The sequence below is a fragment of the Schistocerca piceifrons genome, chromosome X (assembly GCF_021461385.2).
Source record: "Schistocerca piceifrons isolate TAMUIC-IGC-003096 chromosome X, iqSchPice1.1, whole genome shotgun sequence".
In the NCBI taxonomy this organism is placed as follows: Eukaryota; Metazoa; Arthropoda; class Insecta; order Orthoptera; family Acrididae; genus Schistocerca; species Schistocerca piceifrons.
Genome location: NC_060149.1, coordinates 694,401,031 through 694,473,119, shown reverse-complemented (window position 1 = coordinate 694,473,119; position 72,089 = coordinate 694,401,031). Strand labels below are relative to the sequence as shown.

The 72,089-nt window shown below is 40.9% G+C and overlaps 1 protein-coding gene across 1 annotated transcript; it reads right to left on the bottom strand.

Moving 5' to 3' along the window:
- Nucleotides 1-20,054: 20,054 nt before the first annotated feature.
- On the bottom strand, nt 20,055-54,697 carry LOC124722086 (Krueppel-like factor 2). Its single transcript, XM_047247282.1, has 3 exons — nt 54,572-54,697; nt 43,657-43,770; nt 20,055-22,714 (listed from the first exon to the last, which is right to left on the bottom strand). Exons 1-3 carry the CDS (start codon nt 54,587-54,589, stop codon nt 21,701-21,703), a joined length of 1,146 nt encoding a protein of 381 aa, XP_047103238.1. The 5' UTR covers nt 54,590-54,697; the 3' UTR covers nt 20,055-21,700.
- Between the last annotated feature and the right edge of the window lie 17,392 nt (nt 54,698-72,089).

The window sequence follows — 72,089 nt, the reverse complement described above, 5'->3', positions numbered from 1 at the left end:
CACGAAAGGAGCAGGTATTGGGCGCAAATTTCACAGATTTCTAGTTGGGCGCAAATTTCACTCGGCGCAGTTTTCATGGATTCATCAGAGACTATAAACTTCAACTGTCACGCTGGAAAGGGTCATTTGCTTTGTGCGCAGGAGACGATAAAACTATTTATTTCTAGTAATCCAAAGGAAAATGGAATGACCAGACACGAAGATGAGAATGCTGTTATCAGACAAAAATAGTGAGCCTAAACATAATTCATAGGTCCCTCTCTAAACATACGCTGAGAGTTGTCATGATGCATTGCTCCATAGGGGAAAAACACGCTGGTTTCACACGTCGTTTCGTAACTTTCCTGTTGTACGCATTGCAGGAGGGCAGTATGGGAAAGTCATATGACCAACTCACAGGAATCTCGATAAAGAAGCGAGAACATTTTTTTCTTTTTTTAAAAAAAAGAAGTTCTTCCTAATTTGTCCTTAGTGGACTTACAAGCAGAGACGGTTCTGGCCTAAATTTACGCTGAATTCTCTTCGGCGATACATGGGATCGAACCCGGATCCTCCACGTACAATTCAGACAACGTTTCTGCAAAGCCAAGTAGTACGAAAAGACCTGCTTATTCCGGGACCTGAAATAACAAATAACGTGCGTCGTCCTGAACATCGACATTATATTCCAGTTCTGTGTCACATAGTTTTCGATACCTCTACCTGATAGGTGAAAGGTGAGAACCAAAATTAAGGATAAGGAAACTGTCATGTCGGTATTGCAAGATCTGTACAAAGTATCTATTTGTGCGTTAATTACAAAATATCCCAGGGACAGTTTAGTTGTAGAACTGATCATCGGGACGCCTGCATTTTTTTTTTCTTTTTACTCTGGTAACCTGCCTAAGATTTCAGAATATGCAATGCCCGGCTGAAGAAGAGACCAGACAGTCCATTAACTAAGACGGATACCTCAATAAACTGCCTTAACTATGATTCACACAAGTTTTTATTAAGGAGCCAGTTTTACGTACTCTATTCTTAGTTACCAATAGGAAGAAAAGGAAACATAGATTAAAATGACTCATCAGAACAAAACAAGGAGTAAACTTCAATTTCTGTAGGTACGATATGGACTGGTTGTTTAAAAACTCTCATTATGCTTGTAATACGTCCTGCACTTGGCCCCATATTAATTCCAGCACCTTTGCAAGAGGCGTTTGAAACCATCATCATGCAGACTACAGTTCTCGAAAAGACGCTCTGTTCATCTGAGGTTTTGAAGTTGCTTAACCATTTCTAGCAATTTACATACCAGACACCACTATAGCTTCTTGATAGCAGGTAAAATTGTATTAGTTTCTAGCTTTCTCTGCATTATCCTTGATGCTTTACTTATAAATTGACACCCGCGACCAATTTAAGGCTGACACAGGTAGGAATAGCTCAATTATTTTGAAAGTAAGAATCACGACAAGGAAGAATTCTCTTATTTGATAACAAGCGGTTGTTAGATATTCCGAAGGCTGCTTTTTTACTACATGGATAAGACTTGCTGCTTTCGCATATGTCAGATTAGCCCATTAAGGAGGACCTGACCAGACGTCTAATGTTAAAAGCGCCGCACTGTCGATCCTCATAAATAATGCGAAAACCAATTAAAAGCGCCTCTAGCCATGCCTAGGCATGTGCAAGACCTTAATTAGCAGAGATCAGTTTTCTCGATGCGGGATCTACTAGCAGAAACCGAGCGTTTCCAGATAGCAAGACTAACCCTAACCACTTTATGCTTCACAGTGAATCACGATCTCGAAATCCTGAATCACGATCTTGTAATTAAAGTTATAGATTTATAGTGCAATTCTGAGTGCCGAATCGTCCATTCACTGCTACTCACTAATGAACAAGATACGCTTCCTGTTTGTAATTAATACCGACTTGAACAACTTAATACTTCCCATGAACATACAACAGCTAGTCTACTAATTTAATGAAATATAAGAAGTAGACAGCATTAAGTTTTCGGGACAATCGGTAAACTCCCCACCCTAGACTTGATAAAGCCCCATCGCTGGTATGGGTTCTCTAAAAATGAGGACACTAAATTATTCTACATATTTTCTTTCACCAATGATTTATGGAACTCAGCACAAATGGAAATTATTCTCAGAGTACGGAAGTAGGTTGTAAGAGTTATGTGAAGTGGCTGCTCTAGAGCAACTGTTTCATAATACATTTATTGTGGTCACCAACGTTTCCTTTTTCTAAACGTATAGTGCAGATCGAAATGCAGCACTGGGGCCAAAGACTTCGTGAGCTTAAAATTAGTACAGAGAGGTGTCAGATACATGGGTAAGCATCTATCCAATAACCTGTCAGAGCGGTACTCTAAGAGCATATTAGTAAGGTAATTTAATAAATGTCACGAAGTAAGTCATTTCACTGCACTAAAATATTGTACGTCGTTGTCTTATTACTACATTCGAGAGACCCCTCTCTTCAGGATCCATAGAATACAGAAAAAAACCTATTAAAAATTTTCAAAGAAAATGCCGTTGAAACGTAATCATGAATTTAACAAACAGTGAGCTTTCTGTAACGTGGTATCAAAGGTAATATTTCTGAACGGGATGTTTTTCTAGAACACTTCCCAGGGATTTGGCTACTGAACGTGAAGAAATTTATGAAGTCTATGTCCCTTAACTTACCAGACGTATTTTAAAGTTTTCAACGAACGTCCTAATGATAACAGCCAGCTTGGGAAAGAAGGTGAAAAGCTTTAGTATGACGGTAAAGTGGAAGAATCTCAGCCTGACAGTGAAACATTATGGTTTCTTTAGAGCAAAAGTACATAGACCTTTTTTTGGTCAAAGCCCTTACTTTCAGCGTATCTTCAGGCCATAGAGTCCAATTATGAAGTGGAAATCTGGAAGATCTCATTTTAGCTGCCATAACATGTTATCCAGCCATACATTTATTTAGGTGGGGGGACAGGAGAAGCAAGAGGGTGTTAAACGTGGATAGGTTCCACTAACTCGTACTTCAAATCCGTTGGTTGTCATGTCTGTCGAGGCAGTTTTCATTTTGATAATGAAGGATGATTATTTTTTCCTTCTGCAATCGAAGTCGCCGCTCGCGTAACGATTCAACCCACTGGATCAGAAAAATAGCGTAGTTTTTATCAGTATTTCCCCCATTTAATGGCAATCGATACAAAATATCCCTTTCACATCACAGAAAACAGAGGCCATAACCTTCCGGAAAGGTAATTTCGACTTGGCCTTTTTTGCTGCAAAGCTTCCGGTTCCAGCACACAGCCTTAATTGCCACTTCGTTTCTGATGTCCGCCGGTATGAATCGTTTTAAAATTGCCCTAGCATTGTTGAAAATTACAGTTTTGCGTTTGAATTCGGATAACCGTTTCACAGTTACTGAATATGAAGGAATTTACTGCTTACAAATCTTCACCAACTTTCCTTTGTCGTTAAACCGTCGAAAACAAAGATTTTTATCAACTTCCGCAATGCTGAAATAATTGCGGGTCAGCAACTTCCGCTAATCACTGCAACGAAAAACCAGCAAAAGTTGCAAATTTAGCCTTTTTTTTATTAAGTCGATGACCAGTTCCCGGCCAGAACCCATTTGTCAAACCACTGTAACCGGTAGTCAAAATGATATTTCCGAAAATGCAAAAACCATGTCAAAAATATATAGGCATTTTGAAGTGCAAATGAGCGTTACTGCGCATGCATGGTTTCTGCAGTTTCGGAAATATCATTTTGATTATCTGTTACGATGATCTGAAAATGGGTCCCGGCCCGAAACTTACCATCGAGTAAATGATACTTGATCGCGAGGCCTGCTGTCTCTATTCGAAGAGGATATCAGACTTCAGTAGCAATTAAGAATATAATAACTGCAGGATGGACAAATACAAGCTGCCCGGACGAGTGGCTAACTTCGGAGCGTTACATTGCCAACATTTAGAAATCATTTGTGAAAGTATTAACGAGAAAGAAAAAACCTATAGTTACTTCCAACAAGATGGTGCAACTGCCTGCAGGGCCGGCCGAGCCTTGGAGCACATGTACATAATCCTGACGCCTAACAGAGTTACTAGCAGAGGTCAGTCTGGCCACCCAGGTCACCTGATGTGTCAGTGTGTGATTACTTCGAGTGGGGAGCCCTCAAGTCTCACGTGTATCCCAACAGCCCTCATCGTCTTCAAGAACTGCAGCAGAACATTCCGGGTGAGACTGCAGCAATTCCAGCAGTCCAACTTCGATCCGCCTTCAGCAGTTTGCTGACCAGGGCCCAAAAGTGCCAAGAGATGAATGGTGGTCACTTTCAAGAACTGCTGTAGAATGGTTAGAACTGTATTTCCTTTCCTCTGTTGTGTTCCTTTGAACCCGGGAATTCCGTTCTATGGGCCACTTTTATTTATCGTACCCTGCGTTTCAGTAAGACTAACTTTTAACTCTTGATTTCGGTTCTGTCTATCAATTAACGTGACATTTTGGACAAAATAGTTCTTTAAAAACATGTGCCAATCGTTGACTATTATCTGGCATTCTTATTTTCCAGACATATGGATATTGTCGTAAACGTGCTAGAGTTATTTTGCACCATCCAGCTGTTGGTTTCTGACACAATTTTATAAAAATCGAGACACTTTCAATTGGAAAATTTCTTCGTTTATGGTCCCAGTCTGCACTTGCTATTATTTGGAGAACGGTTGAGTACAGTATACATATACACGGTAGAAATTTTTGATTTATAGAAATTACGAAGAGTAGAGCTTAGAGAATAGAAAGAGCGAAGTGTAACTTAAGAAAGATGCGTATTTATTGTTCATTAAGAGTTATTAGCCATGTTTTGGTAGTATTGCACAGAGCACCAAATGTTCTTCTATACAATGTCGGCACGGGCCTAGCATACAAATATTTTTCGTTTACATTATTTCTGTTGTATTCCGAAGTGTCTCATATATTAGCTCTATTTTCTCCCGACAATGCCTTTAACACAAGAAATATTTTCTTACATTCAGATTCATTCATCATTTATCGAGTCATTGCCTCTCTTATCGTTTAGCGAATGATTGAGTCATGGAGTTAGCAGTTTGTCGCTGTAATGATAAATGAAGAAATGAAGGGAAACAGGAAGTTGTATAGAAGTGCCGAATGACAACAGATAGCTGCGGTACCCAGCACAGCGTTTATATAAAGATCCCAAGTAACGACATCTCGCCGGCGTCCGTCATATTTATTAGTTGTATAGCTGTTATTAGCGTAGCCGAAGGCTCCGTAAAAAGACTACGCCGGGCGGCACATTAACGTTCCTGGAATCGGAGCCCGACCGTATATTATCGGTCATTACGTCATATCTGCCTGCTCGCGTCGCTTCTGCCTTGCTCCTAATAGAGCTGCTACTACACAGCGAGGAAATACCTCCTGAACAACTGAGGCAGTTACGCGTCAAACCGGTAGCCTCGTTGTTAACCTGATCTACGAGGATCCAGCAGCATTCGCCGCCGAATTCTAAACCGAACTCGAAACAATGCGTGTAAATGTAGTTAAACGTTTATAAGAAGGAGGAACCACATTAGTTCGCTTTAAGACCTTGTATCGTGATATCAGCTTCTCGCCATGTGGAGATCAATTCCTTTCCTGTGTGTCCACGTCACGTATGTTACTGTTAGACGCACTCGCTTATAATCTTATATTCTAATTTTTCTAGCTAAGAACTAAATCGCACGAATGCAGTGCCATGTATTCATTGTTTACTAACCCACAGAAGTCACTAGTGTGGTTCAAAAGTCGTTTGACTGTGGGTTTACATGGTCAAATGGTTCAAACGGCTCTGAGCACTATGGGACTTAACATCTGTGGTCATCAGTCCCCTAGAACCTAGAACTACTTAAACCTAACTAACCTAAGGACATCACACACATCCATGCCCGAGGCAGGATTCGAACCTGCGACCGTAGCGGTCAAGCGGTTCCAGACTGAAGCGCCTAAACCGCACGGCCACACCGGCCGGCTTACATGGCCATTTTAAATTCTTGTGGAATTACTTTTATATACAAACGGATAAATATACATAAAACAACACAAATTATAAGCAAAGAAAGACACATAAAATTTATAGTTGATTGTCTAGGTCTCTAAACCAGTCCACAGGTTGTGGTGTCACCAAATGCAACTCACTGATACCACCAGGAAGTTTCCGTAGCAAACACTATTCAATCAGATACTGCGTAGTTTGCACAGCAACCCCAGGGTGGCACGTTGGAGAATCTTTGGAATCTCATTCACACAAAGAGGCACCACACCTTCCATGCACTGCACCGCATCGATTCAGAGCTGTCCATAATTTCCTGGGATGACCAAATTCATTCACACGTTTAGTAGGATCAGTAATAAGGCGAAAGTTTTCTACAGGAAACTTCTGCAAAACCTCCTTCCTTTCTTGGCGCCGGCCGAAGTGGCCGTGCGGTTAAAGGCGCTGCAGTCTGGAACCGCGAGACCGCTACGGTCGCAGGTTCGAATCCTGCCTCGGGCATGGATGTTTGTGATGTCCTTAGGTTCGTTAGGTTTACCTAGTTCTAAGTTCTAGGGGACTAATGACCTCAGTAGTTGAGTCCCATAGTGCTCAGAGCCATTTGAACCATTTTTCTTGGCACGTATCATACTCAAGAGTCGCATACTACGTTGGCCAGGGTGGTTGCCTGAGTTTAAGTTTTCTGGAAGCTATATTCTGTAGCTGATTGCGTGGAAGTGAGTTCTGATGAGTAAGTATTTTTGGAACTCTCTTACAGCTGCTGTTTCTCGTCTAATTGATGATGGTGCAATAAATATTACATAATACAGACAGTCATGAAAGTGATTTTGGTTTAGTAGTGTCACTTATTATTCTCATTGCTTGACTAAACTTTAAAATCAACTTTGAGTGCATGCGACTGTAGTAATACGAAGAATATATCCGTTTTTACCCCATTCTAATAATATCAAGTTTGGTGTCCAGTTTTATGTTATAATTTCTAAGTGGTTCTTAAAAGCAAGCGCCCATTCAAAATGACCTCCTAGTATTTTGGGTATGGCTTATGTTCCAAAGAAACAATTTCGAAGATATTGATTTGTGATTAAGCCCACGGTTATTAAGGCGGAAAACATTTTCAATTCCAATTCTTGAAGTAATCACGCATTACGCCTAAATCTGTGGTAGAAGCTTCTTCATTATCTTTCAGTATTCCTGCTTGATTAGCTAGTGCCACATCGTCAGCAAGTTGGGTATTTTTAATATTACTGTTGGGCATATCGCCGATCCATAGATTAAATAGTGTTGGTCATGGAACAGAGCCCTGCAGTAGCCCAGCACTCAGCCTTCGTCTCCAAGGAATACTTGAAATCGACTCATGCTAAACATGCTATCCATTAAATTAATAAGGATTTTGCTACGTTATGATTTCTGCGAATTTAAATAGCAGGTATAAAATGCCGCCGTAAGATCAAAAAATGCTGCTGCAGACTTGAGTTTAAGCTGGTGACTTGATACTATGAATGAAGGTAATGTCGATAGATGATAACAGAAACAGCGATTCTTTCGAAAACCGGCTTGTTACAATAGAGTTAATTTGTCAATTAAAGGTTCTTCATTCTACCAGTTTATAAATAACAGTCATAGTGAAAGCAAATAATAATGACGTCGACAATACATACTCCTGCTACTATGAGCTGTAATTTGAGTTTTTGAAATAAAAGTACCTGCAGCTTCTCAAATTCATTAGCTTTTGAGACTACTTTGAAGATCTACAGTAGTGAGGGTCGGAAAGGCTGGAAAATGTGGTCGAGACATTAAAAGTGACCCGACAACTATGCATGATGAGGAACAAAGCTACAAGACCCCTGCCCACACCTACGAAATCGCACCACAAGTGGATAAGAAACTGCGATCTAATCCATTGTTAACGACTGCTTCTCTGAATTATGAATTTCCATGTTTAAAATGCAGCACTATTTACTCGAGTATACTGAAAATGAAGAAATTCCTCCAGCTGTATTTAAAGTATCGATTTTATTTTGGCAACTAGTTTCAACGTTTTAACAACGTCATCTTCAGGCCCATACACTTGTTGACGTCAACTGCGTGCGGCTGATACTAGAAGTCAGTGGTGAGATCTCACCACTGACTTCTAGTATCAGCCGCACGCAGTTGACGTCAACAACTGTATGGGCCTGAAGATGACGATAACGGTGTTACAACGTTGAAAGTAGTTGCCAAAATAAAATCGACACCTTAGATACAGTTGGAGGAATTTCTTCATTTTTAATTTAAATTTATACCAGCTAACGTCCCACTGTCTTTCATTTCAACTATGGTTGTACGAAGATTTACTCGAGTATCGAACAGAAGCTACGATATCCTCAGTTCTTCCCAAGAAGGAGTGACCAGCACATGAAGCAAAGAATGTCAATCGGAGGAAAGTTTTTGGTCGACTAATGACGAGGTAGAGAGGATTTCTGGTTCAGATGGTTCAAATGGCTCTGAGCACTATGCGACTCAACTTCTGAGGTCATTAGCCGCCTAGAACTTAGAACTAATTAAACCTAACTAACCTAATGACATCACACACATCCATGCCCGAGGCAGGATTCGAACCTGCGACCGTAGCGGTCGCTCGGTTGCAGACTGTGGAGCCCAGAACCGCACGGCCACTCCGGCCGGCAGCGGATTTCTGTTCCAAGTTTGTTAGATTGACGAGAGATTAGTATACCACATTAATACAGAATCAAAACAAAGGTCAATTCAGTGGGACCACTCAACTTCGCCAAAACTGTAAAAAATCAAGCCAACGCCGTACTAGAGTTGAAAATTGGCGCGTACCGCTATCTCGGGCGTAGAAAACGTTGTTTTGGTTGGTTTCATGGAACGCGGGTCAACAGTTACAGCTGACGTGCACTACGAAAAGGATATCAAACTGAGACGTGCCATCGGTAATGGAAGACGTAGGAATCTATCGCCTGGATCAAGGATAAGATTAAGTATTTGCTATGTGACCTTTTTGATCATTCGCCCTTCAGTCCCGACCTTGCATGCAGCGACTTTTACATCTTAATTCACTTCATGCAGCTGCCTAATGGAGAAAGGTTTTAAAGATGAAGAGGAACTGAATTCCGCCGTTGACAAACAGTTCAATCACCAAACGAAGAACTTATGTGCAGAGAGGTTTAACAGCCAATGAAAGGAAAAATACACTCGAAGATACTAAAAAAAAAGAAAAAACTGAGACGGAATTGATTGGCCAATACTAATTTCATGACGCGTAATGTTCAATGCTGTCGTTAGACACATACCGGGTGTCCTTCCTAACAGTCGTCAGGAGCCTTTCCTCTGATGTATTGGCAGAATTTTGAGTTTCGTTTATGCACTGTGTAGTTGGAGTCAGCTCAAACAAATACTCAGCATAGCATGTTTAATATGACGCCCAGCACCGACAAAAAGCGTTGGTTTGTTTCCTGTTACGAGCAAGACAATTTTTCAAGCGGAATTTTACGTGCCCATTCGATAGCGCGATCTCAGACCGGTCTAGTGCGATATGCACTTTAGCAGTATGTGGTAACGGAAACAATACAACACGAAGGATAACCAGCTCTCTGGCAGGGACTGCCGTGTCGCTCTGGTCCGTGCTGATACTAACGCCCTGCAGCAGCGCTGCTCCGTCGCTGCTGGAGTATTGGTTATTCTCGCGTCTTACTATCCTGTTAATACATATCGACATAATGAATATCACACTACAGTAATGTGCGACTGTTCTATCGAACGGGCACGTCGAGTTCTGCTTTAAAAATCATTTCCTGTGTAACGGGAAACATACGCTTTCCATCAACTCTGTGAGTCGCAAGAAAAACGTGACGAGCAGTACTTGTTTGGGCTAACTTCAGCTACGCATTGAAAGAACTATATTGCAAATACTTGCCGAAAAACCCGAGAAAATGCGTCTGACGACTCTTAGGAGGGACATCCTGTATAATTATGCACCTACTGTACTGGCTTTCAGATGTGTTAGTTCCATTCTCTGGGAGGAGTAAATTCCTTTCTTCCTATCCGGCACCGTTTATCCAACCAATGCCGGTTCCGAACGGGTATGATATTTCTCCACTTTTGCATAGGACCAATCACGCCTATATATATACTATTATTTCTACGGGATTGCCGCCCACGAAGGCAGTTTAAAACTACTAACAGCTCTCCCCCCGGGAGGTATCCCTTCTCTTTGTGTCTAGAGCAATCTCAAGATCACATGTGACATCGTTCCTTAGGGTGCTTGTGTATCATATATTTGAGGCGGGACTTGGGGACAAGTATGATATTTACCTGAGTGGATGTCGGAAAGCGCCTGAAAACCATATCCAGGCTGGCCAGCACACCAGCTCACGCTGTCAGTCTCCGAGGCCGAATCGATCCGGGATCGACGCTATTACCTGTGTCCTGGAAGCGGCCTCTTGATCGAACTCCCTTTTTTCGCCTTGTTTGCCTTTTATTATTATTATTTTTAAAGGAAGTAGAGCGGTCAGCTTCAGGCCGGTGGATACAGTGTGGGCAGGGTTGCGAGGCCTGGCCATGATGCAACAGGAAGGAAGGTAAGCAAAACATTTTTACTCGTACAACTATGCCCTTCTAGGGGTAAGGACAGTATCTAAACAGGAAAAACAAAATTAAAGCGTAAATACAAAGTAAAATCCGCCCTTCCGGTGGACACTACATCCGCAGCTAGTAGCGACAAACGTCCACGGGGATCCATCTAACCCGCCATTGAGGTCGGGAAAGTCTTCACAAAGAAGCAGTCCTTATGGATTTGTTACTTCTTAGCGCTCTCAGCAATGTGGGTGAGTAACAGGAAAGATTTAAAGTTCAAAAAGGAAGGGCAGATGACTCAGACCCCATGATGAGAGGGATCGATTTGTTGTGAGGATGAGGGAAGGAAACTATGAAGGGCTATTCGGCAAGGAGGATAGGAGGTCAGAAATAGTACATCGGTAAGCACTGAATCAAGGATACTGTGTGTGTGATTTTATGTGTATCTATCAGGAATATTGAATATTTAGACTACTAAAGGCATTTCTGTTCAGAAATTCACCGAAGGGCTCCTACTTTTCGAATACGTCTCGTACCATTCGTGTTCGTGAGGAAGTTCCTTTTCTCATTGATCAGCCCGCAGGAATAGTGGGATACAACTATTGTAAATGCGCTAGCTTCTACATGTGAACATGCGACATTTTTAACTTTTATATCCATCATTCCCGTTCTAAATACAAAATTGAAGCTGACATATTGAGTAAAAAGTATATGTGAAAACGTGTAGAAGCAAGGCGGTGCTGGTTGTGGGAGTGAGAGGAGTAAGGAAGTAGTTGTGTTGTGTGAACGAGCGCCATCCAGGCCGAAGCACGACAGCGGATGTAGCTCCCATTGTCTGTCTGATTGCGGCCATTCATTTGTAGCATTACCGAGGCCGCACCGGCGTCGCTCCTAAGTGCTCCTACCAGTCTGTGTCACACACTCGCCCTACCGAACCTGCTGGCTACACACTAACATATACCGGATTCTGTACAAACCCCGCAGGATAGCGTATGTCACATCGTTATGCAAAGTAGGTCAAGGATCTGATGAAATCTTCTCAGGCCCTGCTCCGAGATAAAACGTCTAGGTACCAATATCTTTTGAAAAGTTATCTATTTAAAGGTAAGGAGTAAGAAATTCATTTCAATGTATTACAAGTGTGAGAGACGGATAATTAGACTAGGAGGGAAATGACGAAGACTTGCTGAGCGCCTTCTTAGGGGGATTCATGAGGATTTCCCCCCAGGAAATTGAAATCAAATACACATATAAATCGTAATCTCTTTTATGTCCATTGCTAGGTCAAGTGTATTTCGGTTTTAGGCCAACACATTTCTCTGTTGTTGCCTATCCACCTTCCTTTAAGTGACGGTCTCGATCTATTTTTGTATCTTACAATCAAGCAAAGGAGTAACTCGATCGCAATTCTCGCTTTATTAAATAACCGCTTTCGTATTGGATTTCCATGACTCATTGTCATACGTCAAACCCCGTAAACACATGAAAATCTCCATTACAGATGCCTAAGAAACTTAATTTAGAACTCCATATTTAGTTAACAACAGAGAACCAGTCAATTGTTTTTCGCTGTTTTTCAAGTCGTTGCGTTCATCTGCCATGTGCATAAAACAGAAGTCATCAGCTGTTTCTACTACTTCGTCATTTATCTGTACAATTTTCTACACTCTGGATCGATTATGTGGTCTATAGTAAGATGTCGAAGTTGACAGATTGTAGGAAGATACAAGACGACTTAGACAAAATTTCTGATTGGTGTGATGAATGGCAGCTAGCCCTAAATGTGGAAAAATGTAAGTTAATGCGGATGAGTAGAAAGATCAAACCTGTAATGTCCGGATACAGTACTACTAGTGTTCTGCTTAACACAGTGAAGTCGTTTAAATATCTGGGCATAACGTTGCAAGGAAATATGAGGTGGAACGAGATTATGAGAACTGTGTTAGGGATGGCGAATGGTCGTCTTCCGTTTATTGGGAGAATTTTAGGAAAGAGTGATTCACCTGCAAAGGAGACCGCATATAGGACGCTGGTACGACCTATTCTTCAGTACTGCTCGAGTATTTGGGATCCGCAGAAGGTCGGACTGAAGGAAGACATCGAAGCAATTCAGAGGGGGCTGCTAGACTTGTTACCGGTAGGTTCGAACAACACGTACAGGTAACTGTTACGGAGATGCTTGGGGAACTTAAATGGGAATCGCTGCAGGGAAGGCGACGTCTAATCTAAAAGCCGTAAATTCAACTAAATACCTAGATATTACAATTACGAACAACTTAAATTGGAAAGAACACATAGAAAATGTTGTGGGGAAGACTAACCAAAGGCTGCGTCTTATTGGCAGGAAACTTAGAAAATGTAACAGACCTACTTAGGAGATTGCCTACACTACGCTTGTCCACCCTCTTTTAGATTACTGCTGCACGGTGTGGGATCCTTACCAGGTAGGACTGACAGAGTACATCGAAAAAGTTCAAAGAAAGGCAGCACGTTTTGTATTAACGCGAAATATGGGAGAGAGTGTCACAGAAATGATATAGAATTTGGGCTGGAAATCATTAGAAGAAAGGCGTTTTTCGTTGCGACGGAATCTTCTCACGAAATTCCAATCACCAACTTTCTCCTCCGAATGCGAAAATATATTGTTGACACATAGGGCGGAACGATCACCACGATAAAATAAGGGAAATCAGAGCTCGTACGGAAAGATATAGGTGTTCATTCTTTCCGCGTGCTATACGAAATTGGAATAATAGAGAAATGTGAAGCTGGTTCGATGAACCCTCTGCCAGGCACTTAAATGTGATTTGCAGAGTATCTATGTAGATGTAGATGTAGACGTTCTTTTCAGAACCACAATTAAGACAATTTATAGAACCGGCATTTGAAGCCGACTGTCAACCGACTCTACTGCCGCCAACCTACATTGCGCCTAAGGACCACGACGATAAGATACGAGAAATTAGGGTTCATACGGAGGCATACAGACTATCGTTTTTCCCTCGCTCTATTTGCGAGTGGAAAAGGAAAGGGAATGACTAGTAATGGTACACGTTACCCTCCGCCACGCACCATACGGTGGCTTGCGGAGTATCTATGTAGATGTAGATGCAGATTATAACGTATTTTTGTTTTACTAGAAACGATTTTAGTCCTACCTTCTAACTTAGTCTGTCGAGTTAATCCATACGTTGTTGAGGTTCGTCTGCATTGCCATTCTACCGGTGGCCTTTAGCGAACTGGTAAACAAATATCGTCAATATGAAGTGTCTGCTCCCCAATCGTAGCATCAATCTTGCCTATCGATCCTCTGCTAAATTCTGTAATTTTCTGTCCCGACCACCACTGTTAATTTTCTTGTTAGTGGCTGAGGTATTCATACTTGACTTTTTAGGCTCAGAGGTTCTACAGTTAATGCCCACTAATGTAATGTTTCGGGTATTTATATTAGGAATAGTGTCTGAACCTCACAGGCGACGGCACTTGCTATTCCGTTCAGTTTTATAAATCTATAATTGCCGCCATTCAGTTCACAAAATAATTTGGAAGTCGTATATTCCTAATCAAAAACAACGGTTTCGGCGTCACGCAACATACGTTGGCAGTCACGCCGCAATGCTGCCGCGGAACTTTCCTTCGAGGTCAGTTACTGTACTTTGAGACGCTTGAAGCACTTTCGAATGCGTTAAGCTGCGCATCTAAAGAAGTATAAGAACTTTTGCAATGCTCTCTATAAGACATTACATCGTGCATCGTAGATTCCCCAATGAAATTGAATAAAAAATAAAAGAGATATTTTCAAAATTTGTTGGCACCGTGATCATATCAGCAACCACCGGTATTAAAGTGAAGTCTGAGATGACTGTAGATTATCCACCACCTTTTGATCAAACATCTAAACATATTCATTCCGTAATTCTTTAACTCGGATCTTGACGTTCGCTGCAAAAGAGTAATTATACACTGAGATCCCACATGTATGCCTGGACGAGACCTCGGCTTTTCGAGGCAACGACGCAAAATCAAGCTTACGATGTCATTATGAAATACCGCTTATATACTGTTTCATCTGGGAACATTATGCAGAACTCAAGAGAGTGACAGTATTATTATTATTATTATTATTATTATATTAAAAATTTACCACACGTTCTCCCCGAATAGTATTAGGCGCTATTCGAAAAAAACAGTCGTAGGTTGCACAACTACAAATGGTAGCAACAGGGTTGCTGTACCACCAAGTCAAGATGTAATGGAATAATTTTTAGCATCAGGTGATATATTTCTGACTTGTCGTGACCTATTAGCAATCATGTTTTGCTTTTCGTTTGGAAAGGTAATCGGTGATTATAAGTAATAAGACAGCAGTTGCTGAGCAGTTCGATGTAAGAAAGTGCTACTGTCGAATCCTCTTAAATACAGGCTGATTTTTCCAATTAGGAACGCACTGCGTGGAACGATCCCTGAGAAGATGATAAGCTGAACAGGTCATATGGACATATGACCTGAAATGCGTTCCGAGTGAAGTACACCTACTTGAAAGGTGGCGATAAAAGATCTTTGACTGTGACCCCGGTTATCAGCATCAGGCAGTTGGCCCGCCAGTATGGTATAGGCCAGACGATCATTGTGTATGTCCATATCACGTTTCTTGCTCCTTATCCTATCCAGCATCTTTTCCTGGAGCTTGTCTCGATTTAGGAAAAAATACCCTTTGTATTATTGCTAAAGTCTTTTACAGGGTAACGTATACTAAAGTAATGATTGCTCTCGTTTGGTAATCTAGAGATAGGCTTTTTAGTGAAAAATATTTGAAAAGCACTCGCACGAACCTATGAGAAGCTCAACTTTTTTTGAAATTGATTATAAATTCTTTCCTACCTGTTATGGGCCACACTAAAAATTACATTGATTTAATTGTCGTCAAAACTGGTTGCTAGCCTCTGATGGATTCTTTTTTCACGTAACCAGAACGGGTACCCGCCTTGCAGTGGCCATGACGCGAGATACCAAGGCCCGCTTTTTTCGACTTTCTATCTCTAGAGGACCTTACACGAATTATCACTTAGTACAGAAGCATACTAGACACCAAAATAGAGATCTGATTGCTGAAATGTCATGTAGTTAAGATGAAGTCAATCGAAACTTGATCCCAAATACGTACCGCTTAAGGGTTGGGTTGTTTTGGGGGAGGAGACCAGACAGCGAGGTCATCGGTCTCATCGGATTAGGGAAGGAAGGGGAAGGAATTCGGCCGTGCCCTTTCAAAAGAACCATCCCGGCATTTGCCTGGAGCTATTTAGGGAAATCACGAAAACCTAAATCAGGATGGCCGGACGCGGGATTGAACCGTCGTGCTAACCATTGCGTCACCTTGCTCGGTACCGCATAAGGAACTTATGTGGAGCTTCCTACGACTCTCTAAGGAAGCCGTTGGTCTCAGCTGCACTGATAGTTAGACAGATCTGTGCAGAAATAAGTGAGTATATCGTAGAATTCCGGCAGGAATAAAATAAAATGAAAGAATATATGAACTTTGCCAAAAATGAGGCATTTCTTCATTTTTTATCATTTCTGTCTATGAAAGCAAACCACACGACTGAAGAATCGATCTTCACAGAAAAAGAAAGGCGAGGATAACATCGATTCCCGTCTTCGACAGGATCATTGTGTAATCAGAACGGCTCACAAATTCTTTACTGTACTTTCTATACCTAATTTATTTCATAATCTTTTTCAAAACTAGCAGCAATCAATTCTGTAACCCACGTAGGTGTAGATCTAGTGTGTTTTAAAACGTACACCACTCCCCTGATTTTTACAGCCTATTTATTGTAGCCAATATTAAGATATTTTCAGATAATAGTGGTACTCGGAAACTGGCCGAGTAGTTTCTACCTTCAAAACTTCCAGGCTGAGGGGTCGCGTCAGTAAATCAAAGTATTTCCTGACGTTTCGTCTCCGACTGCAAGAGGTATCTTCTGAGGTAAAACGGCTTTGTAAATCGATCACGGCATTACAGCTGGAAACTTTCAACTGTAGTAAACACCGGCTACATTGTATAATTTTCCGAGAAATTGGGTTAAAGTCGGAGTTGAAAGGAAGTGTTAAGAAAAAAATAGATCTTTGACGTAAAGGTATCCATTGGGTGATTTTTTTACGATTTTCGTAAAGATATAACTGTGCAATAAACGCTGGATTAGTTTCGCTCAACTCTGATTCTTCGTTATAGTCGTGTTTGTTGCGTCAGCAATGAATTTTGTGAAGGTCGACCAAAATCTGTTGTTGATCCAAAAATCATACACGCTTGTGATTTTCCGTGAGGTTGTGGCATCCTTAAGTATTTCGGAGACTGCACTGCATTTCAGTCTGGATGAACATCTAGCTCTGAAAAATGTCTCTTCCCGATGGATTCCTTGACATATCACCGACAAGCAGGCTTGTTTCAGTTTCTGTGAACAAATGCCGAAGAAAATTAACTGAAGAAATGTAAGAACCGTATAAAACAAGTGAAACTTGGATATCTTCATACGAACCGGAAACAGTTCTTTTTGTGTTCCAGCATGAACTGAAGCCCTCAACAGTACTTCGTTCATGAAGCACTTTCAAGAAAATGATCACTTGTTTCTTTGGTTATGCTGGACTTACCTTAGAGGATCGAAAAATAATTATTCATTATGAATGTTTCAAATGGCTCTGAGCACTATGGGACCTAACATCTGAGGTCATCAGTCCCCCAGAACTTAGAACTACTTAAACCAAACTAACCTAAGGACATCACACACATCCAGGCCCGAGGCAGGATTCGAACCTGCGACCGTAGCGGTGTCGCGCTTCCAGACTGAAGCGACTAGAGCCGCTCGGCCACACCAGCCGGCTATTCATTATGAATACAACAATTTGTGTACCACAAGTCATCGATGAAATGGGGTAAAACAATCGGACATACGGAACCATTCTTCATCATGACAGTTCTAGTGTTCACACACAACTTCAAAAAGTAAATTACTTGACAGACAAAAACAGCGAATTAATGTCTCACCGACCGTGTTCAGATCCTTCATCGCTTATTGACTTCATTTGCTCACTTACGTGAAAACAAACTCAGTGGACAGCGATTTTCAGCACTACATGAATCTGTGGAATCCTTCCAAAGGGTGTTCTTGAGGTACCAAGCTTAGGGTGAAAAAATATTTCAAGAACTGGTTCTAATGGATACGAAAGTATATGAATTTTAAAGGCGAACGTGTTGAGAAATAAAACGATTTCATACCATAAAACTTTTTCTTTCATTGTTATAGTAAAAATAAAAAAAAGCTGCGACAGGTCGTGAGTGGAGTCATGAACGTAATCAAAAACTGCTTCCGTGCAGATGAAAGTAGAAAAAAGTTGCTTAGTCCCGACATAGCCGATTAATTACACAGTTTGAATTTTTTACTTCATCTATCGTTGTACCGAACTCTCCACAGCAAACAGACAGAAAACAGAAGGAATAATGACGTTGTTGCATTTCTGGGCACAGAATAAAGAGTGTTGCGTAACAGAGACGCCAGCCCAGGGACACTGCCACAATCGTCCCAGAGACAGCATGTACCTTTTGGACGTATTTCTGCCCGTAGGTTCTCACAAGTGAATTAGAGCAATGATGAATACTTTTAGTGCCATGTTTTCGTCACAAGTGGTGTGTTATCGTTTCAAGCAGACGTCGGTGAACTCCTCAAAACACATAAACGCCTAATGGCTGCGTCCTCCCACATTATGGATGACAATAGATACTAATATGTATGCTTGGCGAGATGCGACTAAAGTGCTGCCGCGTGAGCCAAGGCAGGAACGGTTTTAAATGCTCCAAGGTGATACTGACTCACACAAAGGCATAGCTGTGTTTGTTGTCTTCTGATTCCGACATCACCTGACAGACTCCTTATGTGGCTCGAAGTCCTTGGTCCTCCGGAATTATTTTTTGAAGTATGCTGAAAAAAAACTGCCTGTTGGCTTCTGCCTCGGGATCCTCGGCCAATGTTTTTCTCATAATTTTTCTGACGTCTGGCCAGCACGAGTGTCGAAGTCCCACTCTCCAATACCGGTGGCGGAAAAAAAATTACTAAAAAAAATATCAAACAAATGTCGGGCGAAGAACCGTAGACAGAAGCCAACAGGCAATTTGACAACAAGCGGCCAGGAAAGCTTTAAAAATTTTGTATGATGGAAACAGTTAAATGTAATTATTACTAGAACATAAACGGATCATAATGTTTTTTAAATGTGTCGTGTAAGTCTTGCGATATGTGTCGGAAACATTCAATGAAAATAGTACTTTATTTGCTGAGTGTTTTGATAATTTCCGTATGTGTTTGTTCCAGTGATGAAGTAAAATCCTTCATATCCTTGTTCATTGGATATTTAAAATTATTAATTATAGGTTAACCTAAGTAAATCTGTGAAAATGGACATTCTTGTGAAATATTCTCGACTGTGTCGAAAATTCATTTAAGAGTTTTATCTATGGCTGCTGAAAAGTGCAAAATTTATATCAACAAATTGTGTACAGGTGTGTAAGTCTTCTCGAAACACGTGAAGGCTACGGCAATGCTAATCGATGTTTTTCACCACTGCAGTAAGTATACTCGGCCCTAAGTTTAGTTACTTAGCAATATCAGTTGAATCCAAACCAAAAGCAAATAACGATGTTCCTTAGTGTCATCATTATTGGTCTTGCTCAAACGAAACTATTGAAAACTCAAAGTCTGTCTAATATATCTTTTTTACTGATATGTTGAGCTGTTTGTGTGCAGATTTGGACCGAACTAATTTCTTTTCTGTTTTTAAAGGGATATTACTGTAAAGGCTACATTATTGTGAATGATTTACAAGTGAAATAGAAAAAAGAACGACAAACGCTTGTGATAAGCCATAATTCAGTGCAGACATCGCTTCAAAATCAGTGAAGTATTTCGTTGTAACATAAATATTGATGGAATCTGTTGGCAACAACCTGTTTAACTATCAGGAAAGGTACAGAAGAGATTGAAATTTTCAGAAAATGGATTACACTTTAGATAACACAGTTCCCAGCCCATTATCTCTAGAAAACTGTCACTGCATTGTCAAAGAATTATTTCATGAAATGTAAAAAATACGCATGGATTATTTATTAATTCAGAAAACTGTCGTCGAAGAAAATTTGTTTCTAAAGAAATTGTACCATCGCCGTTTAGGTACATAATAGAAAACGTTTAGCTGTTATCCACCCAAGACAGGCTTCTTTGGCAAATTTTCTTTCTTTTCGGAAATATGCAAAGAAATCCATTCATTCAGTGTTAAAATGTAAAGATTCTGATAGGTAAATGATTGCAAGGAACAGAAGTATATCACAATTGATGTTATATTTGTATTTAAACATTTAACACAACTGTCTTCGCAACACTCATATTTTATCGTATTCCTGGAACGATACAGTAAATTACAAATTGTACTCAACATGCATTGCAAACAACTCCATGAAAATGTAACTTCTTTACATGTATTTACATTATACTTAATACTTGAATAAAATGGCACTTACAAGATAGCGATTGACGTCCTTATGAAGAAAAAAATCGTAAAATTTCACTGATGACATATTTCAATAACAACTAGCGACTATTTTACAAACAACTGTTATGTCGGTTTGGTAACGGACACAGTCGTGTACATTTTATTACCTTAGTATGTGTCTCAATATAAATATCTTAAGCAAGAATACACGTTCTGTACACCAGAGGATGTGTCCTAATAGCAGTCTGATACCAACTCTTACAGTCTACGTAATCGATCAAGCACTTCTGGCGTATGGACGTCATCCAAACACTATTCACGAATACGGAAGCCGAGTCAAATGGAAATTCGTTGTATTTATTAAATTAAATAATGTCTTCTGTGCTGAAAAGTTTCCGTCTCTCCCTCGCTACCTATTGTTTCCACTGGCAAGAGTAAACTAGTAAGCTGATGGTGCTTAGAAAAGCGTCTTATTTATTTAACTAAACTTCCAAATAACATGTAGCATTACTGGGTGAAATAAAAAAGAGGAAACTAACTCCGCTGTCAGTTCCAGAGGAATGCACGATGCCGACTGACCGCTGAGTGCCTGTGCCGAGGTTAGACGTCAGAAGTCCCGAAAATTGCCATTTTTCTTAATTTTGCTCGAGGCATGGCTCAGGATAATTTTTACTTTCAAGTATAATGGAATTCTTGGAAACCAGCACTACTGGAAGTTGACCATTGTACTCAGAACCAGTTTAGGGCCCGTGCAACACAAGAGGCCGCTTGGAGTGCCAAGATGAGAGTGGCGCCCAATTGCAAGACCTGTATACGATGGGTATCACATTTAATAACGACACCTAAAACGGGTAGAAATGAACGACTTACAAAGGGGAGAGGAAGGATGGGTTATCACAGGCCGCTTGAGTGGAAAAATGTTCTGGAACTGGGCTTGCTTCTACTTTAGTAGAATGTTTTAGAATGTTTTACAAATAGTTCATATAAGCAGTTAGTACGAGACGAAGGAAGGAAGAAAGATTATAGTTTAAATTACTGTCAACGACGGGTTCATTTGAGACGGAACACAGGAAGGAGGATAGATGGAAAAATGAGAAAGGAAACCATCTGGTTCTTTTCAAAGGAATCATCGTAGCATTTTCTTTGAGCGATTTAAGAGAAACACGGGAAATCTAAATCTGGATGGCCAGATGAGGACTCGAACCGATGTCCCACCAAATACGAGTCCAGTCACTTATGACTAAGCAACATCACTCTTTCAAACAGAAACCAGTTTCACGTTTCTTACCTCGCAAACATTGTGTACAGCACAGTGGGCCTAATACGATTCTTTTTCGAAAAAATAAAGATCGCCTTAGTTTTCAGCTTTATTATGAAAACAACAGGGCATGTCGTGTTTTTAGGTATTTACGACACGTGTTCGACTTTTCTATTTGACTCGACCGTCCGGGTACTTCATTTTGTAGTGCAGATATGTACAGCATTTATATGAAAGAAATTCTGGCCTTGCTGACTAGTTTGTCACTAACGACGAGAGCGGCGGCGGCGACTACATGGTCATATGCCTCTTCATGTGCAGCGACAGGTGGTCGGAGCGCGAGAAGGCGCGCTCGCACAGGCGGCACTGGAAGGGCCGGTCGCCCGTGTGCTTGCGGTAGTGGCGCGTCAGCTCGTCGGAGCGCGCGAACTTCCAGCCGCAGCCCTTCCAGCCGCACTGGTACGGCTTCTCGCCCGTGTGCGTGCGCAGGTGCGCCTTCAGGTGCGACGACTTGGTGTACGTCTTGCCGCAACCTGGGTGCGAGCACGTGTGCACGATCACCTTGCGCCGGCTCCAGTTGCGTCGGCGCCGCGGCTTGGGAACGGCGCTGCCGGGCGCGGTCGGCGCCGTCGGCTGGGCCGGCGGCGGGGGCGGCGGGGGCGGCGCCAGGGGCTGCCGGCCCAGGAAGGGCAGGTGCGGCGATGACGGCGGCGTCAGGATCTTGAAGTGCGGGTGCGGGTGAGGATGCCGGCCGTGGTGATACACGTCGCCGTAGCCGGCGGCTGGCGCGTGGTGGTGGTGCAGGTAGAAGCCGGGGCAGTTCTCCGGCGTAGCGGGAGGCGAAATCTGGCCGAAGGGCACGTGGCCCGAGGGCACGGCCGTGGAGGCTACTGCGGGGGCGGGCGCACCGTACTGGCCCGGGTAGGCCGCCGGCTGCGGGAAGTGCTGCCCGGGGCCCGTCCCCGACGACGAGGACGTCGGCGTCGAGTAGGGGAAGGCGGCCACGGGCCGGTGGTACGCGGTCGCGGCCTCCTGGTGGTGGTGGTGGTGGTGGTGATGGTGGTGAGCCGCCTCCAGCTTCACCTTGCCGGACGCGGGGGCGGCAGGCGGGAAGTAGAAGGAGGCGGTGTCCGGCTTGGCGGCGTCGTCGTCGGCGGGCGACGGGCTGGCGTAGAGCGCGCCCGGGGACACCACCGGCACCTGCTGGTCGCGGCCCGCCTCCGCCGCCCCCGCAGGCGCGTAGCAGTCGGCCAGCGGCGCGCCCACGCCCACGCCCAGGATCACCGTCTCGATGTCTTGCCACATCTGCCCACACATGCAGCAGTGTCACCCCACCGTATCAACACAGCACACTAGCAGTTACATGTACACTGAAATACTACTCGAAACCACACTCGCTGCTCAGCCTGTAACCGATTACACGGTTAGTGGGGAACATCTGGAGTATGTCCCCTGGTGCAAATATTTATGCACAATAGCAAGAAGCAATATCAAATGGGACAAAAAAATGGTTCAAATGGCTCTGAGCACTATGGGACATAACTTCTGAGGTCATCAGTCCCCTAGAACCTAGAACTACGTAAACCTGACTAACCTAAGGACATCACACACATCCACGCCCCAGGCAGGATTCCAACCTGCGACCGTAGCGGTCGCGCAGTTCCAGACTGTACCCCCTATAACCGCTCGGCCAAATGAGAAAAATATACAGGTTCTGTAATGGGGAAGGTGAGTAGAATGCTTAAATCTGTTAGTACGGTACTGGGAAAATGCAGTGCACATGTAAAGTTTATCGCATATAAGACAGTAGTGCGATCAATTGTAGAATACTGCTCCAACGTTTAGAATCCTTAGCAAGCAGGAATGATAGCAGAAATGGCCCTAACTCATAAACGTACTTCTATGATGGAAACGGATCGGTGTATAGGCCATACAAAATTGTAACTGAGATGTTTTGCAAATTCAGATCGGATTCTTTGGGAGAAAGGCGACCTCGTTTTTGTGAAACCCTGTTGGGTAAATTTAGAGAACCGGCATTCAAGGAAGACACTCCATCCAGCAAGATAGAAAATGCGTACGTTTCATGAAAATAAGTTAAGTGGGGCTGTGGCACTTACAGAGATATAAGAAATAAATAGTGTCACACTCAGGAAATGAGCGCAGTGGTAGTAGATGCAGGAATCCTGTACAGCCGCCCATGGCAATGTTCTAGTGGACGCGATTTATCGTTGCCTTTCTGCGACCTCTTATGAAGTGTCAAGTGTGTAACTGTGTCGTGTGGATGACTGTGATGAGAGCTTGCACTGTTTTGTCTTGGGTTTGTGTTGTTAGTGATTTAGGGAGGGAGAGTGTGAAATCCGGTGCTGGCACATATCCTACTCCTCTCGGAAAGCAGTAATTAGGCCGCCGAGCTCAACGTCCCTATCCGACAGACGGACCACCGCCAGCGGTGTCACATGTCCTCACTTCATGAAAGGCAAGGGAGCGGTTTGGAATTTAATCCAGAACGTCGGCTAAAATATTAGTAATGAGAAACTTCATGTCACGACCTCTCCTCTTCTTGTCGGCCAGACAATGCCACTGAAAATCTTATCTACCGCCGGGATTACAACCGGCTTCCTTCCGAGTCGAGCGGCAACACACAGGCGTGCGTTATCGCCTTCGACTACGAAGGCGGCTTACAGGAATTTTCCCATCGCTCTCTGAGCGGATGAACAGGACACAAATTCGCTACTGTTGGTACGTTGCACTCTTCCGGTATGCACTGTCAGTGGCTTGCGGTGTATACGTGGTGAACTGAGCTCCACCCATAAAATTAATTCTTACAAACGAACCCGAGATATGTTGACGGCAGAGAGGAAAGTGTGCACACTGTTGCCATTAGAAAGTACCGTGAGCGAATGGTACAAGTTTGTTTCCAAACGAGATACACAGGTTATATCGTCGATATTTGCAGTCCACTACAGATAAAAAATAAATGAGAGTAAAAAATCAAATTCAATACAATTACTCTCCAATGAGTCACCGGAGTAGACAGGCTGTCACTTACGTCAAAACATTCAGATGATATCCCTTAAAAACTTACGATATTATATAGGAGGAGCTGCGGTTAACTTTGATGAACTTTCTCATCAGGCAGTAACTAGTTCTCCATTACATGTTATAGGATTTTAGGAAAGCGAGTGGTTAAATACGGTTTATCCGGAGACTTGTGGAGAAGTTTAGTAGGCTCTGAGCACTATGGGACTTAACTACTGAGGTCATCAGTCCCCTATAACTTAGAACTACTTAAAGCTACCTAACCTAAGGACATCACACACATCCATGCCCGAGGCAGGATGCGAACCTGCGACCGTAGCGGTCGCGCGGTTCCAGACTGTAGCGCCTAGAACCGCTCGGCCACTCCGGCCGGCCGAATTTTACTACACCTACATAGGGAATCACGTATAGGAATTTGTGCGCCTATTCTTAAGTACTATTCAAGTATTTGGAAACCCCACCAGATCGGATTAAGAGGTCAGGTCGAAGCAGCTGAGGTGCCTGCTGCTATTCTGTCGCCCAGCGGTTTAATAAGAATCAGAGCTTAGATGCAAATTCAGGAAGGGAAGAACAGGACTTCTCGTAATATTCCATTGAGAAAGAATAGCAAACGCAGGCATCGCCTGCAAGGGATACAGTGGCCTTTAAGAATTTTTGTACATAGAAACCGCTCCAGTCCCCGTATTATTTGATTTATTCTTATTTTCTCACATCTGACGCGAACATCTTCATGTATTCATTGCCCTAATGGTAACCCGTTACAGGTTTAAAGCTACGTTCAGCACAATCGTCAACACGAAGTGGTGTGAGTTGGATGCCCCACTAAGATAATTATCTGAAGACGCTCGCGAAACTAGTAATGAATTAAGTAATACCCGACCTGTGGCAGTTTATCTGTACATCTATTGAAGAGATTTAGAGAATCAGCGTCTGCGGCGCATTGTAGAACGGTTCCACGTAATTATATGGGAGACTAAAGTTTAACAAGGACTCCGCAATACGGTGCAGCTGGAAAGTTTCTGAATTTTTTTAAACCTAGCTAACTGAAGCACTGACGGTGGAGCTGTGCTTCGAAAGGTACAATGACGAATAAAATATTCTATTGAAAACAAGGTAGGTGGACTTTATAATAAAGTTTTTATTTAGTTTCATTGTTTTGGTTTCTTTCTTAAGAGAGCCGCTGTAACTACCATGAGAAATAGTTTTAAAAAACTCATTGGCAGAGGTTACAGAAAGGATCCAAGGAACGACTGGAGACTTAAGATATATTTTCTGTGCAGATATATTTATTCTTATTGACAACAACTTTGAGACATCTAAAAATCTGAAGATGAGAATATATAACAGACAATTGTATAATTTTAGAAAGGTATATTAGAGTTAAAAATTCCGTCGACGAAGAATTCATTAAAGATAGTGCCTAAGTTTGATCGTTTGGGAAAGAAGTAAGTCGTGTCCCTTTCAAGGGAATCATATTTTTCATAAGTGATTCAAGGAAGCTGCTGAAACGAGGGCAGCCTGACAGCAATTTGAAGTGCACTGGTCCCACAAAACAATAACCTTCCGGAACGCAATTAGAACTCCAGAACGCCACTGTCAGTACCAGTGGAAGTGATGTTAACAGAGGAACATTATCGTGAATCAGTAGTGATATCGTGTAAATGGTTATAGGCTTTTGGATCCTGTAACCACAAATCGAAATGGAACGTCATATGTAACTGCCAGATTTTAGAGGGTAATCAGCACTCCGCGTCTTCTAAATGAAAAGTGGACCAATGGCAATTATAGCATCCTTAAAAAAGTCTGAGAGGGAGGTGAAACACAGATGCCAGAAACTTATTTAGCAGCCTCTGACTAGAGGATTAAGTATATTTGAAACAAAGCTGGGCCTAGTGATTGCGTACAAATGCGTGTAGATATTAGCGGGAATCGTCACACAATTTCTGCAGTATTTACAGAAAGTGGAAGCTTTATGTTCACTGGTACAATATATGGGACCATTACTCGGTCCACGAAAGAAACCTCTTACAATAAATTTGTACGACATAGACTATAATAGAGTAAGAGCGTGTAGGACCCGAAAGACGTTAGGCTAATACACATTATCGAGCGTATAGAAAGAAAGAAAATTAAAGACACCACTTATGTCACAAGAAGGTCTTCTTTTTTGAGGAACCTTACAGAAATTTTAAAAATCTGGAATGGAAGAAGACTGAAGGAAATGTCGATCATTTCACGGAAATCCGATTACGGATTTTGAAGAACCAATTTACAACGAGGAAACCTGAGCTACACTGCGGAAACCTATATGACGCACACTTAAGGGAAAAAAAAGTTGTAGAGTGATACAGCAGCGTAGAAGCAGGCATTACCTACGCGTTATATCCCAGCAATAGCGCGAGAAATCTTTAATATGCCCTAAAACATCAGAAGTACCACCCTTCAGGAACTGCTGATCTTCAATGTATACATCTAAACATTGATGTGGACGTAGATGAACGTTTAAGTGGTTGTACACCGAGTTTCTTTAGGTACAATGAATTCTTTGATCTCGAGGCAGTCTGAATAGTTGTATTATATTATTATTTACTATAAAAAGTGAAGATATCATATATTACACACAAACACACACACACACACACACACACACACACACACACACACACAAGCGCACGCACACACTCACACACACGCACATACGTGTGTCCCTCCTTAACGTCGTCAGTTGCATTTTCTGTAGTGTTTCGGCAGTTATTAACAATTTCATTATTGCAGTGTATTGCTCGAGTCAGCCCAAACAAACACCGATCATGCGACGCCTCAAACAAAATGGTTTTTAAAGCGGCATTTTATGTGCTCATTCGATAGAGAGGTCTAAAATTATTCTACTGCGATATTCATTTTATCGATATTTATCAACAGAAGCAGTAAAACGCGAAGAATAACCAGTACTTAAGCAGCGACAGCACAACCAGCAACAGCAGGAGTAATGATTATCCTTCCTGTTTTACTGTTCCTGTTAGTCGATATCGATGAAAAGAATATCACACTAGACGAATTTAAGACCTCTCTATTGAATTGTCACGTAAAATTAGTCTTTAAAAACAGCTTTGTTTGTAAAGGGAACAAACTTACGCTTTCAGTTGAATCTGGACATCGCGTGAAAGACGTGAGGAGCACCATTTGTTTGAGCTGGCTCCAGTTACACATTGCACAAACGAAATTGCAAGTATGTGCCAAAATACCAGATAAAATGCGCCTCACGTCTCTTAGGAGAGCCACCCTATATAGCAGTGGTTGTAGTAGTACTGCTAATAACAGTTTCATCATTACTTCCCATACCAAAACTCTTTTTAATTCTTGAGTAACTGCGATGTAGAAAAGTATTATATAAGAGGCTATCGTGAAGTTTCCGTTTGAGTGCATTGCTGCAGGGTATATTCAACCCAGAGCGAATCAGATGCCGGTTTATAAGCACCGACATGTAAGCAAGGGTTAGTGTGGCCACTGAACGGAAACTTTTTGATCACCCCTTATATGTGTGAAATCCTTGTCCGATATAAGGAATGGTATGATGGTCTAAAGCTGATAAGGTTAAATAAATAATATGTACAAACGAAAACCGGGAACACAAATGAATCGGTTTGTTAGCCTGTTAAATGGCAGAACACAGTGCTCTGTTCTTTTTTGTTAACAATTTCTTAGTTTAAATTCTTAGAAGTTAAATTAGACTTATGAACATTGATTACATGTTTCGAGTTCATAACTTTGAGACGCTTATTTGGTGAGAAACTTCCACAGAAGAATATACGAAAGTAGGTTTTTTAAGGAATGAAAACCAGAATTTTTCTCTCTAATTAATGTAAAGTTCTGATCAAATAGAACAGTAAACTTTGGGTTTCCGGACTTACCACTGCAACCAATGTCTCACACAGCTAAATCACATTACTCGCTATACGCTTTTTGTTTTGAACTTTATTGCAGGTATAACCAATGATTACTTACTTTATTCTCGGAAATTTCTTTCCATGCATTTCTTCACTAGTACAGTCTGTTCTGTATAACTTGTCATCTCCCTCTGCTATGTTCTGCGAAGAGTTTAGTGAATGTTACACAGAGAAAGTTACTTTTTATGTGTCTCACACCACGGGAAATTCAGAGGACATATATTGCAGTGCACATATTTGTTGTTTCCAGCACAGTGAATTGTTTGAGGAAATAGACGTGAATGAAATCGATAATACAGACAGTCCTGCTAAGAAAACTTTATTATAATATAATATATTTCTCAGCTAGGGATAACAGAAGCATCACCAAATGTACTGCCCTTGCGACGTGACACTTCATAAGAGCAAATAACACGAAAGATCTATCTACCACACAATCTGTGGCAGACTCAGAATTTCGGTAGCATTTTCCGCCAGCACAACATACGAGTGCAGACGATGTATTAAACTATGAAGAAGATTAGTTCGTAGCTTCGGTTAACAGAAAGACAACAGAAACCCATTACTGCGAGGAGAGTTCGTTGAACACCCCACACAAAAAATTTACTTTGGAAGGTAGTAAGATCCATTAATATTTGAAACAGTAAACATGAGCAGCAATACGGGGTAGGAGAGGAGGAAAGACAGTCTTGGCTGAGTAAGCGCTGAATTACTCCACTAGTCTCAAATTCAGCTCGCTTGGAGAAGAAATATCACGCCTGTTTCTTTTGAGAATCCTTTGTGCTACAGAATTTTGACAGCAGCTTCAAGTAAGAAGAGTAATGCTTCCGAATGTGTGGCGCCTAGATTACCCCTTTTCAGTGAATCTCCGTCACGCAAATGTTCGCAGCATAAAAGAACAATCACGCCAGTTTGTTCGAAAAACAACTAGTATACGGTACAAAGTCGACTGGTTCAGCAAGTGTGATGGAAACTTGAAGATAATTTGCAATAGAGTTCCCTCTTTGGTGCGCCGCAGGTATCAAACTGGAAACCGCACCAGAAACAGTTGGGAATAGGCACACACGATGCAGAAAGAAATTCTGATACTTTTAAAACATGGGGCACGTGGAATCCAGCAAAAGCTGCCAGATGAACAACGCTCGTAAATTCACTGTTGTCGAACTGCGGCCCAAAATTCGAAAAAGAAAGCCGAACATCAACGAGGACACGAAAGTGTGTGCATGTAACTTAACTTTCCCTAGCAACTGCTTGATATGAAAAAACGCGCAGATACCGCTTAAAGTAGTTGAAGGTACTAGTTTAAGCTAAACACTCAAAGCTGGATGAACTTAAAAGTTCATATTCGCGGTTGGTTACGTTGGGCCCAATTTCTCTGTTATTTGGGTAAAGTTTTAATGTTACTCCTAAATCAGCTCTGCTAGGAATACCTAAATTCCTTTAACATGTCACAATAATAAGCTGCACTACAGTACCAGCGCAGCAGTAGAGTAGTCGACATGTGTTATTGAAAGATGTTAAGTATTTAAATTATATGGTTCAAATGGTTCAAATGGCTCTGAGCACTATGGGACTTAACATCTGTGGTCATCAGTCCCCTAGAACTTACAACTACTTAAACCTAACTAACCTAAGGACATCACACACATCCAAGCCCGAGGCAGGATTCGAACCTGCAACCGTAGCAGTCGCGCGGTTCCGGACTGCGCGCCTAGAACCGCTAGACCACCGCGGTCGGCTTAAATTATATCTAAAGGTCATGTGTTTTAATTTCGTGTTGTACAGTGAGCTATAACTCAGTCAATGCAAACTAACATACTGATGAAAATGGAAACAAAAATTGAATTTTGAGCACTTACTTTCAAAACACCATTTCATACAATAAATGCTCGTAATTCCAGACTACAACATCACTACAATGTTGATTTCTTCGACAAATAATGGGCTAACCCTCTCGAAAATTCCTGATGTGTTGCGAATGATTGTTGGGGCCACAAAACTCATTACAACTAGCACTTCACGGATGTTTAATTCCGCACTCTCGTCGCCGATTGGATGCCATTTTGTGGCAGCAGCTCCACAACAGCGTGTTGCTGACCCGGGGTTATTCCAAAAATTCCGCTCGATTCGACGCCCCCAACTCTGATCTGACATTATCAAAATTTATTTCCTGCACCCTATGTAATCCCCACCACAAGTTTCGATTATGCAGTATGGTAGCAGAATTGGAATGTGACTGTGGTAATGCTAGTAAAACGTGATAACAAGCGGCAGAAAAAAAAATCAAATGACGCAGAAATCGTCTGTTAAGAATTTTTATCAAATACATGACAAAAAACATCGAACGAATTTAGAGACGCGCCGCTAGCTCGGTATAGCCTGTAAAAAGTGTACTAGATATACTCGGCAAATTTAAATAGGAATCGTTGCCATTCCATATAGTTCTCGCGAAGTCCTATTGGGTAACAAAACCCGTATTCGAGGAAGACGTTGCCAAAATCTATTTCTCGCATAGGGATCATGGGAATAATATAAAAGACATTTGGACATGTGCAGAGGCTTATGGACAGAAATTTTCCCCTGCGCAGTACGCGAATGGAAGAGGAAAGGAAATCAGTTATATTTGTACGATGTACCGTCCGCCATGCACTGTTCACTGTTTTCTTCTCCTGATCACTGTCACTCTGAATGCAGCTATTGCCCGCATCTCGTGGTCGTGCGGTAGCGTTCTCGCTTCCCGCGCCCGGGTTCCCGGGTTCGATTCCCGGCGGGGTCAGGGATTTTCTCTGCCTCGTGATGGCTGGGTGTTGTGTGCTGTCCTTAGGTTAGTTAGGTTTAAGTAGTTCTAAGTTCTAGGGGACTGATGACCACAGATGTTAAGTCCCATAGTGCTCAGAGTCAATGCAGCTATTCGAGAGCGATGATATTCCCGTCTCATCGAACTGTAAGGTTACGTCATTAACAGTAACACAAATCTTGTGCGCTCCGAATTACTGCTCGTTGTATGCAAATGATATTACATGTGCTACAGCGGGTGCTCACTCTTTTTTCACATTTCAATCATGTTAATTGATACCAAATATTGCCTCATGATCAAAATATCATATTCTGAGGTATTGTTATTATTTATTTTCGTTGACTGATGAGTTTATCACCCACACACACGTACATACAAAATCTTTTTCTCCTCTCATATTACTACTGAGCTGACCGCGAGACTGAATGCCACCTGTTGGCGCTGCGCTGCTGTAAGAAATGCACACAAGCGGAGCCGAGATGAAAAGTGAATCATTCTAGCGACGATACGGGCTGCAAATGGCGAAATCCACTGACGTTAACGACTTTGACGCAAGTCAGATCGTTATGGCCAGGCGCTGGAACGAGCATCACGGAAATGGTGACTCTGGTTGGCTGGTCAAGTGCTACTGTCGTGAGCGTCTATGGAAAGTGGTTGAATAATGGTGGAACCGCGAGTGGGCGGCAATGATCTTCACTCAAAACAGAATGTGGAGGCTTGCCCTCTCTGTAAAGTAGGACAGACGCCGATCTGTGGCAGACGTGAAGATAGAGTGCAACGCTGATACAGGCACAAGTGATCTGGTCAACATCGTTCAGCGCGCACTGCTGAGCCTGGGACTCCGCAACAGACAACGCACACATGTTTCCATTTTGATTCAACGATATCGTCGAATATAATTATAGTAGGTGCCGGTTCATCTAGATTAGACTGCAGGTCAATAGACACGTTTCGCATCACGATTCTCTTACACCAGGTCGATGGTCATGTGCGATACATCATCATACAAGCGATAGGCTGGTCGAAACGTGTACCGCACCACGGGCGCAGGCCGCTAGGGACAGTATTATGCTGTTAAAGACGTTCGCCGGACTTCGTTGGAGCCTACAGTAATAATCAAAGGCAACACGGCAGCTGTGAGTTCCTGAACATTATTGCGGACCACCTACCTCCCTACATACTTGATCTTTACCGAGACTGCGCTGTCATCTTCCAGCATGATAACTTTCCATGCCACAAGGCAATAATCGTGTTGAGGAACATGACAGTGAACTCACGTTGATGTCTCGTCCACGAAGTTAGCTTGGTTTGAACCAGATGAAATACATTGGGACATCAGGGGGCGCCGGCTCCGCGCCAGCGAACCTAAGCCTGTAACTTGAATGATCCGTGTATAGCCATCTGGTGCTACGCACCTCTTGAGACCTACCAACTACTTTTCGAATCCACGCTACACAGAATCGCTACTGTATTGCGCTCCAAATATGGACCAAAATGCTACTAAACCGGTGTCCATAATATTTTGGTTCATCAGAATGTGTAGATCTTGGTATGGAACCCCGAAAAGTAGCGTATAAATGAAAACAGCCTTCATCAGGTTATGAAGAAGCATTCTGCAATGCGGTAAGGTCTTCGGAGACCAGTATCTGAGAGTCACGCGTCAGAACCATTTTACCACATGCGCAGATCACTCAAAGGAGGATTCAGCTGAAATTCATGGCGTCACTGTGGTAGCTGTCAACGGTCTTGTAAAACAGACGCCTCACGATCTTCCCGGTGTCGCGCGCACGTGAACGTACTGTGCAGTGTTCTCCGCGAACACACTGGACTTCTGCCAGACATCTGAGTCACGAGCTTTTTATCTCTGCTCATTTATGGGTGAAATACATCTATCCAGTAAGTTACCACCCCACTGCAATCTGTAACTAAACAATACACAACAACACTGCACAGAGACTAAGAAGGAAAAGAAACAAATAAAAAAAAACGAAGCGTTTCTTTCCCATTAACCTTTGCGCCTGCGATAGTGCAGCCCTGACGAACAACCCGGCCGGCCTGAGTTTTCTCGCCACAAAGTGAACCTGCATCGGTGCCTTTTTTTTAAAAGTCATTCTGTGTCACTGTATCCGTTAATTGCGTTGGCGCTTTTCCGCCTAATGGAAACTGGACACGAAGCGGTCGTGGGTGATATATCTGAAACCCCGGGCAGTGCTAATAAATTCCGGCCGCCGGTCGCGTAGTCACAGTTTCCCCATTCAAGCCGGCGAGTTGAATAAATGGCGGTAGCGGCGGGCCGCACGTGAGTGACATGTGAGAAGGCTGGCAGGCTCGCCTTACACCTCTCCACCTCTCCACTGCGCTCCTGACAGCTGCGGCCGAGCCGCCCCCGCCCCCGCCCCGGCAGGCGTAGTCCCTGGGAGGGGGGCCGTGTTCCCACGTCTCATCACGCAATTAATGTTGTGCTTAAAACTCAGTATTTACCACAGTCACAGTTGCGTTTAAATACAGCTGACCACTGGTCACAGCCAATAGCGGTCAGCTTCAAATCTGTAAGAAATCGCAAATATACAGAAATCGCCAGGGCATCCTGCTGTATAATTAAATGCATCAAATCGCTTATGCCACACTGGGTGATCAAAAAATATATTTACAAACCTTGGGGCCAGGCACCTTACAGCAAAACAATGAAAGTATCATAAAATAACACGCCTAAAAATGCTTAGTTTTTAATGAAACTTCGCACTGAACACATCAGTTACACATCGTCAACCTGGTCGCGTCATCAACTTGTAAACTCACAATAAATGTTCAAAATGTCTTCCTCTTGCTTACACACAAACTTGTGTTCGTCGAATCATAGTCTTTCGCAGCCTTTCAAATGCTGGCTGGCGGTGGAAAATCGTTCCGCAGGTTTCCACGAATTTCTGCATCATTTTTGTCTACTGCATAAGTAAATTGTTGATGGTACGCCCTTCTCTCCCCCACCCCCCCCCGCCCCCATAGTTTAATATCCAAAAGTTTGACCTGATGTCGGAAGAAAGAGCAGCAGACCATGGAACTTGTCCTCCTCCACCCACTCCTCAGTCACAGTAGATCAGTAGATACCAGACATGTGTCTTCTTACTTGCACGGGGACATCTTCTAGTGAGTTTTCGAGAGTCTTCTCATTAAATTTGGGATGCCCCTGGAAAGCCGCTGACCATAATTTTTTATTAAAAACTAGAAAACGACAGATTTTCGGACATTATACTAGCTGCGTTCCTTGTTTTAGTGTAAGGAACATGTCCCAGAAGTTTGTAAAAGTAATTTTGAATCACCGTGTGTATATAAAAACTAGACACTTTCAACTTTGTTACAGACTGACACGGGACCTTCGTTGCCGTGTATAACTGTCTCAAAATTAAAATACTGGTAGTAAGGAGGTGGAGGAGGCGCGATGGATATCCCTAAAGACAAGCATTACGAATAAGCTGCAGCACTAGTAGAGTGGGGCGGTAGATTGCGAGGGTTAGGCACATGAAAGTACACTCGCAAGTGTGCGTTAAGGTAAGCACATTTTTCCTAAAGGGTGACTAGCTAAACAGTAAGACAACAATCACAAAAAGGTACTCTAATCTATATCTTTGAAAAAATTTAAAAATAATTTAAATGCAATATGTTATCGAACACAAGTTTGAAAATGAAAACCTCTCAGTTTTTAGATTTCAGATTTTTGTGATTCATGACTTTATTGTTCAATTAGTCGGTAACTTTTTGTCTGTTTTGTCTGTTTCCTCCAAGGTCCTCATTCCCCCTCCCCCCCTTCACCCCTCCCCCTTACCCCCTCCAACCCCTTTCCATGTACAGTTACGTTGCCGTGTTAAGCTTAGCCCAAGATAAAAAGTACTCATGTCTCAAACGATTCTACATATTTAATCTTACAGTAAGAAACCTTCACGGTTTCTGCATATTTGTCATTTTTGTGTAGTTTTTGTAGATCTAATGATGGCCTCCAGCGACCTAAACAGATAGTCAATTGTATTCCATCGCAATTGTAACTGTAATCAGTATTACGTTTCCAGTGGTTGCTTCATCTCTTGCAGGCAGTAAGTTTGCCTCAATAATGCTCTGCTGGTATTCTGCAAAATGAATCAACCGGCACAGTGCTACCTCAGCAGCAACAGCGCGTCCGTCACGTGGGCTCGCATTCAGCACTATTACCGATTTAGAATTCAAGCCAATTAATACACTTATTTTAATCTCCTTTGTTATTCTTTCTGTACGTGTAGCAAGCGATAACGATAACACAGCAGAAATTTGAAAGAAATTTAAGTTCAGAAAGTGAAATTAAAATTGCAAGGATTACCAACAACAATGTAACTCCGTCAGAGACGGAAAAGAACTTGGAACATCAGTTGAACGGAATGGATAGGTTCTTGAAGAGATATTATCAAAGGAATATCAGTAAAAATAAAATAATAATGTAGTGGAGTGTGGTCGCATTGAGTCAGGTGACAATGGAAGAATTACCGGGTGAACAAAAAGTCAGTATAAATTTGAAAACTTAATAAACCGCGGAATAATGTAGATAGAGAGGTAAAAACTGACACACATGCTTGGAATGACATGGGGTTTTATTAGAACAAAAAAAGTACTGCTAGACGCGTGAAAGGTCTCTTGCGCGCTTCGTTTGGTGATGATGGTGTGCTCAGCCGCCACTTTCGTCATGCTTGGCCTCCCAGGTCCCCAGACCTCAGTCCGTGCGATTATTGGCTTTGGGGTTACCTGAAGTCGCAAGTGTATCGTGATCGACCGACATCTCTAGGGATGCTGAAAGACAACATCCGACGCCAATGCCCCACCATAACTCAGAACATGCTTTACAGTGCTGTTCAGAACATTATTCCTCGACTACAGTTATTGTTGAGGAATGATGGTGGACATATTGAGCATTTAATGTAAAGAACATCATCTTTGCTTTGTCTTACTTTGTTATGCTAATTATTGCTATTCTGATCAGATGAAGCGCCATCTGTCGGACGTTTTCCGAACGTTTGTATTTTTTTGGTTGTAATAAAACCCCATGCCATTCCGAGCATGTGTGTCAATTTGTACCTCTCTATCTACACTATTCCGTGATATATTCAGTTTTCACATTTATACTGACTTTTTGATCACCCGGTACATCAGAAAATGAGAAGCTGAAAGTAGTAGACAAGGCGGCGAAGTACCTGATGACGCCAGAAATCGAGAGGATATAACATGTAAACTGCCAACAGCAAGAAAGAGCTACATGTTAACGTTGAATATAAGTTTAAATGTGAGGAAATCATTTCTAGAGGTATTTGTCTAGTGTGTAGTCTCACACGGAAGTGAAACGTGCACGATAAACAGTTAAGAAAAGAGTACAATTTTTTCAAATATGATGCTATAGAAAATTTCTGAATATTACATGGATAAATCTGATAACTAATTAAAAGATACTGAATGGAATCGGGGAGAAAAATGTTTACTGGCACAACATGACTAAGAGTAGGGACAGGTAGACAGAATTCTCACTAAGGTATCAAGCTATAGTTAATTTTGTAATAGATGGTACGATCGGTGGGTGGGGAGCGGGGGGTACTAATTGTATAAGGGTATAAAGTCGTGAATAAAAATGGTTCAAATGGCTCTAAGCACTATGGGACTTAACATCTGAGGTCATCAGTGTCCTAGACTTAGAACTACTTAAACCTAACTAACGTAAGGACATCACACACAACCATGCCCGTGGCAGGATTCGAACCCGCAACCGTAGCAGCCACGTGGTTCCGGACTGAAGCGCCTAGAACCTCTCGACCACAGAGGCCGGCAGTCGTGAATACACTAAGTAAGTTCAAATAGATGTAGGTTACACAGAGATGATGAGGCTTGCACAGGGTAAACTAGGGTTGACAGTTGCGTCAAACAAGTCTTCGGGATAAACACCAGCCCACCGTGTCGTAAGTGGACTAAATGATCTGAAATCGTTTATCTTCATTATCGATAACACAATAAATTTGAAAAAATTGAAATTTGTCGCAAGTGTCCTCACCCACAAGAAGATTTTTTACAGAACTCTTGAAATAGTTCGCCTCTATGCGAGTCTGACAAATTACGGCTAGCGGAAGAGTGCGAGCGATAGAGAGACAGAGAGAGAGAGAGAGAGAGAGAGAGAGAAGGATTCTACGAAGAGATGCATGGATCTGTTTTTTTATTATTTATTCATTCTCGGAAGATTGGAGGAGTAAGACCTTCTCTTAAATCTAACAGGGAATCTTCATATTTTACAGTATTTTCATTATGACACACGTTTTATAAGAGGTCTTATATTAGTATGGAATCCAGTACTCCGAAATGATTATGGTATCAGCAGTGAAAACAGTAACAGGTAAAACAGAAATTTCTTTGTGAAAAGAAGAACAGTATGAATAAATTACTGGCAAATAAATTGAGACTGTGGGTCCTGGTATCAATAAAAGCCAGAGAGGAAGGAAGAAAGGAAGACAAAGAGGTGTGTGATACAACACATATAATGAAGAGGTAATAGACTTACTGAGAAACGAAAATAGAAAGAACCACAACTGGGAGATGAGATATTATACCGCTTAAATCAACTGCAGGGGATATGCAACGACTTGCTTAGACAGGAGTTCTTCTATGAACTATTTTCTGTTTTCATATTCATACATGAATCCTAGGCAAACGATTATTTGTCGATGGCTCACAACAATCTGGCTTTAGTCTTACAGGTTGCAGTATGAATACGGTCAAGCCTCTTTTATTTCTTGTAACGATCGAAATACCATTGAATTACACGATCTAGGAGTTACAGCTGTTGCTGTTCTAAAACTGCCGTTTACTCATTCGTGTAACATTGCAGTTGCTTAGTTTAAGAGACAATTGGTAGTCGCTACACAAACGACTGATGTTTCGCACGTTAATAAAAAAAGGCGTAACAGGTTGTACGAAAGTTGTAAGAAAGATCAGAATTTAAAGTCCCGTTGACGAGGAGGTCATTAGAGATGGAGCACAAACTTTGTTTTGGGAAGGATGTAAACGAATTCGACTCTTCCTTTTCAAAGGAACAATTCTCGAGCTTGCTTTACACATTAAGGGAAACACCCGGAGATCTATATCTAGATGACCGAATGAGGATTTGAACTGCCATCTGTCAAATGCCAGTTCAGCGTCTTACACTGAGGCAACTAACTCGGTCGTTCTTAAAAAATGTCATCTCTCTGCAAATGACGGTATTGTATGCAGATCATTATAGCACTAAACTACGGTACGCGCTGCATGTGTTCAGGTGAGCCTAGATTATTGTTCATACCGAGTTCTATCTCAAACTGAAGTCTCCATCCGTTTTCAAGTAAGATCGTATGACTGTAAGCGGCATCCATATCGAATAAACGATTGTGCAGAGTTTGTGTAGCCTGTATCAATGACAAATGAAAAATTCGCAACACCGTGGCGATTACTTCTCTCCTGTTTTCTTACTTATAAATTTGTTCATGACATGTACGATTGCGCTAAAAATATCTATGAAACTTACAGAAGTGTCTCGAACCTGATACATGGCCTTTTTATGTATTGTACCGAAAATATAAACGAAATTCCAGAATCTTATACTTGCTCGATATTCTTCATTTGATCTCCAGTTTCCTTGTTGCAACTAACATAGAATTCATCACAAATGTCTAGTTCACTGAATATGATTCATACCTGACATAGGACCTTCCATTGCCAGTTTCCAAATTTCCATTTGTCACAGTTTCAGTTGGGTTTAGCTGGAGTAGATCAATGAGGATACCTAATTTATTTGGAAACACTAAATAGTGTGTGAAATGAAGCATAAGGTATAACAAAGGTGAATAGTGAGCTGATCATTTGTTAAATTACTAGGCGATAATTTAAAGCGATGGGCCTGTCTTCCGACAATATCGATACGATCGCTAGCTCAGTTTCAGTTCGTCATTTAACAATAGATTATGGCGATAATATTTACTTACATGATGTTTACACTATCAAAATTCGTTTCTACGTAATCATCAAGTAATTCTGGATATCTACCCCACTGTCAGCATTTTTGAAGGCTTGAGAATAAAGAAGTATTATCCTTTCACAACGTTGCAACTTCCTCGTTAATTCGTAGGTGGGACTGAAGCATACTATTTGACTCCTCCTACATTTTTGCTGGAGATTAGATGGGTAGATCGCATTACTAATGAGGAGGTATTGAATAGAATTGGAGAGAAAAGACGTTTGTGGCACAACTTGACTAGAAGAAGGGATCGGTTGTTAGGGCATATCATCAAGCATCAAGGGATCACCAATTTAGTATTGGAGGGCAGTGTGGAGGGTAAAAATCGTAGAGGGAGACCAAGAGATCAATACACTAAGCAGATTCAGAAGGATGTAGGTTGCAGTAGGTGCTGGGAGATGAAGAAGCTTGCACAGGATAGAGTAGCATGGAGAGCTGCATCAAACCAGTTTCTGGACTGAAGACCACACCACCACCACCACCGCCACATTTTTGTGACAATTAAGTGAAATTGCTCATATTTGATAAATCGTTTTGTTTGAAGCGTTAGGAGCATCGCAGTTTCATTCTAGTTCACTTTTCAGAGAAGGCCAGTTACTCGAAGAAGTGACGAGCACTGGATCGATTTATGGACCAATCCTACACTCGGTGAGCCCTCACTTGGTTACCAGCTTATAAAGTTTAGTACTCACAAAAAGAAGAATTCGTCAAAGAAAGTTACCTAAACGAATTTCGGTTAATCGCAGGGTGGTTCCTTTGATAAGGCCACTCGTGATTCCCTTCCCTACTTTTGCCTCCGTCTCTAATGATCTTGTTAAAACAATTTCAGCTGTTTCACGACTATAATTTTAAGCAAAAAGATTTCGCGTCCGCTAACGTGGTCACATTTCGTAGTCCTTAGTAAAGATTGAGTCAGCTGTGTTCACTTAACTTTGATTCTGCGTGAACATCAAATCACGTTCAGATAAATAACCAACACATAGTAGGAATGTGAAGTCCATTATATTAATGCTATATACAGGCATAAAAAACTTTGATACGATACGACGTCGGTTAGATGATAATACTTGTATGTGATACAATGCTTAACGATTAATTACAAACCGAACAAACTAGAGACTACAGAAAAAAGAAAAATAATTACACGTGTAATACAACCAAGAAGTGAATGAAAACTATTGAAGAAGTTTATTAGTGTCTAAAGAGTTTGTCGGAGGTAATTGCATTTTATTTTTTTGACAGCTTTTCAGAATGAGTGACCCAGATTAACGAAAGAAAATAATTCTTCATTCTAAAAGGCTCTTTCTCACATTTTTTGTGAAAGTGATTTGCCGCTATTTACGGCTATTTCTGTTCTTCTACAGGTAGAGGACTCTCTCCGACGGTCGGAGTTGAAACAGGAAGCCAAAAATATTCTCATTCATCCAGACTGCAGTAATACACGTTAGTTGTATATCATCTGATTGTAAACACATTAAATTGTTTTTCTAATAGTCTTGTGTCTACATATCTTTTGAAAAAGTCTTTAATTATTCGGTACAAAAAAAGCCGATCTCTGAAGCTACTGTTAAAGGAAATCACAGAAATCGGAAGCTTCTAACTTACTTCCTATAGAATGTAAAAACTGATGCTGTTATAAAATATTTTCTGTGATGTTCACTATTGATGTAAACAAAAGGCTTGATTTTAAAACACATTTTTGCGTTTCTACCGAAAATAAACTCAGTGCATATGAAGCCTTTTAGAAATTACCGGTGCAAATATTCTAGTATTTATTTAAAAGACTGGAATAATAGCTCAGTTAATGGAAACAAAATTTTAGTTTGGAAAGAAATAATAACCAAGAAGCGGGAATGACAGAGAGAATAACTTTCAGGTATAAAGTACTGAAGTTCACGTGGTACGTATACCGAAAAGATAGTAAATAAATGATGATCAGTGAGGACAGAAGAAAGAACATAACATCGTGAGGAGGATATCTAATAACAGAGGAAACATAGGACATTTCAGACGAAATGGGGAACAGAAGTTGGTCATAAAGGGAAAGCCGGCCAATGTAGCCGAGCGGTTCTAGGCGCTTCAGTCCGGAACTGCGCTGCTGCCACGGTCGCAGGTTCGAATCCTGCCTCGGGCATGGATGTTTGTCATGTCCTTAGGTTAGTTAGGTTTAAGTAGTTCTAAGCCTAGGAGACTGATGACCTCAGATGTTAAGTCTCATAGTGCTTAGAGCCATTTGAATAAAGGGAAAACAGCAAAGCTGCAGTCGGCAAGACGAATCTTTGTACAATGCCTACTCCTATATCTGTATTAGGTTCGCTGCCACACAGTGTTTGGCAGAGCGTATATATTTACTTCGTATATTTACCCCTATCCTACGCCACTCATGCATGCTACAATGCAATAAATATATCGGCAACACTATAGGTAATCTTGAACTTCTTTAAGTACATCGTCGTTCTAATTATACGAGATGTTGATGGTAGAAGCAGTATGTTGCTTGTCACGTTTAGGAATGTGGACTCGAAGAGTTTTGTGAGTCAGGCTCTATTCGTTCCGTGTATGGTATTCCACTAAAAATTTTTGAACGTTTCTATATTCGTTGATCAAAAAACCCCGTGACAAAGCATGCAGCTCTTCTTTGAATCTTCTCTGCCTTGTTATTTGTGCTCCTTTACAATGAAGGTGAAGATCATTTCACGTACTTTGGAGTAGATACTCTAACAAGTTATATTACAGCTCGAAGCAGATTGTCTACCATAAGAAGCATATTTTCCCCAATGACTATTTCTACACTACATTGCACTGTGTACCAGAAATGGCAGTGTATATCTATACCTTGGCATGTAAAATAGAATAAAAGTACGGGTGTCCCTGCATTTCAGTTGAAACTTAATGTGTTGTTTCCAGTACTGTGTCCCATACATAATTTTTACTGAAGTATTTGGATAATATTGTATATTATAAATTACAGTCGAGCTGAAGTTCGTAAGATACTTCCACTAACCTAGTTTCGTAGCTGACGCCACTAATAAGGTGATAGCTGAGCTTCTAGCGCAAAGTTCAGGATCGCTGTTCAAGTCCTACTTTAATTTTTAAACTTATCCGCATTGTCTCATGGACTGAGGGGAAATGACAATGTTTATGATGATTCTCCATTTGGATCCGTACTTTAATCTCAGCGGCTCCTTCGGCGCCTTTAGAAAAGAATATGCCTTCCGTCTACGTAATCAAAAACAAATACAGAAAGCGACACAACGTGGAAACCCATCACAATCACATACTAAGCTATTACACTTGAAAGATAACAATAATGATTCGAAACGACAAATGCCCCAGTGTGTATCTGGAATGCTACGAAAATTCTAGGCCACGTGTGCTGTATGTCATTTACATTCATCACTTTTTTTGCTAGTATAGTTTCTGTTTCGGACATGTCTGTCTTATAGATTGTCAGAACCTTCCTTTTTGTAGTTATTTGATCATTTATTATTGGATTTCGCCAGAAAAAACAACTGTTACCATAGTTCTGCTGATTGGTCATTAAGGCGAAATGAATATATTTACATCCAGAACTCCGAGCAGAAAACCTGTTGCGAGTATCCCTCGAAGTATAAAGAGGAATTGATACACATAAACTATGAAGGGTTTTGTGGGAAATAAAGTTTCATTAGGAGCCTGATTCTTATATTTCTATATTCGGTGGTGTATCGCCGAAATTTCGAAGTTTTATTAGAAATTTAGCTTCTCAAGTTGGTGAGAAAAAGTGGACATGTGCAGGCTCATTCATTGAAGAGCAAACCCAGTTAACCAACCGCATATGCTACATTATTTATCCTGGTGAGTGATGTGAAAATATAACACTTGTCTTTGAAAATCACTTTCAGTATAAGAGAAATCTCAGTGTAATCCCAGAGCCTACCGCGTATTTTTTCACATTTGAGAAAATACACGGAGCAAAACCGCAGCACTAGCAGATGTTATTAAGTGACCTTTCTAGTTACATACCGTCTAATGAAAAAAAACAATAAATTACAGAAAATTATTATTACATAACATCTGACTGAGATTTTACTTTAAGATATGCATACAGAAGTAGTAATAAGCGGGAATTTTGAAATATCTCTGATTTTAGGGCATTTCTTCCGAATGGATTCAAGACTGTAGCAATTTGGATGCACAAAATAGTCTCGAAACCATTTTTTTAATTGGTAACACAGATAGTTACATCCAGTCCCGGAAGAGATGCGAAACAAGACAAATAAGCAAAATAGAGAATGATTTTCTGACTTGAGGAAGTTAACTTGCGTTTTAGGGTTAGGCGCGGAAACTAAGTTTTTAAAGCATTAAATACTATTTTCCTTGTAAGAAGGAACCATGCTATAAGCTTCACCACAAGGAAAAAGTAAGAAAAGAAGCTTACATCGTACTGATCATAGGAAGACGTCAAAGACGCCTCGATCCCAGGATGCAATCGTGATCCACCGAAGAGGCCTGGTGGGCACCCAGGATGATAGGTCTCTGCAGCTCGCATATTCTGTTACGGCAGAAAAACATCAGCCAAAATTATTATTTACTCGGTGAAACGACAATATGTATTAACGTCGCCTACCGCGAACTTCTTAAATTTAGCATTTGAGAACCGAACAAAAATAAAAACGGAATAATCTTTTGTCAGTTACTAGCTCTTTTTTTCGGATGATCACTTCTGACCTAATATGTGAAAGTGACGGTTATTACTCTTCCTACAAACTGAGTTTAAGTTTCCAATGGTAGCCATGTACACTATAGGTATCCTTAACTGGAACAGTGAGCACAATAAAAGGCTACTGTATATAAAACAATTACACTCATTTTTGCCGAAACTAATGATTAACTGAATGACTGAAAAAAAAGAATACTTCGTCCATAATGGCTCTTTGTCAAGGTCAGCGACTAAACAGGTAACACACAGGAAACATTTCGATTTATTGCTTCTGTCAATTTTTATTTAAAGTCAATTACGCGTTTAGATCGGTATAGCATTGTCATCAGGTACAGGTAGAGTTAATTTTGTTCACATCATAGAATGCACTTGTGGCTCGCACATGTGTTGCCTGTCTGCCAGATAGCGATGTTACAATAAGGTTACCCGTCGTCTTGCACTAGTGAATAAATGTTATTGTTACTGCTAGGTTTCGGGGCTGTTTACATATTTCTATGCAGTAAGTACAGTCTCTACACATATTCAGAGCTATGTGAAACACTTTTCATTTGCTTTAAAAAATAGTAACATGTCCTCACTAATGCAATACTATATGCAAACTTCTTGTATAATTGATGTCTCTCAAACTGACGTTAAGTCAATTCCTCGACGTGAACAGATTGCAATCCACGTTGCTATGATGGCATAACCGTCTAAAAACGTCGTGAACTTTAAAAAGTGAATGAGGCAGTAAATCGATGTCCTCCTTCAGGATCAATCATTGTCACACACGCCCACATACACACAATCCTCTATTCTTCTATAGATCAACAAACTGCTTGTTATAAAGATTATACAGATCTGAAGGGTGTACCAGAACAGAAAATGGGATTAATTCGAGATGTCACAAGCCAATGCCATGAAACACTACACAAAAAGTTAATATGTTGTTCTTAAATAGTACCTTTATTTTCATTTAATTAATTAAAAGAAATCTTATCAGTAAAAAATGTTGCATGTATGGCACAAAAGAACATTATGAATGTATGTAATTGTAGGATTCACTGTACACGGAGCAGCTAACGAGTAGGACATCATTTGAGTTGACGAAAATTCTATAGCAGCTTTATTATAGAAACTTTCGCTTATGAGTTACGTCTATCTGTTGAGTTTTAATATGTAGATAAATCCATATATGTACTTCGTTCCTACGCCTTCTAGTAAAAATTCACCGAAACACACAGTTCGCTAAAAATGGAACATTTCACAACATGATGATATTTGACAATTAACGTATCAATTTGTTTAGAATTATATGAATGTAAATAATATTAAAAAACCTGTTGCTACTAAAAATAATTTTCTTACTTTCAATAATTTATGGAAACTGGGCCAAGATTATTATTTCTCGCTACACTGAAAATGAGATTTTCAGCTCCGTATTTGTTTGTATTATTACTAGAATAGCACAATCGGAAATAAATTACAGTATTCAACACTTCATCCATCAAAAGTATTACAATTATTTGATTTCGGATAGCAACGAATTCGCTTCAAACTAAAAAGGCGGGCAAGTGTTGTCTTGTTGTAGCCCCTTCAAAAGTACTTCAAAGTCTGCAGGACGGTAAGTTATTAGAATATTGTTTGAATTCTTTGGAGCTCTTGAGTTATTCTCAAATTGATTAGCTGTAAATCGCGTGTTTGACACTTTTATATGTTGAAAAAAAAGTTTCACACACTAAATGACACCAGAACCATTTCCTAAGCTTGGTCTGGAAACAAATTTTGTGACTCGGAACCAGATGATTGGAGATTCTGATCCAACTTCTCCCATACCTACTTAGGTAATAAATATACAGAAGGATACCTGAACACATCAGCTGGGATTACTCGAAACTCTTTGCCGTATATTCGTCAGATATTTGTGAGCTACGAATATTTTCATTTCGAGCAGAACTCCAAGTTCCAATTAAGTAGGAATTCTAAGCTGATAAATGTGATAACTCGTTTTATTGTGTTATCATTATCATTATAGTATGTAAATTCTTTCCCTTTTGGTTGGTTGGCATTATCTCTCTCTCCCTCTCTCTCTCTCTCTCTCTCTTTCTCTCTTTCTTACCGAAGAAGAGACTGTTGCCACTAGTAGGTTTCGTTCCATGAAACGACACATTAGTTATTTGGGACTAATTGGATATGTTCCTCACTTTCGTAGTACTGTATAATTGAGTCCTTCCGAAATCAAACGCAAGAACAACAGAAACTGAAATTTGTCTGCCAATAATGCAGGAGAAAATTTAGCTACATCATTCAAAAAGGCCATCTCACTTTCAGACACTTTTTATGGCTCTGAGCACTATGGGACTTAACTATTGTGGTCATCAGTCCCCTAGAACTTAGAACTACTTAAACATAACTAACCTAAGGACATCACACACATCCATGCCCGAGGCAGGATTCGAACCTGCGACCGTAGCAGTCGCGCGGTTCCGGACTGCGCGCCTAGAACCGCTAGACCACCGCGGCCGGCAGACACTTTTTATAATATAATCTGACTCTACACCAAATTCTTTGCTTCAACTTCCATAACTCAGTTTGCATATCCTCTGTTTTACTGCTTAGTGCAGCGTGCAAGTCTAATTGGGTTGACGAGGGAACGTACGGACTTCAGTCTGTAAGTTACACACGTCGTCCCACGCTAAGAGCATTACGCAATAAGAGTGGTGCATTGTTACAAGGGGGTACATGTTTCCGGTATCCTGCAGAGACGGTTTTCTTGCGGTACGGATACCAGGTACATCACAGCGTGCGATTGAAACGGCGCGGATGCTGGGAGCATAATCCGAAGTTGAAGTAAGCGGGACTATGCGACTCTTGTGGACAAAAAGTCTAAATTCCAGATCCACAGAAAAATTCTGACGATATATGGACCAAATGCAGTGTCGAGTGCAGCAGTGAAGTGGGCCAACAATTTGACCAAAGCCGCACACAAGAAGGCGATGTTGATCCACCACACAGTCCAGGTCTTGCACCATGTGATTTCCATTTTTTCGGCAAACTGAAAGAATATCTGAGGGAAGGAGAGTTTCCAACGATGAGGACTTTCATACAGCGGTTCTCGAATGGCTTCGTGATCAAGAAGTGGATTACTCTCGTCGAGGATCTGAACGATTAGTAGGGCTTTCGGACCGTTGTTTACAGAAACTGGATTACTATGTTGAAAAATAGTATCACGTATATGTGTCACTTTGAAGTATAGTGCAGCGCTGAATTAAAGCTGCTTGGCATCGCATGATAATGTCTATCTAACTTTATGAAGTCTCCTTGTATATTACAGTTTTGTGCGGTACAACGTAGTTCTGTTGTAGAAGGCTGAACATCACTGTGACAGAAACCACACATCTTTGCAATTACTTAGCTGCATTCTGAGTCAATGAAAACCTTTGCCGCCTGAGACTGGTCTCATGTGGGCCTATAATCCGTACGTTGTTGTGGACGCCAAGCGAAGGAAATGTTTTTATTGTAACATCTGGGAGACACTGCTACTATCAGCAAGATCGATAGTTGATGATACAGAATTGTAATTAAATGTAATGTAATTTATTCTAATCGAACGATGTAAGTTGTAGATAATCTGCTACTGCACTTTCCAAGTCGTGAAATCCAATTTTTGTTTGAAATGTACTAGACGGACCATTTCGGCAGACGCTATCATTCACAGTTTATTGTTTCCAAAATTTTATTTGTGGTAGCCACAAATGTCTCATTCGGTTTCCTGAATTGTACTCCACTAATAGTTTGCTGGTAATATCAATTAATAAATATGGTGGTACGCGTACTTATTCCACAGTCAGCCGCTGATTGCTGTGGCGATAAATATCAGTGTAGGTTGCGTAGAGCTAATATAAATTTCAGTGTACAACGTAACTGCGAAATACTGTGCCTGCCTTTTACAGAGATGCCTTTAAAGGTGAATACCAATCCGAGCCACGAAAATGAAATACTACGCGAATGGCACAGTTGACCAGCCTGAATTTTATGAAAATCAAAAATTTGGGCTTTGATTTTTCTAATGCCAGCAACTGGAAGCTTAATTATCTCGACTTACAGGCATTTTTTCAAACCAGAAAAATTTATCAAAATTGATATTAAACACCCTAAGCAATATTTCCGACACGGCTTCCCGTCATTACGGTTTCTTATTATGATAAATCTGTCATTTTTGTTAATATCTAAACTATGAATAAAGCAAGGTGGGGAGAATATACTGCCAAGAAATTAGTTTTACATGAAGAGAGTTACCAGTGCTTCATTGATTTAAAAGGGAGCGAGTCCACACCGACTTTGTCATGTTACAGTATTCCTTTTTTCGTTTTTAAATCATGTCAGAGGTTCAATAACTCTATTCTTCCTAGTCTTCGCCCCTTTTTTCAGAGCAGTAAGTGTGCTTTTGATGCTTAAAGAATACATTTGATACTATAACATTCAATGTAGCAATCTGTCTCATACACGGATCTCTTTTTCGGGAAACACGTGGACAATAGAGCTCTGTTTTAGGCTTTGCCGTAAGATTCTGTAAGTCGAGGAAATCTGACTTTCGCAAAGTTTTTATTGTTAACGTCAGCGTTCATGCCCCTCAAAAGTGTCTGTGTGAAGTATAGAAGGTAGCCATGAGATGGTTAACTCGATTGCAACGACATTACAAGGACCCTCTTTAGTGCAATAATATTCCTGACACTAACTTCTGCAACAGCAGCTGAATAGGACTGAGTATGACGGGGTATTATACCAATCAACTGTGTTAGAATAAAGAATAATAACTGAATGCGTAATTCTGTAGGTGAGAATCGTCATTGCTGCAAAGTAAAAATAATTTCATTTCTTGCAACATTATATGCACTTCGACTGATTCATAAAATTATGAAAATAAGGAGAGCTGCTTATGGTAAACCTGAGCTTTTATTTGAAACAAGTAAATAACTGTTTTAAAAATGAATAAGCAATGAAAATGAAATACTCCTTTTCGAAAAAGTTCGTATTGTCATACATTTTCCTCGATTACAAGAAAGCAATTAAAACCGATACAACTGATGACATAAATAGCAACGAAGTTTTCTTGCTTCAAAATGTTAAAAAATATGTCATTGCATCCATAGACAGTAGAATGCCTATTTTTTCAGATGAGCTTCGATGAATTCTAGACATTCATCGTGTCCTGCGCACAAAGTTTCTATTATTTGATACGTTTTTCGTCGCGGAAACATCATACGCTCAACTTCGCCATGTACACTGTTTCCCAGGATATTCATCTGAACTTATGATAACTCTTTCAGCCGAGAATGATACTTACGTCTCCATAATGGCGACGTTCACGTTTATGTTTATTCATACTAGAATTTTATTAAGTTTCATAACAAATATTTTAGTTTCACTTCCTCTTATGAACGACAAACGTGTATAATTATGCGTGGTGGAATAAAAGGTTCTGAATTAGCGATGTTGGCGGAGAAATTATATAAATCGTTAAGTGGAACTCTTTTCTGGAAATTCGTAATCTACTCTTATTCGACATCAAATGTTTTTGACGTCTTGTGTTATACAGCTCGTACTATTCCTGTTTCCTTCTAGACGAAAACATTCTCTGAAATACAATACAGACCAGACGAAAACAGAATTCATTGCACTGTTGAGTAAATTTATTGACTCATAAAATATTTTTTGTTATTGAAAAATACGTTTCAAATTCTGTGAGACCATTTACAGATCCAGGTTTCATCATAGCACACAGAGATTTTAGTCTTTTGGTCGTTTCTGTACTGCGGATACTTGTGGCTTAAGTTATGAGCTTTCTTCCTCGCACAACACTGAACATATACATACGACATTTTACTTATAACGACTAGTCACCGTAAGGGTGCTCTACGCAACACAGAAAGGATCAAAAACCTAGTTTAAAAGGGATTGTCCGAAGCGCCTTATCGTTCACCCACAGGATACGAAATCTATTGTGTATCAATAAAAACGTATCTTTTACCCGTAAGCGGATTTTATTCAGCAATCAAATGTACGAGAAAGTCATGTTACATCATATATAAAATGAAAAAAATCATTACCAAGATCACTACACATGAGTCAAAGATTCTCCTGTTCATATCATGGAGACGACCACTCATTCTAGAGTTGGACTCTTTAAGTTCAGTCCGACGTTTCAAAAAGTGTTCACATGAGATGATACTCGACAAGCAGTGTAAACCTAGAGAAATGGGTGTCTGAATTTTTAAGAAATTTACTGACGATGAAGAGGAACATGGAACCATGAAAGACGAATATATCTGATGACAATGATGACACTACTGAGACAACCACATATTACACACAAGAGAATACAGTTGAATTAAACAGAGGTGCTAGTGGATAGCACAAAGATACGATCACTTGCTACAGAGTTTTTGGCGGAAAACATGAAAGTTAGTTTATTCTTTATGTCATTTTTTTTTCTAAAAGTAATTTTTCAAGGAGGTTCCTTTACGTCTCTCCTTTAAAGACTTTTCTTGCCGAAAATGTTGTTCTGAACATTTGTAAATTACATGTGTGTAAGGAAATACACGTGGTAAACTCTACATCTTGTTATCATACTGGTGACACTTACAAACATTATCCAACCTCTCTGGTTAGTTTGAGAGATCCGTCTGAGTAACGCGTTTCTAAATAACAGTTTCGAATGTACAGAGTAAATCTATTGATCACGGCGTCAGTGTTTTCGTCAGCTTACATCGTGAACTTCGGACACTACAACTAAAGAAAAAAGTAATTTGAGGTAGTTACCATAAGCATAAATGTCACTCAGTTAAAACTGTGCTGCGACTCTAATCATTTCACACGTAACGCCCCACGGGGGACGTGTTATCTGGTCTTCTGATCGCATCTGCAGCAGAACGCACTGACAATACAGCCGTGATAAATTGCTCTCGGCAAGGGCGAAGTATTTCATACTTCCATACCGGTCATTACATGGATCGCAATAGTTAGCTATATCGTGAATAATTAATCACTACGGAATAGAAGTTGCAACATTATGTGACATATCTGGGTACAAAGATACGTGTATCTAATGGAACATTTATGACGCAGAGTAAATGAGAGAGAGAGAGCTAGAGAAACATAAGAATTCCTTAAATGCAATGCGTCACAGAAATTCCACGTCACTGTCCACATTTATTGCCCCCAATTAGGTGACAGACTCCTGATATTCTCTCAGAACTTCAGGCATTATAGTGAACAAACATAATTCGCAGCAATATTTATTCATGTTTGCTTGTTCGTTTAATACCATCTACAAAACCAACTGTCAAATTTTGTATTCGTATTCATAGTTAAACTTTCTCGCTAAAGACCATAAACAAAACTTTGGCTGAAAGGATTGTCTGGTGATCCTCTAATCTATGAGAGCAAAATGTATCATTGCTTTCAAATGTAATCTTTGATTGATACATGAAGCTAATATCTCAAGTGACGAGGGAGATTATTACGAAAGAAACGTATTTTGTAATAAGAAATGGAAATGGAAATGTCGTGTGGCTAGGGCCTCCCGTCGGGTAGACCATTCGCCTGGTGCAGGTCTTTCGATTTGACGCCACTTCGGCGACCTGCGCGTCGATGGGGATGATACGATGATGATTAGGACAACACAACACCCAGTCCCTGAGCGGAGAAAATCTCCGACCCAGCCGGGAATCGAACCCGGGCCATTAGGATTGACAGTCTGTCACGCTGACCACTCAGCTACCGGGGCGGACTTTGTAATAAGAAAAACTGTAAACAAAGGAATTTGTCTATCATTTAAAAAATAAAATTCCTGAAATATAAAATCTGTTCTCAAAGTATTATTGCGTCTTACTTCACTTCGAAGGGACACAATTCTTGGCGTCACGTTATTATGCAATGTGTAAACATTACCGTTTTTAGTAGTAAAAAAAAATTCAGTGGTTGCTACCTAATTTAGTCATATTCTTCATGTTAGTTTCCACTATGAAATAAAATTACCTTAAAAGAAATAAAATCGTTAATTCACTCCATCGCGTGCTGCCAAACTACACCATCGCACGGACAGTGTCTTGTATGTATATCAGGACGCTGGCGCGGAACTACTGCATACATGTATGCAATCATTGCATTCCTTCACGACGTGACGTAGGGATCTATAGTTTTTCAGTATTCAGGATCGTCCATCACAATCATAAGGGTTAATTTTGGGGCCTCACCAACAACAAACAAAACTATGATAAGGTAAGCAACGTGCTTAAATTTCAATCGTCCCTCAAATTAAATAACTGACTTGCTATAGAGTGTCAGACACCGGCTAGGTCCCAAAACGATCAAAATATTTTGTGTAATAAATAAAGCTGTATTTACTTTAGGTCGCCGTAAACTTCACGATTCTTTTATACCCTCGGCGTATGGCTGAGGGTACGTGAGCTCTGATGAATCGCTTAACAAAATTTGCCTGACATTCTTACGAGCTTGTAAATTGCGTAAGTTATTGTAGCTGGTGCAGCTTTACAGGTATGCTAAGTCACAGAATGTAAATAAGAGGTGATGATTGATTTTGTTACTCAATAATTACTGGCACTAAAATTTTAAGAAGCTCGACCGTTATACGGCGTATTATACTGTTGGTCCAGTAATATGATTTGCATACCGGGCCGGATTATCATTGGGGGACAATCGTTCATAAGACAACTTGCACCAGGCAGTAGCGCCGGCTGCTGCTAATACTCCTCCGGTGATAAAATACAACACAGGAAAGTGCAGATTGAACACATGCTCAAACACTTACAGCGGACTGACATTGTGTCGTTCTGTCCCATTAATGCGTGCCTCACTTATATCCTCACACATTATCTGATGTCAACAATGTTCCCGAAGCGTTTCTTCCTCTCATCGAGTCAACTGTAATAATACGTAAATGATGGAGCACGTTTTGCGGGCTCTAAATGCTTTTACTATTATTAAGCTGTCCAGAACACTAGGAGAGTCCCAAAATTGTCTTTTATTTACATAAATCGTATCGTCCACTCTGAAACACATCATCTGTCTTCATTTTTTCTATGTAAGAAGTCCCCTTCAATTTTTTACGAAGGCATACTTTAAATTTTCCACGTTTCAGTGAATTGTCGTATCTTATTTTTGAAGTCATAAGTATTTCACAGGAGAAAAATGAGAAAATCGTCATTGGCTTAATTTTTATTGATACGGGTTCTGCCTGCGGATGAGTAACTACTATCGGAATCTCTAGACAGTACTGTACACACAACGATGAAGACTTGTCTTTTTAGAATACTGATCTTGTAGATTCCACAACATGCTTAGCAGCAGTTCAGAGGACAGAGATTAATCAAAATAAAAGTATTTACGGATGACGGACCCCTGATGCCGAAAGATGCGTTCACTGATCTTCGGCATATTCATCCTTGAAGCGTGACATATCACGTATGAGATAGATTTTTTTTTTTTTCAAACGAAACCTCTTGTGGGAACAATAGCAGCTAAGGAAACCAATTTTATATTTTGAGCGCGCAGTGATTGACATATTTTGCAACAGGAGAACTCACAACTATCTAAACCCGCTGTCGTTAATTTCAGCCGCACTTTTGTTCCGCTGCCTGTAGAACTGGTTATTGAAAAGTCTGGACGGTGGTACTCGTGTTAGATTGCTCGTACTTCACCGTGCTGCAGTTGATAATTTATGTAGCACTCACATTGTCTGCGGTAACTTTTAGTAGACGGCATGAATCGAGCAACGATCATTTTATAATGCTGGAGAACATGGCTTGAGGGACACCGGCAGGAAGCCGCATGCTGCGCCGACATCTATATTAATAGCACGCTTTCCACGGTGCGGGTACAAGCACTGCAACGCTGTCGCGCCACACATTTTATTGGCTGTGTTGGAATTCAATCGCCCGGACTGCAAGCCCCGATACGGCCCCCGTTTTATGAGCTAGCACTCGGGAACAACGCGGCCGTAATTTTTGACTTGCAATGAATGTTTATATTTTCTTCCTTTCATTTATCGGTAGTATTATCATTCCTGGCGGTAGCAAGAGCCGTAGTTTGCAGGAACATGTGTTAATAATGCTGTACTCAGTTTCTTTGCTTCTAACCTGGCACACAACTCTTACACCTTCATTTGGAACGTCACTTTACACGCTGCTCATTAGCAACAATGCTTGGACGAGAAAATAATTCGGCAAAAATAAAATAAGTGGTACACAGAACTACACGACAGGTACTAAGATACCAAACACTACAAACGTAGGATGGAGAACAGTAAAACGAGTTAAGGCCTTACTCCGCTGTCTGTAATACTAGTCTAACTAATACTGCTTATTGAGAAAATGTACGCAGTACATCTCACACCACTCGAGGACTTAGCTTTAGTTTTCTCCTGAGTGGGAGAGCACTGTACATACTCCGTAGCATCACCGACCTACTGGCAGAGGTTACACGTTTTCAAATGTTCTACACTGAAAGAAGCTAAAAAATACCTCCGTGCAGAGCGTGCGATTTCACGTGACAGCGGAACAACACTAAAAGCTGCGGTGGAAACGACAAGGAGGTTCCGTCCGGCAAGTCACACGCACGGAAGAGCACTTACCTCTTGGAAATCAGCCATCCCATCGGGTTGGTGTCGCTCCGGCAACGGCAACGGCAGCCCACATGCACGCCTCCGTCTCCCGGCGCCAGGCGTCACGCTTAGAGTGCCTCCGCGGGAACAATAACACCTGTTCTTATTGGACTAGTTTTGAAAATCACTTCGGAAAGCACAGCCAGCCCGTCTTGTTCTCCTGCGCAGGCTTGTGACGTCAGCAGCGACCAATGGGACGGAGACGCCGCGCGCCGACAGCCAATAAGGGGCAGGCGGGTCGGCCAGGAGAGGGGTGCCCGCCTGACATTCCTCTATCAGCTGAGCGCGAACCATATGCCGCTGCGCTGCATTCGTCGGCTCCCCTCCGTTCAGCACGTGCGCCCGTCTCCGTAGCGTCTTTAACGAAACGCGTAAAGATGTTTTTGTTCTGTACATACGGGGATACTTTGCTACCAACACAGCACAGTGTCCTTGCTGATGCAAAAGTGTGTCTCCTGTGAGATGCGGGGAGCGTTTATCATCTGGTAGTAACTTCTACACAGATTCTAGGCAACACGAGCGATTTACGTACCATCAGTTCTCTTTTCTATAGAAATTTCTTTATTTTCATTAATACTCACTCCTTGAAGTCCTACAATACGCACTGAGAAAATACATACACCACAGCAGACAAAAAGAAAACATCAAATACGCGTCATGACAAACAAATGAAGTTAGAGATTGAATTATGTTACTATCATCGTGACGGTCTCTTGCTCTTTTCTCAAGCGCTTTGCCTACTTAATAAATTAAATGGGTAGTTCAATGTTTTGTCATAAATGACTCATGGCATCTGAGTGGGTCTACTAGTTTTCAAACGGACAGAATATGGTGGTATAAACTGGTTACTGCATAAAGAGCAAGTTCATTCGCAACTGTATGAGTGTTACTGTTCTACTCCTGCATCGAAGTCTCCAAAACATGGCGTTTCGTGAACGAAATCCGTTTTTTTATCAAGTGCTGTCTTCCCGTAACGATTATTTTATTCTTTTTGTGGTTACTTCCTCTTGGAAGCAGGGAGGAGGGGAGGAGGCTAAAGGAAGGATAACAGTGAGGGAGGTGGACAATATTCAGAGTTCCTTACTGCGTTCACGAGTAATGGGAAGGAATATCGTTAAGTTTCAATTATGATAGTACATTCATATTCCTTTTGCTATTCCGGTACGAAATACGCCAACTAGCAATAAAAATGGAAATATGTCAACGATGCTACAGAAGAACTGAAGTCTCAAATGTTAAAATGTGCCGGCCGGAGTGGCCGTGCGATTCTAGGCGCTACAGTCTGGAACCGAGCGACCGTTACGTTTGCAGGTTAGAATCCTGCCTCGGGCATGGATGTGTGTGATGTCCTTAGGTTAGTTAGGTTTAATTAGTTCTAAGTTCTAGGCGACTGATGACCTCAGAAGTTAAGTCGCATAGTGCTCAGAGCCATTTGAACCATTTTTTTTGTTGTTGTTAAAATGTGTGTGAATTCCTAAAGGACCAAACTGCTGAGGTCATCGGTCCCTAGACTTACACACTTGTTAAACTAACATAAACTAACTTATGCTAAGAACAACACGCACACCCAGCCCAAGGGAGGAATCGATCCTCTGGCGGGAGAACTGAAGTCTACACTAGCCATTTCTGTGAAACATATGACAGCTCCAGAAATATTCTTCGATCTCTCCCGTACTATAACTTGTTGTTCATGTGTCCCTAGAAGTGAGTTAGCTCTTTAGGTCGATGTATGCTGTTTTTAAATTAGTAACTGAAATTTAAGTTGGCTGACAATAATTAAAATATCAAAAAGCAAAGAATATCCATGATAAAACTTTTAATTCGTTATAAATTTCATTGGCACATGTACCTGACGTACTGTTCTGCCCTTGCATCGAAGTCTCCAGGATCTTCTGATTCGTTTAAATGTAAAGTCTATAAAGCTCCATATAAATCCACATACATAAATCACTTTGAAGTGCGTTTCTAAAGGTAAATCATTCCAGCTTCAATGACATTCTGCTCCTCTGAAATCGCATATGGAGCTGGTGCAAAGTGACTGCCTATATGCGTCAATACGCACACCAATCTCTCTTAGTTATTCTCATTACCTATACCTACGATGGAAGCAGTAGATTCGTAGCACAGTCTTTCTCGAATACCGATTATCTCGAAAGCTGCGTCCCGTTTAAGTCTCTCCGAGCTCCCCCGTCTCAGTTTCGTATGGCTTGTACCATCATTTGTCGATCTTTTACAGAGCGTCTCTGAACTTAAAAATGTCTGTTGTCATGCCTACTTGATAAGGATTTCAAACACTGCTACAACACTGTAGAAATGGTTTCATTAAAATTTTGTTTTAGTTTCCTTAAGAGATCCACTGAAATTTACAAGACCTATATCACAAATTTAAGTATTCATCTCGTAATTTTACGTGTTCATCCCATTTTGTAATGCTTCACAGTATTTCTCGAAGTTAATTAATTGAAGTTACAGGTTCAAGACATTCACCGAGAGAGATCGTGCAGTGGTTATCACACTGGACTCGCATTCGGGAGGGCGACGGTTGAAACTCCCGTCTGACCATCCACATTTTAAATTTTTCGTAATTTCTCTAAATCGCTTTCGGTAAATGCTGGGATGATACCTTTTAAACTGCACGGACAATTTTCTTCCTCGTCGTTCCCTAATCTGAGCTTATGTTCCATTTTTAGTGACAATGTTGTCGACATGGCATTAAACAAAGATCTTCCATTCTTTATTCCTTCTATACTTTAAGTGGTAAACTTTTCTCATAATATTCGGTTTTTTCTGTATGTTGTGGGCGTTATCTTGCATTTATCCACATTGAACAGCAGCTTCCTTCATCAGGCAAGGCGAATTACAGCCTAAACCATTTCGAACTTCCCTACAACTATAAAATTCATCCAGTGGTAATAACTTCTTTCAAATAACAGCGTCGTAAATGAGCAAGCAGAATGTGCTGACAGCCATATGTGAAAAACCATTTATACACTAGTAGGGCCTATACTGAGGGCATTACCGATTCGATCGTGATTTCTTAAGGCACAACCCATATTCTTTCGTATCTACGGAACATTTTCCGTGAAGTGTAACTTACTGGAAGCTATTAGTTAGTAATAATTAGAGTAAATCCCATTTTGTGAAGATGCTCGGTTTGATCGTATCTTGGTTATAAATGTTTAATGCGCTGCTATGGAACACCCTTGGGAAATGGAGGAGGGCGAAATCCATTTGAAACTCAGGATATACTATTAACGCGTACTGATTTTTTGAGAGGAACTTGCGTTGTTCCTGGAATACCATAATGTTGAGTGCGTATTCTAGAGTCCTACAACAGTCAGATCATTTATATCTACAACTAAATGATTACTCTGCAGTTCACACATTTTTGTATGGCAGTGAGTTCCCAGAATCACTTTCAGACTATTTGTCGTTCGTTCCGCTCTCGAATAGCACGGGGAAAAATGGATACCTACATGTTTCCGTGCGAGATCTGATTTTTCTTATTTATTAAGATGGTCATTTCCCACAGGTAGGTGGAAGCCAAAATATCTTAGCATTTGGAGGAGTATCTAAATCATTGAAATTTCTTGAGAAGGTCTCGCCGAACGCCTTCGTCTTAATGTTTACCGCCCCAACCCGCTTATCGGATACGTAACACTCACTTCTGTTTCTTCATAATACACGACGAGCTATCCTTGTTTAAACGTTTTCGAACTCCTCCCTCAATCCTATCATGTAAACGTTCCATACGGCAAAGCAGTACTCCGCAAGAGGGCTGACAAAAGTAGTATAGGCAGTCCCATTAGAAGATTTATGGCATGTTATAAGGGTTCTACCAATAAAATGCAGTTTCTGTTTCGCCTTCCCCACAACATTCTTTTTCGTTAAGGTTCCAATTTAATTTCATTGTAATTGTAATCCCTAAGAATTTAGTTGAATCTACAGTCTTTAAAATTGTGTTGATTATCATGCAACCGAAATGTAAAGGATTTTTTTATACTCGTGTGGACGAGTGAACATTTTTTACTGCGTTGGGTCAGTTACCACTTTTTTCACTATGCAGATACTTTGCCCAAATAATTTTGTAGTTCGTTTTGATCTTCTGCTTAATATTCAAGACGGTAAATGACAGCATCATCTGCAAAAAGTCTAAGTAGGCTGCTGAGATCGTTTGCTAAATCGTTAATTAGATTAAGAAGCAGAGCGCCCATAACACTTCTTTGGGGAACCACATATATCACTTCGGTTTCACTAGTCCACTTTCCGTCAATTCCTACGAACTGTGACTTTGCTGACAAGAAATTACAAACCAAGTTGCACGAGTGATACGAGACTATATAGACACACAACTGGATAAGGAGCCGCCTGAGAGGAAAGAGACTAAATCAGCAGAGTAATCAGTAGACTTTCCAACATGGATTTCGACAGGGTTTGGCGCCTTGTTCACTGTGAGCGATGTATTCGTAAAAGTTTTTCGTTTATTTCAGCATAAGAATTTTTGCAGTGAGCAGTGATGACGTTTGCTTGAGCAGAGATGAGGTAAGGCGCAGTGCGCCGCGCGTTCCGTTACGGGCTCTTCCGGCCGATCTGAGCCGCGCGGCGCGCCTGCCGGATGCACAAGTGTCACTGCCACCGGAAGCGAACCCACGGCTGGAAAATAACTGTGTTCAGCACTCCCCTCACCGCTGGACACGCGCCACTGCATCCACTCCTCTAAACGCTTCTCATAGCCAAACTTCCCAACCAAGTGCGTTCCATTTTCTCAATTACGCCCGAAGAGTGCGTTGCGTGGATGAAAATGAGTTCCTTCACAACACAGGCGGGTGTCTGTTATTTTTGCAACCCATTATGGAAGTACTAATATTTCGTACAAAGAGTCTTCATAATATTTTTATTGACCTGCATATTTCCACAAGCTCGCAAGTTGTTTTTCCTTTCAAGCCTTTTCTTTTAATAAGAACACGAGATAGTTTTCTCTGTCATCCTCATAACGATTCCCTGAAAATTAATAATACGCAGGATGGCAGAAAGAGTGTGAAAAGCTTGTAAAGGTGTTGCAGGGTAGAAAGTGCTGAGATATAATAATAAATTCGTTACGTTGCGCAGTTTCCGAGTTAATTAGCATCAAGTTTGCCAATCAGGCCATTACGCGCGCGAATTCAAGCGACCCGCCAGGTACAATTAGCGTCAGTTGTTCTCACAGCGTATGTGATAGCGCACGAGATTGCTCGCCCTTTGGCTCGATCCTTACTAATTTTAGTGTTGTTCCCTTGTCCGGTTACAGAAAACCAAACGAAGATCACGCTTGGCGCACCGTCTCTGGCGGACCGCCTGAATTTTGGCGCGCAACGCTCTTTCTGGCTAACTACAATGTCAATAAACCGCAAATGGTGCAACATATCGGTTCCTTTTGTTAAAAACTATTTCCCAGCACAACCTACCCTGGAGTACCCTTACAATCATTTCAGACTGTTTCTGACCACCCTGCATGGCCAGTTTTTCCTTTGCGAAACAGTAAAGCAAAGTATCTCATAATCTCTGATATACAGTTCTTGCTCTTTCATTTCTTACTCAGTCACGACACTTTCATTTCCCCTATCTTTATTAATCGTGTTTTATCACGTCCCCTCTCTCTCCTTTTTCCATGTCTGCTCTCTCTTTGCCGCGGCCGGTGTGGCCGAGCGGTTCTAGGCGCTACAGTCTGGAACCGCGCGACCGCTACGGTCGCAAGTTCGAATCCTTCGGGCGTGGATGTGTGTGATGTCCTTAAGTTAGTTAGGTATAAGTAGTTCTAAGTTCTAGGGGACTGATGACCTCAGATGTTAATTCCCATAGTGCTCAGAGCCATTTGAACCTCTCTCTCTCTTTGACTCTTTAGTTTCAGTTTACTTTCCCTTAACTTTTCTCTACTGTTGCCCTCATGAAGGATTGTAAACTGTGGATTTTTCTTTTTCTGCACTATAGTAATTACTAAACGCCTTATAATTTTGTATATTTTATATAATTTATAACATGACTACGGTAATTAATTTAATGCAGAATATGTAGAATGCCTGTTAGATGTAAGAGAGGACCTCATAGCCCAAATATTGCTAAGTAAACTAAAGCAATATGTAAGTAAATAAATTTGTGCTTAAGTAGTTTGTTGAATTAAGTCTTGAGACATTCTTGTTTGGCTGTGAAAAGCACTGACTGATTTTAAGAAGCATATGAAGATTTAATACTAATTTTATGTGTCTTGATCGCGAAATACAGTTCAGAGGACTAATTTCGATTGCTAAACAACCACATCCAGATCATAAAAGCTTCATTACAGCAGGTAACATGTCTCAAGTTGTGTCTGTAGGTACGTACTATGTCACTGATCATGTACCGTTTGAGTCATGAGCCGTGATAAAGGCGAAGAGTAAACGTGCCACATATTAATGTTCACTAATAAGTGTCCGGATACTTGTGATCAAACAGTGTAGCTAAGTGTTTAGGATTTGGTGATGATGGTTTAGCAACCTAACTGCTTATCAGAATTGTATTTTGCAGTCAATCTCCATCACTTGAGCATGTCAAGATTTGTAAAGTAAGTTGAACTTTGCACAGTTTTGCTAATGTAAACCCATTGTTGTAATTTCTGTATTGTGATGCTTCTTTAACTGCTACCACTACTACTACTACTACTAGTACAATAAATCACAATAATAACAATAACAATTCTCCCTATGCAGGTTTAGACTAAGATCAGCCTGTTCTATTTTCACCATCTTGTTTTCCGTTTGTACACTGATCTTCTGCCCAAACGTTTGTAATGTAAGGATTCTTTTAAGGTCTTGGCCTCTGACATACGCAGACCGTGCTCCTTCCCTTCCTTTTATTCTGTGCAGATCGCTCCTTTATACAGAATAATAGTAAATAATGATAATAATAATAATAATAATAGTTCCCGTGGAGGCCCGGGAAAAGAAAAGGCCTCCGGTATGTTCTGCCAGTCGTAAAAGGCGACGAAAAGAACAAACCACTAATAGGGCTAACCCCCCTTTTAGTGTGATTAGTTGGTTCAGGACAGACCTAAAGATGCCTCGGACAAGCGCCGTCATGGTCGGGGACGACACTTGAACCCTATGCCCGCCCACAATGGTAACGACACTGCTAGCCAACTGGAAAATGATTCATATCCAAATAGATGTCTTTTGCAGGATATGCTTCCTGCAACCACCCTAGAAGGAAAACAAAGACAGAGGATGAGATGGTCAGATGAGGTTAATCGACACCTCATGTTCTGTTATTACCAAGCAACAAACCTAGGAACCAACACAACTGGATACAGATCACAAGTATACACAACATTTATTACCAGAAACCCAGAATTAAAATTTTTAACAGAACAACGACTAGTTGATCAGATCCGTGTAATAATCAAAAATAACAGGATACCCCAGTCAGATTTAGAATACATCAAACAACAAGTACAACAAATACTGGAACAAAATAATGTGCAATCAGAAGAAGAAGAAAATACAGTAATGGACTCAAACATCCCAGAGCAAACAAACAAAGAACAACACGCATCAATTAAACAGTCAGAGGAAAACGAAATCTTAAGACAGCCACCAGAACAAGCACAAATAGAACACGAAGTGACACACATGTTAGATATAGAAGAAAAATTTCAGCTGATATATATAGAATACAAAGACACATATACAGACATTAGACCATTCTTGCATAGACCGCCAAATAACCCACAAGTCGAAACAACAATAAAAACTATCAACACAATCATACACAACAAAATAAATGGAAACACAACTATGGAAGAGTTACAACTACTGGTTTATATAGGAGCACTCACTACACTAAATATTCACACTAGGCAGAGATCAGAACCAACCAACACACAGAAGAAACCCACAAACCAGCATGGCAACACAGGCTACAAATCAGAATAGAAAAACTGAGAAAAGACATCGAACAGCTAACACAATTTATAAGAAATGAAATGTCAGAAAAAAAACGAAAAAGGTTAGGTAAAATCTCACAATAAGAAGTGATAGAGCAATTAGATGAAAAGAAGCAGAAATTACAAGCATTGGCCAAACGACTTAGAAGATACAAAAAAAGTGAAAATAGAAGGAAACAAAACCAAACATTCAACACAAACCAAAAGAAATTTTACCAGACAATAGATAACACACACATTAAAATAGACCATCCACCAAGCATAACAGACATGGAACACTTCTGGAGCAACATATGGTCAACCCGGTACAACATAACAGGCATGCACGGTGGATACAAGCAGAAACAGATACATACAAGACGATACCACAAATACCTGAAGTGGTAATTTTGCAACATGAAGTCACCCAAGCAATTAATTCTACTCACAATTGGAATGCCCCTGGAAAAGATTAAATAGCAAATTTCTGGCTAAAGAAGTTCACCTCAACACATTCACATCTAACTAAATTATTTAACAGTTACATTCCAGACCCATACACATTCCCTGATACACTTACACATGGAATAACTTATCTGAAACCTAAAGATCAAGTAGGCACAGCAAACCCAGCTAAATATCGCCCCATAACATGCCTACCAACAATATACAAAATATTAACTTCAGTCACTACACAGAAATTAATGACACATACAACACAGAACAAAATTATAAATGAAGAACAAAAAGGCTGTAGCAAAGGAGCACGAGGATGTAACGAGCAACCGATAATAGATGCAGAGGTGACATATCAAGCTAAAACTAATCAAAGGTCGGTACACTATGCATACATCGATTACCAAAAAGCTTTTGATAGTGTACCCCACTCATGGCTACTACAAATATTGGAAATATACAAAGTAGATCCTAAATTGATACAGTTCCTAAACATAGTAATGAAAAATTGGAAAACCACACTTAATATCCAAACAAATTCAAACAATATCACATCACAGCCAATACGGATTAGGCGCGGAATATACCAAAGAGACTCATTAAGTCCTTTCTGGTTCTGCCTTACTCTGAACCCACTATCCAACATGCTAAATAATACAAATTATGGATACAATATTACTGGAACAAACCCACACAAAATCACACATCTGCTATACATGGATGATCTAAAACTACTGGCGGCAACAAATCAACAACTCAACCAATTACTAAAGATAACAGAAGTATTCAGCAATGATATAAATATGGCTTTTGGAACAGACAAATGTAAGAAAAATAGCATAGTCAAGGGAAAACACACTAAACAAGAAGATTACATATTGGATAACCACAGCGACTGCATAGAAGCGATGGAAAAATCAGATGCCTTTAAATATCTAGGATACAGACAAAAAATAGTAATAGATAATACAAATATTAAAGAAGAACTAAAAGAAAAATATAGACAAAGACTAACAAAAATACTGAAAACAGAATTGACAGCAAGAAACAAGACAAAAGCTATAAATACTTATGGTATACCAATATTGACCTACTCATTTGGAGTAGTGAAATGGAGTAACACAGACCTAGAAGCACTCAATACACTTACACGATCACAATGCCACAAATATAGAATACATCACATACATTCAGCAACTGAAAGATTCACATTAAGCAGAAAGGAAGGAGGAAGGGGATTTATCGACATAAAAAACCTACATTATGGACAGGTAGACAATTTAAGAAAATTCTTTATAGAACGAGCAGAAACTAGCAAAATACACAAAGAAATCACTCATATAAATACATCGGCTACACCACTGCAATTTCATAAACACTTCTACAACCCTTTAGATCACATAACATCAACAGATACGAAGAAAGTAAATTGGAAAAAGAAAACACTACATGGCAAGCACCCGTATCATCTAACACAGCCGCACATCGATCAAGACGCATCCAACACATGGCGAAGAAAAGGCAATATATTCAGTGAGACGGAAGGATTCATGATTGCAATACAGGATCAAACAATAAACACCAGATATTACAGCAAGCATATTATTAAGGATCCCAATACCACAACAGATAAATGCAGACTTTGCAAACAACAAATAGAAACAGTAGATCACATCACAAGCGGATGTACAATACTAGCAAATACAGAATACCCCAGAAGACATGACAATGTAGCAAAAATAATACATCAACAGCTTGCCTTACAACATAAACTTATAAAACAACATGTTCTCACATACAAGTATGCACCACAAAATGTACTGGAGAACGATGAATTCAAATTATACTGGAACAGAACCATTATAACAGATAAAACAACACCACATAACAAACCTGACATCATAGTCTCCAACAAAAAGAAGAAATTAACACAACTACGCGAAATATCCATACCCAATACAACAAATATACAAAAGAAAACAGGAGAAAAAATTGAAAAATACATCCAACTGGCTGAGGAAGTCAAGGACATGTGGTATCAGGATAAAGTTGACATTATACCAATTATACTATCAACTACAGGAGTCATACCACACAATATCCACCAGTACATCAATGCAATAGAGCTACATCCAAACTTATATATACAACTACAGAAATCTGTAATTATTGACACTTGTTCAATTACCCGAAAGTTCCTAAATGCGATGTAACATATACCGTACAGTTAAAAGGAAGTCACGCTTGATCAAGGTCCGCGTCACCTTCCATTTTTAACCAGACGTAACGTCTGAGACAAGAAAGAAATAATAATAGTGATAAGGTCACTCTCGCTCTCACCTGCTCCGTCAACTATATCATTTCAACCTAAATCAGTACTGACTTAACCACAAGGAACGTAACAAGGATTACCTTAACTTAGAATAACATTCTCATCTGGGCGTTTCCAGCACATCCGTGTTGTCACTAATTGGTTACAAGCAGTTACTAGTTGACGGCATTTCGGTACAGCGTTAGGGTGGTAACTCTACATCTACGATCCGTGAGCTACCTCATAGAGCGTGTTGGAGGTAGCACGTTCATTTTTCTCATCGCCGTCTCATTAGCGGGTGGTGCGTAGGAAGGCGGATTGTCAGTAAACCTATACATGAGCTCGAGCTTCTCTAATGTTACCGTCATGTTCGTTTCGCAAATTTTACGTTGAAGGCACTAAAATATTACACCCCTCTTCCCGCCGGCCGCGGTGGTCGTGCGGTTCTCGCGCTGCAGTTCGGAACCGCGGGACTGCTACGGTCGCAGGTTCGAATCCTGCCTCGGGCATGGATGTGTGTGATGTCCTTAGGTTAGTTAGGTTTAAGTAGTTATAAGTTCTAGGGGACTGATGACCACAGATGTTAGGTCCCATAGTGCTCAGAGCCATTTGAACCATTTGAACCACTCTTCCCAAATTGTGAGGATTGTGGCAGTGAAACTGTCCGAGTTCCACAACTCTTTACTTGCAGCGTTTGTCCCTGGAATTTGATAAGAATCCCCGTGAAGCCCTCGTTCCTCCTAAACGGATCCATGGTGAAACGGATCTTTTCTATGTTCTCTATTAATCCTGCCTTGTGAGGGTCCTAGATTAACGAGCAGTAACCAAGTATCGGTCCCACGAGAGCTTTGTGAGCTACCTCTTTCGTGGGTGAATTACGTTTAATTAGGGTTCTTACACCGAGTCTCACTATGGCAACTGCTCTTCACACAGCTATACTATTTGATCAAAAGTATACGGACATAATTATGGACATTAATATGGAGTGCTTTCACTCTTCAGCATTATAACGGCTTGAAATCTGCTGGGAATACGTTCACTGAGGTGTCTGAATGTCGGTGGTGGCATGGCAGCCCATTCTTCTTCAAGAACCGAAACCACAGAGGATAGTGATTTTGGACGCTGGCGTCTGGAGCGAATTCGACGTTATAAGCCATCCCTAATTATAGCTCATCCCTAAGGTATCCCATTCGGATAATGTTGGGATTCTAGGCGGGCCAATCCATTTCCCGAATGTTATTGTCAACAAACCATTGTCTCATTAATGCCACTTTGTGACAAGGTGCATCATTATGCTAATTTTAGCAATCTTCGTCTCCGAACTATTCCTGTACTCTACACAGTTCACAGCGCTGTAAAATGTGCCGGCCGGTGTGACCGAGTGGTTCTAGGCGCTTCAGTCTGGAACCGCGTAACCGCTACGGTTGCAGGTTCGAATCCTGCCTCGGGCATGGATGTGTGTGATGTCCGTAGGTTAGTTAAGTTTAAGTAGTTCTTGGGGACTGATGACCTCAGATGTTAAGTCCCATAGTGCTCAGAACCATTTGGACCATTTTTTTGTAAAATGTGTTCATATTCTTCTGCATTTTTTTTTCTTAAGCACAATAAGGGAACCACACAATAACCACAAGAAACATCGCCACAATGTAACGCCAACTCCCCGCACGTCGGTACTGCAAATGGTGGCAGGTAACGTTCCCCAGACATTCGCCATACCCAAACCTTTCCACCGGATTGCCACAGGATATAACGTGATTCATCACTTGAAATCGCTCATTTCCAGTCACCTACAGCTCAATAGCGTCGCTCTTTACACCACCTAAATCTTTGCTTAGCGCTAACTGCCAAAATGTATTGCTTATAATGAACTGCTCTACCACTGTACCCTACTCATTTTTTCTTGCTACTACCCATCACTGTACTAGGTGGACTTCTGGTAGCACTATGGAACTCACTCACTTTAGGACTTTTATAGAACAACATTCCGCAATGCTCGATGGTCCCTGTCTAAGAGCAAATGAGGTCCACCTGGTAATAAATGTTCAAATGTTCAAACGTCTTTTATTCCTAAGGGTCCAAACTGCTGAGGTCATAGGTCCCTAGACTTGCACACTACTTAAACTTATGCTAAGAACAACACACACGCCCATGCCCGAGGCAGAACTCGAACCTCCGGCGGGAGGGGCCGCACAACCCGTGACATGTCGCCTCAAACCGCGTGGCCACTCCGCGTGACGCTAGTAAATTAGGTGTGGTTGTTTCTTCGTGATTCCATTTCACAGTCATATCACCAAAAATCGTTTTGAGACGCCCCCTAAAAGTTCAAATGCCGCTGATGGATTTGTTACACAGGTGATATCCAAGACTAATCCACATTCGAAGTCACTGAGATCTGCTGACTGATCCAACTGATGTTACCGCTTCTCTACAAACAACATAATACTCACCGCCTCGTCTTATATTGGCGTATCCGCCTTCGGTTATATCTTGCTGTCAGTTTCGTTTTGCATAGGAGTGTTAGGATACTTTTAATCACATAGTGCATTTCATGTGGTCGTTCCTCTTTAGATCAAGACTAAAGCACACCACTAAATATTGTACGTTGTTACTGCTTCGAGTAATTGATCGCGAACCTTGGAATCGATCGGTTATGTGTATTATTGACTATTTATGCGCAGTGTGTCATATTTATTTTTGTTTATTGGCGTATGTTATCGCTACTCAAAGCATCATCCATCTACAGGTCTTTCTGCAACTCGATACAATTTTCCGGCGTTGCAGCTCCCCTCTGCACAACATCAAGCTCTACAAATAGCATCAGTGTGCCTCCGACTTAATCCGTCAGTTCATTTATATATTCGTATACAGTAAGAAGTCTGTAATACTCACTTTTGAAACACCTGGAGTAAATTTCAAATCTGACGACTTCTAGCCCATTAAGGCGAGCATCAGTAGAAGTCAAACACAAGTAATGGAAAGTAGTCAAATTACATGAAGTTTTGTTGAGAGGTTTAGACCAGGAAATGAGAAACTGCACTTAGTAGTGAAGTTTCCATATTTGAGTAGTGGAATAACTGACAGTGGCAGAAGTAAAGAGGATATAAAACACAGACCCGCAATATCAAGGGAAAAATTTCTGAAAAAGGAAGATATTTTAACATATAACATAAACTAAAGTGTCAGGAAGTCATTTCTGAACATATTTGTCTGGAGTGCACCCTTATACGAAAGTGTAACGTGGACGATGAACAGTTTAGACAAGAACAGAATGGAAGCTTTTGAAATGTGGTGCTACAGCAGAATGCTGAACATTAGATTGGTATATTGTATAACTGATGTAGAGGTACTGAATCAAACTTGTTTAAAATAAGGGGTCTGTTAATATGACACTTCCTGAGGCATCAAGGAACAGTCAATTTGGTAACGAAGAGTTTTTTTTTTTCTTTGGGACGGAGAGGGGGAGGGAGGGAGGAGGCTGGGTTGTTAAGGAGACCTCAAAATGCAGAAGGAGACCAACGTTGACTACAGAAAGCAGATTCAAGTGAAGGTGGGTTGCAATAGTTGTGCAGAGTCGAAGAGGCGTGCACAGAATAGACTGGCGTGGAGAGCTGCATCAGACCAGTCTTCTGAACGAACAATCACAACACTAGGTTTGCGTGCTAAGCTTCAACTGCAAGGAACTCCTCTGCCCTACCAAATAACTGATCTGATAGTCCGTAGGCTAATACTTTGTTGAATTACTGCACAACAAGTACCAACATAACAAGAACTCAAATTTTATTGGCATTAGCCCAATATTTGTGCTAAGCCGAGCAATTCGTACGATTAATAGATTTAGCTTTAATTTGAAAGCAGTCGTAATAACTGTGTATGCTATAAGCCTGCTGGTGTGTGGAATGTAATCGAAGCTCGTCGCGTTTTACTGTCTTTTTACGCCATGTCTTCGTAATTCTATGTGGTTCTTAAGATAATTAATTGTAAATCCATTTAATTTATTCCTCTTGATTTGTGTATTACATTGATTTCGATTTTCTTGATACTAATGACAAATCTAGTCATTTATTCCCGTGTAGCATCACCCGGCAGAGTAGCTTAAGTTTGTGTGAATATCTTATACACAAAGGTAGAACAAATCCTGCATGTCAAAGATATGAATTGCTCACTTGTGCCCCCACAGTGAAACGGTTCTTCTCACTATATTTTTCAACCATTATACTTTCAACATGTTTCCCTCTTCTACATTCTTAACCATTACATCTCATCATACCAGTTACTACATAATTCTCAAGCATCTGTGTTATACATCAAAATGTTAGTCGTTCCTAATAATTTTCACCAGACACTTGTATTTGCATTGTCACGGTCCGTTCCTATGATAAGAGTTTTTCAAAGGTATTGTTTTCTGTTCTACTTAATGGTGGCGACGTGGATGTGGCGATAGCATTCTGGAGGGCTAGTCTCCAAATCTCCAGCCTCATAGACCTATGTTTTCTGGAATTTTTTCTACATAATCTAAAGAAAATTGTGCGATGGCACATTTTAAGACATCACAGGCGGAACCCTCACCTATCCTTGTCCAATCCGAGCTTGTGCATCGTTTGTCAGTTCATCATCGACGCGAGGTTAAACCCTAGTATAATTCCCTTCCTTATTCTGGCTAGTATCTCTTCCTTTCGTGCTCTCCGTACGGCAGTCTACCATATCATGACTGCAGATAACAAGCAGTCCGTTATTATGGACGTGCCAATCGGATAAACGATGGAAAATGAGATAATTTTGAATGTAAACATTGCGTAACTAAATACACATGCCTCAAAGGCAACTGGTCAAATACAAAAGTCAGAATAATCAAAACTCAATCATTGCACACTTTCACATTCAGTTATTCACATTCAAAGTATTCCTTACTGCTAAGGTGAAACTTATGTCAGTTGCTAAGATAGTACATGCACCAAGAATACAATCTGTTTTATATTAGCATATTTATGTGATGTTACGTAGTATTCAGTACGATTATTTAATATTTATTCGTTTATTCTGTATTGGTTGGTTGATTGATTCGGGGAAGGGGACCAAACAGAGAGATCATCGGTTCCATCGGATTAGGGAAGGATGGCGAAGGAATTCGGACCAGCCCTTTCAAAGGAACCATTTCGACATTTGCCTAAAGTGGTTTAGGGAAATCACGGCAAACCTAAATCAGGATTGTCGGAGGCGGACGCGGGTTGAACAGCCGTCCTCCCGAATGCAAGTCCAGTGTGCTAACGACTGCGCCACCTCGCTCGGTTTTCAGTATCGTTAAGACAATTTTTTTACCTCTGACACTATTATGTTAACTAGGTCTCTTTATATTAATAAAACTTGTATTACACATCGGAGAAAATGTTGAGGATATTTGCTTTATTACTATCAAGCTTGTCATTTAGCAACTTTTTACTATGTACAGTGTCATGAACGCAAATTTTCAGTTTTTTATGTAAGTTCATTTAGTGCCCTTGGTCCATTTTATATAATATATGCAGATAATTCACGATATCCTGGAGTGGGTGGGCAGCGTCCTTAATGTGAATGCACATATGAAAAAGATCGTAGCCTACTCTTAGTTCGTATTACCATCTTAACAGCTGAAGTAAGTTTTATCTTAGGAAATATCGGACTATTTACAGTAGCCTGGTTCGCCGATCTGGAATCCTTATCAAGATGAGTTAACGGAAGGGACGGAAAACATTAAAAGAGGAGATGCTCGACTACTCACTGATTAGTTCATTCGTTATGAGAGTGAGATACATATTTTCAGCAGACTTTAGTGGGAGGCGTAAAAAAAATGCGTTGTGCATCGCGGACAGCCTTATTCAAAAATTTCAGAGAGTTAGAAATATCAGCCCTTCCTCCGGCGAAACACCCGCTAAGTAATGTTAATGTACACATTATGTTCCCCCTGCCATGCACGGTACGAAGCTTGCGGAGCGCATATGTAGGTGTATGCCACCTTACGGAGGTGTTGTCAGTTTTTTCGTCCTAAATGACATTGAATTCTTATCAAGTGCTAAGAGCTATGTATTTTTCACCTCTTTTCCGTTGACAAGGCTTAATAGAAAAGCCAGGTAGTAGCGCTAAGGGGCCGCTTGTTTTTCTCGCACTTCGCAGAAAATGTTTACGCTGCTTCTTCGTACAGTGTTCGCTACCGCAGGCGACGTTGTGTGGGTGTGAGCAACACCACCAAACACGGAGACAAAGGCAAAGAAACAAAAAGACTTAGCTGTGACACATTACGTTGCAGAAGCATGGCACGCACTGTTCGCCTGCCTTCCGTGTCGAGAGTATGACTGTCCCGAACGTAGCTACCGTGTGGTATTATTTAAGGCAGTCGCTCCTGCAAGGACGCAAAGAAACTACCCGATGCGAGGAAAAAAGCCAAGAATTTCTCGACGTGTGTGTGAAAGCTTTATGGGGGACTGATAACACATCGTTGCAGCCGGTGTCAAAGAGGCAGTATTTATGTGTTCCGGTGCACCTTGTAATATGTCTGCTTGAGAGATGTTAGGCTTTTGGCGTTGGTGGTCCCCACTTCGAGCCCTGTATAAGGCGGCCTGCTTGTGCTACCGCTGGAGATTTCAGATTGCAATGGCGATATAATTCTGCTTTATGACAGCGCACACTCGCGTGGGCTCACTCTCCGTTCATTCATTGTTTGTGTAACCCTTTCCCTCGCAAGCGACTTTCTCTGCCTCTTATGCAATGAACAAATTACTGCATTAGCTATCTTTGCATAGCAACATTCTATAAGG

Excerpts from the sequence above, each read along its gene's own strand:
- LOC124722086 (XM_047247282.1), bottom strand. Across the intron at positions 22,715-43,656 it reads CTTCCTATGATCAGTACGAT|ATGTGGCAAGACATCGAGAC; the intron begins GTAAGCTTCTTT and ends ATGTGTGGGCAG.